Genomic DNA, 72089 nt, shown 5'->3' on the forward strand with positions numbered 1-72089 from the left:
AAAAAAGTACATAACCAAAAAAAATTAAAAATCATCACGACTCACGAGTACTCAAAGAAATACATAAGTAACATCAAGTTTATAGCCCTCTTGGCTTTACAACACAATTCACGTCATTCTTCACTACAAAAAAAAAAGAAAAAGAAAAAAAAGAAACATATCAATCTTTAATCTTCATCTCATGAAGTATAGTCGTCGTTTCAATTTGTTCTATTGTATCTGCACTCTTCATTATCTTATTCTTCTTTTAAATTTGAAGTCAACCCAACCTCTGCATTTTCTTCTCCTAGAAATAAATTCACATGGTCCATATAGATGGATTTGCATGTATCTTGTTTAGTTCTGCAGTCATGCTTTGCAAATGCATATTCATAATAATGATAGCACATCAATTAATCAATATGGTAAAAAATTATTTCTCTTCTTCATATTAGCAACTTCAAATGCATTCCAATTTCTTTCACAAACTAGTTTACTACATGGCTGACTTAAAATTTTGATTGCTACAATTTGAAGCGTAGGTGCAAAAGATCCAAATATCTCCCACCAAACGCCTTACATAAATTAAAGTTAACAACCAAACAAAATTGAAAATTATACAATTCTAAATTTGTAATTGAAATATTTAACTAATCATAAAAAATTTATCAAAAGTGAGATGCTTACATGGATGAGAAATTTTAATAATGTGCATGGTTAACCCATCATGAAATAATATAGGATCTTTGTTGTGATATTTGATCAATTCAAGACCCATTTTTGCATAATCCTCATGAGCAAGAAGATTTGTCTTTTTTGTTAGTAAGTCCAAATCTTCCTGAACTTCTTTGTCCAACTTTAATCTCATAAGATTTAGATAAACTGCCGCTGCATATTTGGGATTATGCAAATTACGATTGCATCTAATATCAATTATATTTCAATATGGCATATATTTTAATTTCCTGTCGTTGTTTGCACTTTGCATTGTTAATAGCTTCTTTAGCTCGAGATGCTTACTTGGATGAGAAATTTTAATAATGTGCATGGTTAACCCATCATGAAATAATATAAGATCTTTGTTGTGATATTTGATCAATTCAAGACCCATTTTTGCATAATCCTCATGAGCAAGAATATTTGTTTTTTTGTTAGTAAGTCCAAACCTTCTTGAACTTCTTCATCCATCTTTAATCTCAGAAGATTTAGATAAACTGTCGCTGCATATTTCGGATTATGCAAATTATGATTGCATCTAATATCAATTATATTCCAATATGGCATATATTTTAATTTCCTATCGTTATTTGCACTTTGCATTCTTAATAGCTTCTTTAGCTCTATCAAGTGCTTCAGATAAATAACCCATAGTGGTTTGTTCTTCACGTACCATCTTCAGTACTCTTACTAATGGTTCAGCAAGCCTGATTATTTCTTTTTCATTTTTTCAAAGATCTTCGTTGTGAATGAGAATGAGACTTATAAGTTCTTTCGCATCATTCTTTTCAGTGTCTTTTTCCACACATCTCCATTCATTGGAGGCAACCATAAAATAGAGGTCATCTTTTTTGTTTTAAGATAGAACCCAAACAAATAAATTGAAAGACAAATCTAGTCACACCAGGCTTCCTCAACTCCTCTGCCTTTGTATAAGTTCTCATTATACTAAAACTTGTTGCTTATTATATATGAACTTGACAAACTGCATGCTTTGCCACGCCTTTAAACTATCAATCTTCATGCATTAAGTCAATTCAATGGCAACACAAGATATGGCAAAATTGTTTGGATATTTTCCTTCAATAATATGTTTCGCCTTTCTATAATTGCTTCCATTATGTATAACAACTTGTACAACATTTTTGCCCCAATTTTTTCTATAGCTGAAGATAAAAAGTCAATTATAAATTCTGCATTTTTAGGATCTTTTTATTCATGAGTCGCCTTTCAAAATATGACACCTGTTGGGCAGCTCACTAGTAAGTTTATGTATGATACACTCTTAATCATGTCTTTTCAAATAGCACACATAATTGTACATCCACACTGTGCCCATGCTTTCTTCATTTCATCAACATATGATAGAACATCTTTCTTTGGTTCATCTAGTAGTTTTTTCCTTGTTATTTCACTACTTGAGAGAATATATCCTAAGCTAAAGTTTGTAGTTTCTGCAATAAAATTTTTGAAATCCATTGATTGAAGCAAGTTGAAAGGTATGTTGTTCATTACAATGGCTTTAAGTAGGAGCTTATCAGCAAATAGCCAGGTAATAGACCTATGCTCGCTGGTTTGGAGACAAGCACATAGTTTCATAGCAAAAAAGCTAAGGGCATCATAAACTGTTGTATTAAAACTGTCGTTATTTATCCTATGGAAACAATTTTTTAGCATCAAAATTTTAACTTTTAACTTGAGCTGCTTCCCACTCTCGGTAGGAGGAGCATAGATATCAAACCAATTGACCGATAGAAACTCACAAGGAAGAAGGAATTCATCAAGAGCAAAGGTGGGGAAAAGTGACATACCATGGTAGAAATCCAAAAGGCATGCATCAATCCAAGTATCCAAGTGTGACCTTCCTTTTATATATATATATATATATATATATATATATATATATATATAGCCTCTGAAACATATACATTGGTGAATCATCTCTCTCTCTTTATATATATATATATATATATATATATATATATATATATATATATATATATATCAAGAGAGAGAGATGACTCACCAATGTTATATATATATATATATCAAGCCGAACAAGGTGACCATGCAAAAGCATCAAGAACCAAGGATAGTAGAAAGGGAAAAAATGTACTTGCCTATATATTTATGTACAAGTATGCATATAGTGAGTTTCCAAAAATACCAACTTGCAGCAAATCCCTTTTAACCAAAAGCAGTGGAGATATTTTTCGACATTATAATCATTCATTAAGTTGGTTAGAGTAGCGTACGTTTGAGGCCATAGTTATCTATAAACAGTGTTTTCGAGCTTTGGATTTGCCTACTTTTGCTTCACATAGATCACCCCCATTAATCCGTTAACTCTGTAGAGTGTTCTATTCCAACACTTTTCATACCAAGGAAATTATTTTAGGAAGCTCACGTGGCATTCCATTCTTTCTTGTCAAGCATTCAGTGTATATGAAACATTGAAACATTTCTCTTCTGGTTATTCTGCACATTTTCCCTCAACCTTTGTATGGAATACTGCAGTTTCTTTAAAATTCCAATAAAGCATATTTCATGCACATGTATTGCACTTCTTGTTGGGTTGCAATTTATGAAATATAAAGTATTGTTAGTTTGTGGCCTTGGATTGTGAAAGAGGTGAAGAGTACGAAGGTCTCCATCCCATTTCTACTATTTGTCTTTTTGACAAAAGCCCACAAATCATAATATCTTTAATATCAACAACAAATTGGAGGGACAACGGAACAAGGCCCAAAGTTTCCTGCATCAGTGCAGCTCTGAGGTTTGTACTGTAATTGCATCAACTTAAGCATGTTACAGCAAAATTTGCTGGAATACTCTTTTTTGGAATTGCTCAAAACATCCTATAGAAAACCTTGTTTACTGAAAATTAGTTGATCCCATGCATGTATGAAAAATATGGGTTTGGAATTCCATGATTCGTGATCCAAAGAGAGATCAAGGGTTGGGACAAACCAAGCTTAGTAACTGTTCCAACTATTTTAGACCAGAAACTGCTAAAAGTAGAGCCATAATCGATTCAAAGAATAATTTATGGTACGTATGACCAACTCAAACCTATTCACTCAAGAGAACAGACAGAACAAAAGTTTCAATATGCGAAAAGGAGAAAAACACAAAAAAATTGATATTTGGAATAGAACCTACTTGGCATCAGCAAAAAGACATAAAGGCAAAAAGAATACAACCAGGCAACTGAACATTTATTCCAGTTTGTGAATTCTCTTCAAGAACACAATCTGTTTCTGTATGAAGTCAAATGTTAACTTTGATTTTGCTGCTTGGCTAATGAAGGTTGTTGTTGGGGGTGTTTGATTGTAGGTTCGAGTTTCAGAAGTGCTCATAAATGCACCCTTCATGCTTAATCCTAAACCACAGAAGTGAAGCCATGTGCTTCTTACAGCTAATGACTAGTTGGCTGACTGAGACCAGATGACTAGTTGTCAGTTTAGGAACTAAAATTAGATCTAGATCAAGTCATTTTTCCCTTTAATAAACTTATTTCCAGTGCTTTTCCATACATGCAATTACAGTACTTTAACCCAATTTCATCTCTAAGTACTTTAACCCAATTTCATCTCTACTCGAACAAATGTATACAGACTCCAACATGCACCCAAAATTTGAACTTAATGCTAAAAAACAAGTTAAATATCAAGATAAACCATGACTGTCACATATCAAATTTTTAAACAATTTTTCTTTTAGGAAAAAACCAACACAGTTGCTAGACTGAGAAAGGTAAAAGGAACTCAGGCTAAGGGTGCAATGAACTAAACACTTCACATTCTATCAGAACCTAATCTGAACAAAGAATACTAGGATCCTGCATCTGTATCCAAACATCCGATAAGTTAAGCTAGTAAACAAACCAAGTTGCTCCTATCCAAGCTCATTTGTTTATGCTGAAACCTCATAAGCGGCCACCATAAAACAAATTAGATGCATCAGAGCTTGAAATTATAACATGCTCTTAACAAGTACATGGACTAATGATAAACCTAACGCTGATTAATTTGGCATTCAATTGATAAAACTAATGAAGTCCACTTGCTCTTTGGGTGGTACACCTACTTCTTGAACATTATATAATTGCTCAGATAAGTTTCAGGTCACTTTGCCTTTATGTTATGTAGGAACAGGATTTGTGTTCAAACCCTGTCTCAGATAAGCCTCCCGAGATGACATACGACTACTGCCTTCATGGTGTTGTAGCTGTTGTTGCTTCACCAAATCAATAAGAAAGACCAAGGCCAAGGCCAAATGATTAGGAGGTCAGTTCGAAATATTTTTCTAGTCATCTCTCAACAGTCAATCGTCTTCTTGTTGCAGTGAAAAGAAGACTCAATGCACATAAAGAATATAGAACTAATGTCCTAAACTCAACTGCTGTCATCCCCCTCTCTATTGCATTGAGATATACATTGCAATGGAAGAGAGGGGAAATGTGAGAATGGGAGGAAGCAGAGAAGAAAGGAGAATGTGAGAGGAGGAGGAGGATAAGAAGAAGATGATGATGCTCACCTGTGGTGACTTTAGAAATAGATTGTCGATTTGGTCCGGTATGGGCATACCAATGTTGTCGCAAATGGAGCCTCTACAGAAGCGACACTGGAATGGGTTGGAACGCTTTTCTGCAAAAGCAATCTCTAGAAAAGGGAAAACACAAGTTAGAGGAAGAATATCAAATGCAAAGGTAGAAAATCATTGGAGGAAGAAGAAAAAGGATGAAGAGGAACTTGAACTTATCGTCTACAGCGATATCGTCAAGGCCATAAAAAAACGCCATTTCAATGGTGTCGGGTGTGCATTGTGTACTTCAACATTAACGGCGCGGTTCCACAAGTGCCACATAAAATCTACCTCTATGGCACTGTCTGGCTGACGCCATAAAGGCTCCTTCTACAATGGCGTTCTAACATTGCTGAGCCACTAAACGCAACTTATTTAGCTGTGGTGTTCTCCTTTCTTTGAGTCTTGTTTTCTTTAGATTATTTCACTTCTCTAGTTATCAAACAGGCTCTACAATATGATTTGGGAGAGAGAGAGAGAGGAGAGGAGAGGGGGGACAAGAACCAGTCCACTTAATTTCATAATGTCACTTAAGATCTGTTAAAGTTCTTTTTACAGTCAATTTGAGGCTTTCTGTAATATTAGAAAGTGGACTAGGGACTACTTATTGTTTTCTAATATTTTAGTGGACTGGAATTGTAAATATGTAGTCTTTACCCTAATCTCTTTTAACCTGAGATTAGGGTTACAGGATCAATAAGAAAAATGACTCACTGTCTCTGATTACCACATGGTATCAGAGCCTCCACCGCCGGCGACAACCAAGTAAGTTTTTCGACGACTCCTTCTCCTTCTCCGGCTACTTCTTCCTCTGGCGGCTTCTTTCTCTTTCCTCTTCTTGTCGCCCATCTTTATTTTTTCTTACCCACCAACAGGGAGGCGGTAAAGAAATAAAGTTTGGGTGTGCTGCGTCGAGAAGGACTGATCACGCCTATGTGGAAGGCGTGATCAGATCCTTAAGTGGATCTCGTGGCTACTGTTTGAGGAAAAACAGATCGTGTGGAGCAGATCTCTGTTTTATGATGTTTGAGGCATGATGAATGTGGATTTTTTTTTTGAAGTGGATGATGTTCTGCCGATGGTGTGTGAGGAGATTGAAAACAACAATAGTTTCAGTTTTCTGAAGGTGTAAACAATCGGCAGAAAGCAGAATTTGCATTGACAGTGTGTGAGGAAACTGAAAACAACAGCTGTTTCAATTTCTGACGGTGTAAACAGTTGACAAATAGCAGCAGAAAAGGGAAATCAATAGCAGTCGACCAAGAATAACAAAAAAAATAGTCTATAATCTATCTTCTACTCTCTGTTATGTTGTTCAGACGTGGGCAGTTCCTATGATTACAGATTTGATTACAGATTTGTTTGCTATCCATCATACTACTCTCTGTTATGCTGTTTAGATGTGGGTAGTTCCTATGATTACAGATTTGTTTTGATATCTATCATGTGATGCCTGTATGATCTTTGAGGATAGTAGAAATATATTTCTCTTCGGTATTTGACTGTTGCATACTTGCATCCTTACTATCGTGTGTCAGTTTTTTTTTGTTTCCTACTATGGCTGATGGTAGTAGGTCAGAAAGTTCTATTGAATATAAGATGACTGCTAACTCCTTTTCATATGAAACCACAATCAAACTTGATGGTTTGAATTATGAAATTTGGTTCAGGGTATTCACTCAACTTAAGCAAGGAAGAATATGAGCTGGTTCTAGATCAAAGGTCTACCCCTGCTTCGACCAACACAACTGCAATAGACTCGGCTTTCTCTGTTGGTGCCCCTACCAGTGACCCAGGTATGATATGGATGATTGACTCAGGAGCATCCAGGCATTGTTGTAATAAGCCACAAATGTTTTTATCGTTCACCAGGTGCACTATACCATAGCACGTCAGGTTGACTGATGGCAAGTTGTCCCCTATCTTGGGCAGCGGTGATATCTACCTCACACCTTTTGGCACCATTATACATGTGCTATATGCTCCTCGATTTCTTATTAACCTGCTATCTGTTAAGCAATTGGCTAGAGACTTACAGTGTAGAGTCATTTTTTATCCTGGTTCATGTTCTTTTCAGGACTTACAAACTGGGAAGATGATTGATGGCGGCCATGAACGCGAGGGGCTCTATTTCCTTTCCGTCCATGTAGATGTTGCTGGATCCTCTTTCACATCGAAGCCTTCTCCTTTGCAGTGGCATCTCAGACTGGGTCATCCATCTGTGTCCAAGCTTCGTCGCATCTTTCCAGATATTTCTGCATCAGAGTCTTTCTTATGTGATGCATGCTAGTTAGGCAAGCATACACGTAGTAGTTTCCCTTCGAGTCAGAGTCCATCGAGTCAAAGTTCATTTGATCTTCTTCATGTTGATGTTTGGGGTCCAAGTAAAGTTTCCTTTCGTTCACGTTTCTGATATTACCTTGTTCTGGTTGATGATTTCACTAGAGCCAGTTGGGTATTTTTGTTACGGGACAGGTCTGAGGTCATTTGTATCCTTCAGAAATTTGTCAATGAAATAAAAACTCAGTTTGGTGTTACTATAAAAAATATTCGCACTGATAATGCTCTTGACTTTAAATCTTTAGTTCTACTTCAATTTTATGCCAATCATGAGATTCAACCACAATATACATGTTCCCACACATATCAACAAAATGGTGTTTCTGAAGCAAACATCGACAGCTTCTAAATGTGGCCCGCACCCTCATGTTGCATACTCATATATGCCTGCCTATTTTTGGGGTGATGCCATTCTTACCACTTGCTACCTCACCAATAGATTGCCCTCGTCTGCTATCCAAGAACGCATCCCCATTCAAATACTATATCCAGATCAACCATTATTTCATATACCTCCCAAAGTATTTGAATGCACTTGCTTTGCACATATCTTGGGCCCAAACAAAAATAAACTTGCTGCCCAAGTTGTCAAATGTGTGTTCATTAGATATTCTGCCAATCAAAAAGGCTATCGTTGCTTTGATCCCCATAACAAGAAAGAGATTGTCAGTGTGAATGTTACATTTTTTGAGTCTCGTCTTTATTTTTTCGCTCCAAGTACCACTGCATCTAAGCCTCCCGTGTCTGTTCCTCTTCCTATTCCCCCAGTATCACTTGAGACTATCCCATCCTCTCAACCACTGTCGGGTGATTGTTTTCTTGATCCTTCACTAGTCTATACCCGGGGTCAAGGTCCCTCTTCAAACCGCCCACCAGCATCTTCTCATGAGGTAAGTTCCTATGATAAGGCTGACTCAGGAAGGAATGATGACTATTCTGCAGATGATCTACCTATTGCTATTCACAAGGGCTAACAACAGTGCACAAGGCATCCGATTTGTAACTTGGTTTCTATGGACAATTTGAGAACAAGTTTGGTACAGTTTGATCGAGCTATTGTTAGTTACACTATTCCGACCTCTCACCACCAAGCCTTATTAGATTTACGATGGAAGCATGCTAAGCAGGAGGAAATAGATGCTCTTCTTTCTAGGTAGACTTGGGACTTGGTGGACCCACCGATGAATTGTGATGTTGTTGGCTCCAAATGGGTATTCACCATCAAATATCATTATGATGGGTCCGTAGAGCGATTCAAGGCTCGTCTTGTTGCCAAAGATTATACACAGACTTATGGGGTAGACTTCTTCGAGACGTTTTCGCCTGTGGCACGACTAGGTACTATTCACCTAGTTATAACTCTCGCAGTCCAGCAAGATTGGCATCTTTTTCAGCTTGATGTGAAAAATGCATTTCTATATGGTGATCTCTCTGAAACAGTATATATGCAACAACCACCTAGTTTTGAACGATATGGGGAGTGTTCCAAGGTATGCAAACTCAAAAAGGCTATCTATAGACTTAAACAAAGTCCCCGTGCATGGTTCCATTAGCTTAGTGAGGTTGTCTCTAAATGTGGATTTCAAATATCTCAGCTTGATCACTCGTTATTTATCAAGAGAGGGACTTCTGGTATAGTGATATTGATTGTATATGTTGATGATATTGTCCTCACTGGAGAAAATGCTCAAGAGATAGCTCAGACAAAGGAGTTTCTACAGAAACACTTTGTTACAAAAGATCTTGGTCAACTTCGTTATTTCCTTGGTATTGAAGTGGCTCGTAGTAGTAAAGGGATTGTGATGTCTCAAAGGAAATATGTTATTGATCTTCTACAAGAAACAAGGTTATTGGGAGCCAAACCTGCTACACTTCCTATGAATCCTCGTATTCATATTCACGATGATGAATCAGAGGCTTTTGACTCTCGTTCTTACAGATGCCTGATAGGGAAACTTTTATATTTGACCATTACTCATCCAGACATCAGCTTTGTTGTAAATAAACTTAGTCAATTCATGGAGAAACCTCGAAAAGTTCATTGGGAGGCTGCTTTAATGGTGATAAAATACTTGAAATCGGGCCTTGGAAAGGGGTTATGGTTCAAAAAAGGAGAATCTGTGGACATAGAAGTATATAGTGATGCTGATTATGTAGGGTCAATAAATGACAGGAGATCTACTACAGGTTTTTGCATCTTTATTGACGGGAATCTTATTTCTTGGAGGAGCAACAAACAGAATGTGGTTGCTAGATCGAGTGCCGAGTCTGAATATAGGGCAATGGCTCAAACGGCTACTGAAATGTCATGGGTCAAAACAGTGCCTCCAGAATTGGCAATATCAGTGAAACTGTCTATGAAGATGTATTGTGGTAACAGAGCAGCTACCTACATTGCAAATAACCTTGTTTTTCATGAGAGGACGAAACACATTGAAGTGGATTGCCATTATGTTTGAGACTTGGTACAAGAAGGAGTCATTAGCACAATTCATGTTTCATCTAAAGATCAAGCAGCTGATCTGTTTACTAAGACTCTTTCTAGTGGAGATTTCTTGAGAGGATGTAACAAGCTGAGCATGATTGATATCTATGCTCTAGCTTGAGGGGGAGTGTTAAAGTTCTTTTTAGAGTGAATTTGAGGTTTTCTGTAATATTAGAAAGTGGACTAGGGACTGCTTATTGTTTTCTAATATTTTAGTGGATTGGAATTGTAAATATGTAGTCTTTACCCTAATTTCTTTTAACTTGAGATTAGGGTTACGGGATCAATAAGAAAAACGACTCTCTCTCTCTTATTACAACAACATCAACATTATTTCTCAATACCACTAGGATAAACATTCTCCAAGAATCGAATTGAGAACATGGCTATAACACGCCAGGCAACCCGATTGGATTCACAAAGAGAGAGAATAAAAAAAAAGGAAAGAAGGGAGGGTGTTTGCAACCTCAAACCCAACCATCCTAAAAGACTGGAGGAACTCACCCTCAGCCCTTACCTCTCACACGGTAGTGTACCACCCGTAGCAATTAAACCTAAGATGTGTTGGTCATATACGTCCAGTCCAATCAGCTGTATTATACATTGGTTGGTAAGAGAGAGTGAGATAGAGTAAAAAATGAGAATATTATAACGGTGTCGTTGTGGCCAAAGAAATATTGGTCACAATAATGCAAAATAGGAAAAGTAACATAACACATTTAAATTTAAAAGCTAGCTACGCAACAAATGGGCAACCCTATGATCCCACCAAGGCCCCTCAATGGGCAATGAGAATAGAATTGACATTGAAGAGAATGTGTTGCGCTATGATAATGCCAATTGAAAATGATCCCTCTTGATAGATGTTCCAAATGTGCTACTAGGTGGCAAAGAGCAAAGTTATCCATAGAAACTGCCATGTCTTACTCCTTCTAGTGATAATGGGACCAAGCAACAAATCAAGAATGATAGAGGAGTCTACTACGTCTATGGTGGGATCCCACCAATTTACATTAAAAAACTCTTGCATAATTGGACATGTCCAAAACAAATGTGAAGATGTTTCCTCATGGAGGCAGCAAAGATAATATCTGCTAGCAGGTAGGAAGCCAGACTCTTTAAGGTTGTTTTGTACTTGAACTTCGTCATGAATAATGAAGCATGCAAGCAAAGAAGATCTTGTGGTTGGGCCTTGGACATGTATAGGGTCAAATGGAAGCAAGCCTACTCCCGATGGCTGAATAGAGTGATAGATCTTGGTTATTGATGGGTTATTCTTATACCGCAGAGCAATAGGAGGAGTATTACTACCCAAATAATGAACAAGTTGTGATCCAAAAGCACCAGAGGTGTGAATGTCTTCTTGATGAGTGTCAGGTTAGTAAGGAGGTCCCTTGCAAATATTTATGTCTAAGAGCTGTGATGCAAAGGAAATATGAATGCTGGATGAATAACCACCACTTTGAAACTAGTGCCGCATTCCATAGCCGCAAATTAAGGACTCCAATACCAACTGCAGAAGTGGGTAGGGTGGCTCTGCTCCATGGCAGTAGATGTTTCTAGTTGGACGACTAAAAGTTAAGAATTTGTCAGTAAAAAACAAACAAGATGATTCCAATCGAGATGAAATTTGTCACTGTTGAATAGATTGCTAAGACACACACAAACTCAGAGAGAGAGAGAATATATATACCCATACACACAAACACACCAATCGAGATGAAGTTTCTTGGAGAAAATCATCATGATATATCCCCAGCGATAGTATTGATCATAACCGAAGCTAGGTGATATTGGCACGCTAAATCAGATCAACCAGAACCAATCTAAACTTTAGAATTTATGGCATGATTAAGCCACGCCTATAACACCTTGGAGCACCCATTAAACTGTAATCGCAGCATCCGATGTATAGGAAGAAGAACAAGAACAAGAAGTAAGGTTGATGGGCTCGATCATAAACTGGTGCAGAAATAAGGAAAGTCGGTAGGAAGATTGGTTGGTTCGGCCTAATCTTCCCTCCCGCAAAGGCAAAAAACCAATAAAGTATATTTTTTTCTTCCAATTGGTAAGGAAAAAACAATTGAATATTAAAAAACAATATCCTATAATTTGAACCCATTGATTGGAAGAGATGGTTGAAAAGAAATTAATTTCTAACGGATTATTATTCTATAGGTGCAGATTCACTCTTTTTAGATTGTTTATAGGAGCTGTAGATTCCCTTCGTCGTAGCTCCACTAGGATTACGTCGCATCTTTTCGACATAGAAGTTGCCTTTGAAGAAAGGCAGCCAGCAGGATTCTTACATGTAAGTTTTGTCTTTGTTGGATTCTTCTGATTGGGACAAAAACTTGGGTAGCTCAATCTGAAATCTGGATTTGGATTCAGATTCAAATTCAATACAATAAACCCAAAATTGGACCCGGATATAACTAACGTCAAATATGTAATTAAATAACGAGTAAATTAAGCATGGACTTTCCTTAATTTGGTCCTGTGAAGATCCATCAAACTTTGGATTAGTTTGACGTAGAAAATCCACCAAGAAACTGATCCTGTTACTACCCATGGAGAACTGCTTTGTTAGTGAATCCCCTATGCAGATTCAGATTAATTGGTTTACCTGCTAACAGGATCTGAATTACATAGAACGCTGGCCTGTGTGATGCTTCCTTCACTATCTTGATCGAACCAGACGGAACTATGCATCAGAAGATTTACATAGAGAGGTTGGACCAAGAGATGTTAAAACATGAAACAGAACAAGAAAACACACAATAATGCTCAAGATACGTGATTCGGCATTTTGATGCCTACGTCCACGGGAAAGGGAGCTCTCACTTTATTCATTCTCTGATATGATTTGAGAGAAGATGACCTCTCAATATATCGAATACAGGCCAGACCAATTTTAGATTAGAGAATCATGCAAGATTCTCGTGATAAACAAAGCAACAAGATTAAACAAGATTTTGGATAAATAAGGGAACTATGAGAGAACATTGATTAGGCAGCTGTAGATAATCCTTCCCAACAGACAAATGAGATAACAGAGGCAATCCCTATAAACTTGCTAACACTCTCCCCCTCAAGTTAGTAGACAGATCTGTCTATCTGTCCCAACTTGTTAATCACGAATTTGTGCTTTTCATTTCCAAGCCTCTTGGTGAAGACGTCAGCCAACTGATTTTACTCCTAACATGTGAGGTTTGTATGGTGTGATCCTGAGTCTTTTCACGAACAAAGTGGCAGTCAACTTCAATGTGGTTGGTTCGCCCGTGGAATACAGGATTTGCTCCAATGTGAATAGCTGCCATATTATCGCACTTTAGTTCCATTGGTTCCCTAATATCCAAATTCATAACTTTGAAGAGAGCTTTGATCCATATTGGTTAACATGTGCACATGGCCATAACTCTATTTTTGGCTTCCACACTCAAGCGGGCAATAACAGTTTGTTTTTTTCCCTTCCAAGTCACAAGATTTCCCCCAATAATCTTACAATACCCTGATGTAGATCTTATATCGTTAGGATCTCCAGCCCAATCAACATCACAATACCCAGATACAACAAGGGATTAACTCTGTTTCATTAAAGTGCCTTTGCCTAGATTGCCTTTCAAGTACGTTAATATTCTAGGGGTTGCCTCGACATGGCTAAACCTCGGATTGTGCATAAATTGGCTGATAAGACTGACTGCATATGTTATAACTGGTCGAGTAACTATCAGATATATAAGTTTGCCAACAAGTTTCAGAAAACTTTCTATGTTTCTACAATGTTGCCTTCTCCTTTCTGTTCCCAGTAAGTATAATATCATCAACATATATGAGTAATATAGCTACCTTGTCACCTAAAGTGGCTGTTTGAGACCATACAAGGCTTTCTTAATTTTGCACATGTGGCCCAATTTACTCTTGACACATTGAGGAATTTCCATAAATACCTCTTCACTTAATTTGCCATGAAGGAAGGTGTTTTTAACGTCAAGTTGTAAAAGACTCCATCATTTTATGGAAGTAATTGCAAGAAGAGTCCTTACTGTATTCATTTTTGCAACTGGGCAAAGGTCTCATTGTAGTCAATTTCCTCAGTCTGAGTGGATCCCTTTGCAACAAATCGGGCTTTGTACCACTCTACTTCTCCATTACTTTTAAATTTGATTTTATAAATCCATTTGCATCTGACAAGTTTATTTCTCTCAGGACGAGGAACAAAATCCCAAGTATGGTTTTTTTTCAAGAGCTCTAAGTTCTTCTTTCATGGCATCTCTCCATTTGACATCTTTACTTGTCTCTCCAAATTTTTTTTGGTTCTTGTAGCTTGTAAGTCGCATGAACATAAGATTTGTATGACTCAGATATTCCATCAAATGACAAATATTTTTCAATAAAATGAACATTGTCAGTGAACAGGTATGTATAGTAATCTCTTAATCTTATTAGTGGCTTGCATTGGGGAGATGAATGTCTTACTTGAGGAAGAGGACTGGTGACGTCTGTAGCTGAAGTTTGAATACTGTCTTCATTATTTTGCTCATTCTCATCAACAACTTCTTGATTAAAAAGAAGCTAGTTAACTTCATCATCAGATCGGTGAGGAAGCTGATTGAAGGTGTCGATCAAAGGAAGAGGGATGTTGCTATTTTGCTCGATGGGCTGAAAAAACCACTCCTCTTGTTGGGAATTATCAAAATAATTTTCAGTCTCATAAAGTTTTACATCTCTTGAAACCACCATCTTCTTTGTAATGGGATCAAGACATCGGTAGCCATGTTTTTTACTCGAATATCCCATGAAAATGCTCTTGACTACATGTTTCTGAAACTTATTTCTGAATTTTTCCTGCACATGGACGTAACATTTGCACCCAAACACCTTGAGATGTTTAATGGATATTGGCCAATTGAAGAGGAGTTCAAGGGGAATCTTTCCATCAATGCTAGAATTAGGAATCCGGTTAGATATATAGCAAGCAGTCCCAATAGCTTCATTTCAATATTTTTGTGGCACATTCATGTGCATCATAGAGCACGGGTGATGTTCAAGAGTTGACGATTTTTTCTTTCTACGACGTCGTTTTGTTGAGTATTTTCAACACAAGAATATTGAGGTTGTTATGCCTTTTTTTTGCATAAACTCTTTAAGATCGTCATTAACATACTCCCCTCCATTATCAGAATGAAGTCTTTTATTCTTTGACTTATACTGAGTATGGATGAGATTGTAGAATTCTTTAAATATATTTGGTACCTCACCTTTATTATTGAGAAAATAAATCCAACTTACACGAGTCATATCATCAACAAAAGAAACATAGTATCTATATTCGGTATGAGATATTTCAAGAGTAGGCCCCCATACATCTGAATGTATAAGATCAAAAGCTTCTAAAGACTTTTTTATGGATGATTGAAATGGAAGTCTTGTGAACTTGGAAAACTCACAAGCGTCGCATGCCCCATGTTTAGTAATGAGGTGAGGAACAAATTGTTCGAGGCTCCGATCTGAAATGTGACCGAATCTGGCATTCCATTTGTGGTATTTAGAATCTCTTCGGCTGTCTTGGTTGGTGAGGAGACTAACACAATCTTCGTCTAAAACATATAATCCTTCTTGTAGATGATTTTTACCAATCACTCTCTTCGAGTTCAGTTCTTGAGACCTCACTTCCTTGGAAGAGAAAATCACCAAACAATTGTAAGCTTGAGTAATCTTACTAATAGAAATCAAATTTGCTGCAAGTTTGGGAACATGAAGAACTTTAGACTTATGGTTTCCAAAAAACGTGATTGTATCAGCACCCTCGACATTTATGGAAGAACCATCGACAGTGAACACAGGCTATTTATAATATTTGATAAGTTCACTAAGTGTAAGCGATTCACTAGTCACGTGATCGGTTGCTCCGGAGTCAATAATCCAAGTACTGTTTTTTGCCATAGAGAATAAGACTAGAGGCTTACCTTCAAGGATTCACTAACTGGTTGAGAGGAGACGAGATTGGTCTTGGAGAATTTTTGAAAAAAATTCTTTAGATCATCCTTTGTAACAAAGTTTGCTAGGTTGATGTCCTTTGAAGAAGTTGTCGATTTTTCCTTCTCATGTATTCCTATAATCTCCCAACACCGTTCATGAGTATGACCAGTTTTTTTGCAGTGGGTACACTTCAATTTGCTACGAGTTCTTGTATTGTTTGATCTGCTTCTTTGTCCTTCTTGAGTGCGAGAAATATACACCATTTTTTCAGAATTCATAACTCTCTACCTGGACACCTCTCTTTGAATGATTTGACAAATAGTGTTCAAGGTTGGAAGAGGAGATGAGTTCAAGATCTAGCTGTGCGAGGTCTCATAGTCCTCACTGAGACCAGCCAATATTTTGAAGATTTTGTCTTCCTTGAACCACTGTTTGAAGATCTCAGGGTCAAAAGTAGCTGGTCGTTATTGAAGTTCATCAAAAAGACTGTGGAGTCGGCCGATATAGAGATGAACATCGTTGTCTCCCACCGTGAGATTAGCGATCTCATATTGTATTCGATATATGTGAGCAAGATTATGTTGCTCGCTAAATAGAGCTTTGAATGACTCCCAAATGCCTTGGGCCATGTCTTGATATATGAACATATTTGTCATTGATGGCTCCATCGAATTTATCGACCACGACATAACCATGTCATTTCCAGATTCTCACTCGTCATACCTGGGATCACTACTGGTAGGAGGTTTGATTTTTCCGTTGATGTATCCCACCTTAGATCTCCCACTAACAAATAGGCGTGCAACCTTGGCCCAACTCAGATAGTTTGTGCCATTGAGAAGGTGGACGTGATCTTCAATGTGTTGCCCTGTTGATCAAAGGATTTTGATCGTCTGAAATAACACGCCTAGGGATAAAATCAATACGCCAGAATCTGATTTGATAATGGCTCTGATACCATGTTAAAACATGAACCAGAACAAGAAAAAACACAATAATGCTCAAGGATATAAGTGGTTCGACATTTTGATGCATACATCCATGGGAAAGTGAGCTCTCACTTTATTCATTCTCTAATATGATTTGAGAGAAGATGACCTCCCAATATATAGAATACACGCCAACCGATTTTAGATAAGAGAATCATGCAAGATTCTCATGCAAAGCAACAAGATTAAACAAGATTTTGAATAAATAAGGAAACTATGAGAGAAAATCGATTAGGCAGCTGTAGATAATCCTTCCTAACAGATAAATGAGATAATGGAGGCAATCCCTATAATTTTGCTAACAAGAAACTGACGAACAACGCACCTCCTCCTCTGGGTTTCCAGGGAGGGTTTAAATTCACACGTATGACAAGGAGATCCCAGGGTAGAGCTCACAATGTGCATCTTTCCCAGTCTTTTCTCATTTTTTACCATCTTTTCTCTCCTTTCTCTCGAACCCTCTCTGCTAGGGTTTGCGTCACTGCCGGGAAGACGATGAGAGCTGCGGCCGATGAACTCCGACTTTCTATTCAGTGAGCGTTGGCGACCTGAAAGAACGGATACAGCACAGCGGAGGGAGCAGCGGTCGAGTAGTTATGGGTCTGCCTGAAAGGTAACAGTGACAGAGGGCTTCGCGGTGCAGAGAGCCGGCCAGAAGGTCTAACGAAACTGTCAGCAGCAACCGGAGGTTGTTGTGAGTCCATCCTGCATCAGAAGGTAAAAACAAGGACGGCTTCAGCAACCACATCCGGTAGAACAAACAACTGTGATGCTTAGTCGCTCAAGCAGCAGACAACTTGAAGGAGAGACGGTAGATTGTCCAGTCGAGATAGGAAAAAACTGGCAGCGGTGGTTTTCCAAGCCGTCGAGTAAATTACTTTACATTTTTTTCCTCTGTTTTTTTTGTCCTCTTTTGTTTGTTGTTGAGCAGAATAAGCTCTGCTATCTGTTGCCAGAAGCACGGACTACTCCCTATCCCCTCTGATTTACTTTCTTCCTCTTTTACTATAGCAGCGGCAAGATCACCGGCTCAGGCGACCGGATGAATGGCACCGGACAGACAGTAGCATGAGTTCTTGCCTGTCCAGATGGTCGCTCTTTTTTTTTATTCTTTTTCTTTTTGGTTCGTCCTTCTGGCTCTTTCCCATAAATAGAGACTCAAAAACCCACCGCACTTGTCGAAAAACATCTTACGGCATGGCATTAGATATCACAGCAGATATGTTAGAATAAAAAGGAGATTAAACAACTATCACAGCCAAAAACAAACGTTTCACGTATTTTTTTATATGTATATTAATTTCTGCAAACAGCCGTCCATAGCTAAAGTGACTGCCTTAATATTGTGCTATGTCAAACCGAGTTATACTCATTCAGACTTCATGTTTTCTTTTAATCCTCTTTTTATTTCTTCCCACCATCAGATGGAAATATGTTCAAATGTCCAAACAGTGCAGAGATTTTTCCTGGAGGTTCTCAGAAGCACATGTACATGTTCTGCTCTCCTTGCTATTCCATGGTTTATTTGGTGATCTTGCGTCCTCTTTTTCTTCATATATATAGTCTTTTATCGAATCCACTAAGCATGTTGCATTTTTTCTGTCATAATAAGTTACAAACTAACCTAAACAATTTCTATAGTTAATCATGCAACATGCAAACAACGAATAAAAACATGCTAATACTTAGTTGAACGAATTTTTTTTGTTTTTAGATTTCACATGCACAGTCCTCAGATGGAAGCATAGAGATTTTGCTATCAAACATATGCACACAAAAAATCTTTTGGGCTATCAAGCAGAAAGGTCCTCATAAATAAGAGGCACAACCTTGTTCTACCTTTTTGTTTTACTATACGAACACGAAAGGTCCTCATAAATAAGAGGCACAACCTTGTTCTACCTTTCTGTTTTACTATACGAACACGAAAGGTCCTCATAAATAAGAGGCACAACCTTGTTCTACCTTTCTGTTTTACTATAATTACGAACACGACAGAAAATTTATGTGCAGTGCCAGAATAGAAGCATATGGATTTTGCATATAATAGCATGCCATCTTAAAACAAATTTCTCGGTTCTCCTTTTTTTTTTCATTATTAACCTGAAACTGTGATGTACACGCAGAGAGATTATACATAAATGTATAATTGATGTTCTGAGATTTTTAGCATGCTAGAATATTGAGAAATATAGTGTAATATGTTTATACACTTTGTCATGATCTAGACAATCTTTTATTGTGAATAATGCCTAGACTGCATGTACATGTGTTGATCAAGGGCAATAACTAATAAGAATCAAGTATATATGCCTCTTGCGCAATCAGACTCTATCTGAAGCACCAAGTCTCTATGATATTTATTAAGATAGCGTACTAAAGAAGCCTGATGATGTACATAAGCACACAGAAAGAGCTTACTACAAGCATCACAAAAGCCAGATTGATCTTACAGGTTTGCTGCTTTTGATTTCTTTTTTGTGCGTTTAGATTAACAACCTGGCTCTTGGAGTTTTTCAGCGGAAGACGCCTACAACCTTGTTTGTTTCCTCACTAAAGTCACCAACAGAGCTCCAAGTCGTGCACACGAATGGCAACTAGCAGCAGCAACTAAAGAGAGGAAGAAGAAGAAGAAGAAGAGAAATTGAAACTGAAATTGAAGCAAAGAGATTAGTTGGGTTTGCTTCTATGACGCTCAAGCAAGGGTAATTTGAAAATTCATCACTAAATCGTGTAGTGCTGGGTTTATATGACCAGCCACATAGGTTTTCCCTTATGTCAGCCTGTGGTTAGGGCCAGTGAGATATTTCAAGAAAAAAGACAATGTAACACCAAAGTTTGTTTTTAATGAAAAATCTTTAGTTTGAAAAATAGTTAGCACAGTCTATCTCGTAACTGAGAGTGGGCCTCTCACAGTTACGAGAGGAAGGGATAGGGCCCATGGCCACTATCCAACACTATCATCCATTCGTAATGCCATGACAAGTGATCTTTCTCAATAGGATGCACTTCTACTTCGTCACTTGGCTGCAGAACTCTTTCAAATGTTGAACGAATGGCAACATCGAAATGAAATCCATGGTAGACAATGATCTCAAATCAATTGGCTTAGAAGCGGTGATAAAAATAAAGCCTTATTTATGCATTCCACCACAAAAAATACAAAGCCTCAAGAATCCCCACTATTGATATTTAGAGTTCTCGTAAGTGTGGTGCTATTCCAGTTGTTACTAGTTGCTTTAGAAATTTTTTTTTGCCCAACCCCATACATATTCAGTTACTTTTAATGGATCGGATTTTCCTAAACTAACTTGGGCTCAAGCTTTTGCTCTTCAACTTCCATTTCAAGAGCCTGAAATATTAATTGTCATTCGATCCTTTTTCATAATGGAGACACCCGAGGAGGATGGCTACCCAAAGGCTTTTTTTTTATATGAAACTAGCATTCTGTTAGGGAACATATTTGCAATATGCTTAAGTAATTTCGTAGGACTTCATGGCTTCCTCCTGATTTTCATCGATTTATGATCGTTTTAGCCCCCAAAAGAGGCGATGGAAATTGTATATCCAAGTTTATACTAATCTCCATCATTGGTGCACTTTGTTGTATCATTGCCAAAGTGTTAAGGGGTCAGGTTGCAAAAAACCAACTGTAACATTATTTCTCCCAATCAACTTGTTTTCATGCCAAAGAGAGATTTTAAACATGGTATCACCTTTGCCACCCAAATTGCTCACTCCATGCAAGCTTCTGGTAATCAATACTTCATGCTTAAAGTCAAATTGTAGAAAGCATTTGACTTAGTATCTTGGAGTAATTTATTCTCAGTCATGTGCACCATGAATTTTGGAGATTGGTGGATGAATTGGATTCAGGAGCTGATCACTAAAGCTAAAGCAGTCATAACTATTAGTCGTGCTTGTGTAGGCCCTTTTTCAATCCCTTGGGGTCTTCAGCAGTGATGCCCAAATCAACATGTGAACTAGTGGAAGAAGAAGAAGGGGACCAAGAGAGAGGGAGAGAGAGAGAGGGACACTCACCGATTTTTGATGATTCATTGGCTACAAACACCGGCACCAGTGAATGAGGTCACACGATTGGCAGAAAGATCCTTGATCGGGCAGACGATAGAGAGAGAACACACGAATGGCAAGGACAGGTCACGTGAAAGCAATTCGATGGTTCTTTTATTTGCCGTGAGAAGACAGGGTTTCTGATGCTACCTACCGGCCTAAAATAGTTGTCTCTGTTCTTTTCTTTAGCAGTACAAAACTAAGGGACACAACAGCTTCTACGCCAACACTAGCACACCTTCAGCGAATGTAGTGACATTGTTTAAATATAAAATTTTCCAATAAAATCTTATGCATACCGTACTAAATGAGATATCATTACCTATACTCGCATATGTTTCCCTTGTTTGGGATTCCGAGCGATGGGAAGGTTTAACCATTTTTAGCGCCTTTACTAAGGGTAATTAACCAAGGGTTAGACCAAATGTTCCAATTTCTAAGTTTAAATGTCATCCAAAGCCTTAGAAAGAAAACGTCACCTAAATTTGAAATCATGCATGTTTTAAAAATCTAAATAGATCTCAAAAAATGGGCTTATGAACAAGAAAAAATTAATCTTGATTTCTATTCGTGTCTAGATCATCATAGATCAATGCATATCGATGTCCTAGACCTAAAGTGATGCATGCAAAAATAAGTCATGTAGACATGTAGTCCAGACTCTTGTTCTAAATTTGAAATAGAGATGTTAAAAAAGCCAAAATATCATTTCATGTGATTATACTCGTTATCCAATATTCAAGTTAAAAGTTCCAGTAAATTTGATCTTGTATTCATGATTGCATCTTTTAAAGATCCAAGTTCTAAGAAGATAGATGCAAATATAATCAATACCAGGTTTAAGAATCTTGTATTAGGGTGTGATTATGTGAATACTATTCTAAGATTTATATCCAAAGTTCATAGTGTAAAATCTGATCCAAAATCCAAAACCTGAGATCCCATGTCCAAAATTTAGGGTTTGAAATCCTAAGTCCGATATCCAAAATCCATAATATAATATCCATAATCTGAGATTTAGGATTCAAGGCTCATTATATGAAATGTAATCCAAAATCCAAAATCTAGGATTTAAGATCCAAAATTTGAGGTCCAAGATCCATAATCCAAATATTTGAGATCTAAAATTTAATACTTGAAATTTAAAGTCCGTTTAATATCAAGGTTTAGATAATTAATGACTTGTGGTTTGAATATAATAACTTTATTTGAGATCCAAGATCCAAATAGGTTGGGGATGGATCATTCTAGAGAACTAGGTTGAATCTTGCCTGCACTGGGTTCAGACCTACCTAGGGCTAAGTTTGACTATGGTAAGTGTGTTTGGTCTTAGTCCATGTGATATATAAATTTCATTCATTCCATGTGAATGGGTATTTAAAGAAGTTTGACTAGACCTACAGTATAAACTGGTTTCATACATAGTACGCTTTAAGGCTGGTCAGGTTTAGGTCTTAGAGAGTTGAACTAGTATTGGACACCATGTCTACATGGCCTAGGTTTTTTGAAATTATTTTAAAGGTATTGATTTCAAAATATTTTAGAAAAAACTATGTTCTGAAATTATTTTTATATAAGGATCAAACTAGATTCTGGTTTTCACATACAGGAGCTAATGCACACATAGTATGCTACTAAGCTGACTCAATCTGGTTTCAAATATGAAGCAAAACTAAACTAAACATGCATAAAGAACTCAACTGTAAAGGAAAAAAAAAAAAGAAATTGGTTGAAGCTGGTGCCCTAGTTGAGCTCACTCCGACGACCCACACACCAAGTCTGGTTAGGTCATTTGGCTGAGTGCTAATGCAGCCTGATCCAAGACTTTAAAAAAATTAACTTGTTTTGATCTGGACCCCTTTTTTGAGCACCCCATTGAAATTTTACCAATTTTTTGGGGTTCGTAAGGAATAGTTCAAAGTGTGTGGTGAGAGGTAGACCAGGGCAACCGGCCAGTACCCATCGGGTGCCCGGAACCCGGCCAGGTCGGGTCTAGGTTCGGGCCGAGAAAACAGCTCGGCGGGCCGGGCTTGGGCCTGATGTGCGGCCCGGGTCGGCCCGGCCTGGCCCATTTATAATTTAATTTTTTTTTAATTTTTTAAAATTTAATAATATGTATTTGTTAGTAAAAATATATTTTATATTATTAAAATTTATTTTATAATTAAAAAAATATTTTTTTATTACCAAACGGGCCGTGTCGGGTCGGGCCGTGGGCCGGGACCTGCGATATTGGGCCGGGCCCGGGCCGGGTTTCGGGCCCGACGGGCCGGCCCGGCCCGTTGCCCAGGTCTAGTGAGAGGGGGGTGTGAAGACCTATTTAGAGGAGAGAGAGAGAAGGGGTTACCCCCTTGAGATTTTCGATCTAGGACTAAACTTCGAGTCCCCCTCTCTCCTCTCAAAAGTACAAAACTTTAGGTTAAATATGTTTTCAAGCAGAACAATGTTTGCCACATTCTCATTCGAACTCAGAATTCCATTATGTAAAAAGCCAAGCATACATGGAGAAGCTTATTTGGATTGACATTGAATGTGAAGAATGAACGAAGCGACAATATGAAGGGGAGAAAACACACTTTTAAATTTTATTCTAAAACTTTATATAATTAGAAAAAATTTCGTTCCAGCCACATACGAGTACTGATTTCGATTTTTTCTGTGCCGAAGTACTCAGCTAAGAATTCTGCATAGTTCAAGTGCTTATGTGTGAATGGACATTAAGCATGGAGTGAGAAAACTACGATACATTTTTGAGATATAATGTAACATTAATCTCATATGTGGATCCTAGATCTGGGTTTGATGTTGAGAGCCAAATTCAGGTATGGATCAAAGAAAAATTCTAGAAGATGGATGCATATATGGTATTAAAATTTGGACTATGATTCAATATCTAGGATCTGAAAGAAGAATAATGGATTTGGATCTATAAGGATTGATCGGATTTGTTTCTTGGATATGAGATCCAGACAATGAAATAAGCCTTGGATATATGAACTGGATCAGAAGTATGAAATAGAGATCTGTAAATAGCAAGGACCGAGACTTGGCTTGAGCTAGGCTAGGTGTGTTCACGCTGTATGACATGGGTTGGACCTGGGTTAGGTTCAGTTTTTGTAAAAAATGGGTTCACTCCTAGGCTGAGCATAGGTTCAGTTCTAGGTTAAGCTTGGGTTTAAGCCTACCAAATCCATGAAATATTTATGGAAAGGTAACTTCAGTTCATGTGGCTTCTAAGTTTGGTTTTATGAAAAATACGTGCATGATAAAATAACTAAAGTATCGTTGTGCGTGATTGTGGCTTGAAACAAGTTTAAATAAACAAATGGGCTTGAACTAAGGATTTGAAATTAAAGAAAATCTTAAACCAAGGTATATGTGACATATGTTATATGTTAATGTAGAAGAATATGGCTAAAAAATAACCATCTTGCCCATGTGTGTAGCAGGTTCCGAATGACTTTTCTCTGTCTGACTAAACCAACATGTGTTCAACTTCTTAAATATACTATAATTAAAATTTTAACAAAAATTTTCTTTTCGAATTGTTCTAAAAATAAAAAATAAACTTTTATCAAGCCGTATACACAACTTGACAGCAATTTACACTGTACCAAGTACTAGGAATAAACTTCATGTCATTCAAAACTTAATCGAACTCAAACCAAAAAGAATAAACTCAAATCAAACTATGAGAGTCTTGATTTACTCATAATAAACATAATTCACAACTCTGTTTTAGCTAACTCTATTAGCTAACTCTATCAAATTAAGTTCAAATTCAGCTCAAAACCTTGAAAAGAAGAGAGAAAAAGCGCTCAAAACTGGATTGAACTCAAGCCGGGATGAATGAATTCAAACCAAACTAAGAGAGTATTGGTTTATCCATGATAAATATAGTCCCATTCAGTTTTAGCTCACTCTATCAACTTGACCTCAAATTCAGCACAAACACCTGAAAACAGCAGGGTGAGAGCACTTGAAACTGAATTAAACTCAAACTGAGCTAAGAAAAGCTTGATTTATAAATGATAAACAGGTCCGATCTCGATTTTAGCTCAATCTTTAGAGTTGAGCTCAACCTCAGTTCAAACCCCCAGAAAACAAGAGAGAAAGGCCTAGTAGAAATATGCAAGTTAGTATATGATTGAAACTTGAGTTGGGTGATTCAAAATCAATGAAATAAATCTTTCTTTCTATTAAAGTAAACTTGTTTTGGCTTGGTTGAGATAAAGATCACAACTTTAAGTTCTACAACCTGATCTAAGCTACAAGGGAGCTGGCTTTATATTGGAGTAACTCTTGTGAGCTAACTCTGACGACTCCTGGGTTTATGCACAATTGAAAAATGGCCTAATTGCTCAAATGCTAGGTAATTCTCAGAAACTTTGGTGAAAATGGCTTTATATTTTCTAGGTACAATGCGAGGAGGCAGGAGCAAAATGGTAATTTTTAGTTTGGGTGGCCTAGGTGATTTGGGTCTAGATATTCAATGCTAGTAGGAAAACTGCTTATTTAGCTCAGAAATGACTCATTATTCTTAAAATTTGGTCATTGATAATCCATTTGAAGATATTAAGATGAAAGGTAAAATAGTCATTTGAACTTGTAAAAATTTTGAGCACATGCAGCACATCAGTTTTGGCCTCCAATGTCGTAAGCTTTCATGTGGGTCACTTAAACCTTCTTCATCTCAAGCGTTAGGTCAGGCAGTGATATTGTTTGGGGCATTTGAAATGGTATTTTCATCCTTGCCACTAAACTAGCATCACTAAAACAATAATTTGTTGGAGTGACTCATGTTTAATATTACTATGGATGGATTGTCAGTTTTGATTCGTAAGGCAGTTTATAGTGGTCTTCTAAATCCTATTAACTTGGCAGGCTTCTCCTCGCATATCCTTCAATATGAAAATGATCTAATTCTTTTTTTGAGGAGCCTTCTTTGCACCAAATGGCCATTATATTTATCATCTTTTTTCTCTTTCTCTTTAGCCTCTGAACTGCCTGTCAATGAGGAGAAGGGTGTTTTATTCCTCTTCAATGTTGATCGAGGCCTCCAGGATGTGGCATCCTCCATCTTTTGCTGTCAAGTGAAGACATACCCTTCACCTTAGCTTTGTTTACCACTTGGAGTTCAAAATCTATCATTGGTGTTTGATATAACGTATATGCCATAGTTGAATCTAGGCTAACCTCATGGAAGGCTTGATATTTGTTGATTGATAGCAGGATTACTTTGATAAGGCATGTTCTCTCTGCTCAGGAATGCTTTAGTTGCTATTTTTGGAACGGCACCGAGAGCAACAACAAGAAACATCTATTGTCATGGAGCACAACCTGACACTCATCAACGGCCATTATCAGTAGGGCATGCAGCAGGGTGGCGAGTCGAGGTGGGCTGCTGCTTGTCCCTATGCGCCCTTTGACGCTGCCGACTTTGGCCAGTCACGTCGTTTTTTGCGTCAAGCGGCAACCTTATGTCCTTAGCTTTCTTAAGAAAAGGTCGCCGACTTTATTTATTCTTCTTCTTCTTCCTTTTTCTCGGTAGTTGGATTACAGATATTCTCTCTCTCTTTCTCTCTCTCTCGAAAGGATGACATTCGCTCCACGTAACCCCCCGTTGGCAAATACCAACGTACTTTTTTTCACTTTTCTAAGAACTAAACTTTCCCATTGGTCCCTTGTTTGATCGTAATGGCTTGAATTTGTGCCAAGCGTCTGGTTGCCCACAATTTGCAGTTTTCCCCGTCTTCTCAGTGGCCTCCGGCAGCACCTTATCGCATGGACAGGAGTCGTACGCATCTGGAATCGAAGATCACAGGAAAGATTTCTTTCTGATCATCCGTTCCGCAGCAGTACTCAACGAACAAACTCGTATTGCATATCGATCACGATGAACGACTAGAAAAAAGAGCCTCTGTGATGTGAGATTGCACACTTGGACATTGACTGAGAATCTCGCGCGTGGTCTCCTGCATGCATGATATGATGTCTCAGACTTGGATATAGAGAATCTTAGGCTTCTCTTTAAAGTAGCTAGTGGAAGCTTCTATTTTTAACTATTTCGTGACTTTTGTACATGGGCAATTGGCACAACCATCTCCTCCTTATGATGGTCGACATACTTATATGCGCCATATTTACTCTCTCTTTTTTTTTCTGTTTTAACTTCAAGCATAGTTTCTATTTTCTATATCATTGGTGTTTGATATAACGTATATGCCATAGTTGAATCCAGGCTAACCTCATGGAAGGCTTGATATTTGTTGATTGATAGCAGGATTACTTTGATAAGGCATGTTCTCTCTGCTCAGGAATGCTTTAGTTGCTATTTTTGGAACGGCACCGAGAGCAACAACAAGAAACATCTATTGTCATGGAGCACAACCTGACACTCATCAACGGCCATTATCAGTAGGGCATGCAGCAGGGTGGTATTGGAGTCCTTAATTTGTGGCTATGGAATGTAACACTTGTTTCAAAGTGGTGGTTCTTCATTCAGCATTCATATTTCCCTTGCACCACAGCCCTTAGACATAAATATTTGCAAGTGTCCTCCTTACTAACCTGACACTCATCAAGAAGACATTCACACATTTGCCGCTCTTGGATCACAACTTGTTCATCTATTTGGGTAGTATTACTCCTCCTATTGCTCTGCAGTAAGAGAATAACCCATCCGTAACCAAAGATCTATCACTCTATTCTGCCACCGGAAGTAGGCTTGCTTTCATTTGACCGTATACATGTCCAAGGCCCAACCCCTCGATCTTCTTTGTTTGCATGCTTCATTCTTCATTACAAAGTTCAAGTTCAAAACAACCTTAAAAAAATGGTCTGGCTTCCAACTTGCTAGTAGATGCTGCCCTTGCCGCCTTAATGAGGCAACATCCTCACATTCGATTTGGACATGTCCAATTATGGAGGGTTGCGCATTTGTGGCGTGGCTAACTTTTAAATTTAAAGGCATCATGTTACTTTTCACTCCTTCTTGCTAACCGGTGAAAACAGTAAAAGAATAACTGAATGCCACTAAATTTTACAGTGCCGTAATCAAGCATTAGCGAGTCTATTGGAATCTTATGTAGTGTGGTTAACTTGGAAGGATTACAGGACATCCTACAAGAGCTGTTAAACAGACTCGATTGACCCAATGGTGGGGCGAGGCGAGGCAAGGCGAGGACCATGGGATGAGCTGCGTCATTATGCACCAAAGTTTTCAACGTGTGAAAATGCAGTTAACAAATCATGGTGGACAGAAAATTCATCCGCTTAACAGGGGATAAGTAGAAGACAATATGATGGATTGATTCTTTGTGAAGACAATGAATGTCTCTGAAAACAAACCATATATGCAGCTGGTAGCAGAGTTGCACAACGAAAAGCGTTATTATGAAATATCTGAATCAAGAGTTTAACGCTCTCAATTTTTTTAGTGGTTATGACCCAGAGCTGAGTTCCACCTAAAGTTATCAAATGGAATTATAGACGTGAAACCGTATGGAAAGTAAAATTAAGAAGCGAGGTGGCTTCAAAAATTTTAGGAAGCGTCCATGGGAGCGACGAAGTTGAGGAGTGAGAAGGGATTGGAGTTTGTCGCAAGAGGAGGGGGTAAATCGACTGAGGAAATTAAAGAGTAACAAGATGTCAGAATTTGTCGACGGAAAAAACAATAGGTCGCCGGAGAAGGGGATAAGTCCACTGAGGAAACTGAGGAGTAACAAGATGCCGGAAATTGTTGGCGGATAAAACGATAGGTCGCCGGAGAAGCACATGCAAGATATGAGAGAAATGGAGAGAAAAGAGAGCCGGAAGAAAAAAGGCTCCACCCATTTCCAATTTTTAGGGTTTCAAAACCTATACTTTTCCTCAATTTCGAGAAACCAACATTTTTTTTTAGTTTTTTTGCGTTTCAATTTTTTCAAAATAACGTTTTCCCTCTTTGATTTATACAAACATCAACGGCCATTATCAGATTCACGAATTTCGATATTCAATATTTTTCTAAATTATAAGCTAACCAAACAAAAAACTTTTGTTGCGGCCATCACATTGGTAATTCGTGTAAAACTAATAAAATGAGCAATGGAGCTTAAGAATGATTCCACTAATAAATAAATGCCTCAGACCTTTTTAAAACATTTTTTTATTTAATTGCTTTTGACTTGTATATAAATATGAATTTGATTGGTTGAGACCTGAGAAGTAGGTAGTTGGAACATGAAGACTTTGCTGAAGTTTATCTGAATAACCTAAAGTATTAAGTACACATATGAATTTTACAATGACCACAGCCAGCATTTGTATACAATTTAATACAAAGAGCTAGAGGGAACACACAGTGCAGTAATAAATACAACAAGTTTGAATATATTTCACGGACGCTTTGAAGAATACCACAAGCTAGAGAGGGACAAATAGTCCCTATTTACAGAGATGCAGCCATAAAACTGAAAGGAAAGAATGAAAACTACAATGAACCATAATCATAAATATGGTCAAAAGGTTTTAATAGGTGAAGTTTTTCTTAGATAGTTTTTAGCAAAGCTGAAAATCTCAGAAAAAATTGGCAAAAAATTAGCAATTTTTTTAGGAAAAAAAACTTCAAAATTTGGAAAAACTAAAATAAACAAAAAATAACAATAAAACATAAAAGATAGTTGGATAAATTAATAAAATAACGTTTTAGTAGTGATAGAAATAAATAATTTAAGTTTTAAATTCTTAAAAATAAAAATAATGAGATCAACGGGCGAAAAAACTGTTGTGAGGGTACAATATATATATATATATGTTGTACCTGTTGGATAGTGGCCATTGAGCCCTATCCGGATATTACTAGATTTTAATATAAAACTGTTCCTAAAAAATCTCCTAAAAAATCTTTCAAGGAACCGCAGCTAGGGTTTGGGGAAAACCTAAGGCTGGACAATATATACCTAGCAAGCTCTCCTGAATATGATTAGCTGTGAGCAGCCCCTTGGTTGAAAACCCCTAAAACTGGGTACTCCTTCCTTCTCTTCTTCTGGCTCTTGTTTTCCTATTCTTACACATGGGACGCTCGTTGGAGATCTTGCTGCATCCACAAAAGGCAGACTTCCGCTGCAAAGCACAACATATCCATCAATGGTATCAGAGCATTGGTTTATCGATCCCAAGTAAGCCCGTTCAGACTTCTGTGATGCCCTTGGTAAATGCCTAAGTATGTTTCATGCTGTGAATGCGTAAACATGCATCATGTTCCTCGAATCATGTTTCGTGAATGATGAAAGCATGCTAGATCAAAGGTTTAGAACTATGCTGCGTGGATGAAGCAAGTTAAGGCGTTCTGTTCGCAAATCAACATGCTTAGTGTTATTTCTGTGCATGTTATTCAAAAAGCATGACGACTGCAAATCAATCCATAAAATTTCTGTGCCTGTTATTCTAGAATATGGTATTTCAGTTTATTTGTTCTCTGCTCCCTTTGAGATTTTCAGGTCTACGGCACTATAGACTAGAAACTCTCCTTTATCAGACAACGCTGCCAATTTCAGACAGCATTGTCGGCTTCACAGAGCAGAGAACCTAAAAAGAACGGAAGGGAAAACATATACCTTGTTTGAGTTTCCTTTTTTTGAAAACCCTCTGTTAACAGATGAGAAATCCTCCGTGATCAGTGTGATTTGCTTCGTCCCTGTTGCCTTGGTGCCGCTCAAGCTTTAAAACTGAGCGACGAAAATTTTTTCAAAAGGGGCAGAACGGGTTAGGGCTTGTGGTTCTTGACATTCTCACATCTTTCATCTCTAGAAACCCATTTTTTTTGTGTAAAAACTCGTCTCCTCTGCTTCTGCCCTCTCTGCCGACGAGCAGCAATCGCACGATTGTCTGCAACCGCTCTCTCCTTGTGCTGGTGGCAGAGAGGTGATTTTGGATGGAAGTACTGGCAGACTTTCCTCTCTGCCAGTTCACCCTTATCTCAACGAAAGCTAGAGGCAGAGAGAGAGGAAGACGTTATTGTAGCCTCTGGGTCTGCTGGAGGTAGGAGGTAGTCTTCCTCACGGAGGCAGCACAGAAAAAGCGAGCGAAAAAGGGGCGTCTGAAGACGTGGTCCGTCGAGGGCGTGAAGGCGTGAGAAACCCAAACGGAGAAGCAGCTCTCTCTTCTTTGTTTTTGATCATGAAAGAACGGTGGAAGCTCCACCGTTGGTCGCACGAGAAGAAAAGAGGCGCTCTCGTGAGGAGAGAGACGACGAAAGAGAAAATGAGAGAAAACGGGTGAAAAAGGGGTTTTTATAGTCAAAAGTTGAAAATTACAAAAACAGTCCATGATCTATGATCTATTTCCAAAAAGGGTGTTACATTTCTCAGAAATTAAAGCCGCAACATTTTTGCTAAAAAGTTTTTCAAAAAGAGGCTCGCGAAAGTGTTTTTCGTAAGAAACCGAGAACTTCATGATAAATTACTTCTGGGTACCTGCAGAGTTATTATAAATTCCTAAAAAGTGAGTTCCGAAATTTTTTTTCTCATTGGAAGACTGCGTCTTTATGCAAAATACATACAGCACCCTCTAGCCGGTCTTACATATTATGTTAGAATATTGTGAAATCTCTTGATGTGATATTCATTATAATATGATTCGCCTTTCTTAATTGTTCCTTTCTTGTCATGGGAAATTAATTTAGAAATGACTTCAAGAGTGGGAGCTTCTGAATTAGCTAAGACTGAAAAACTGAATGGGACAAATTTCCATACATGGAAGCGTAGGATAATGTTGGCCTTGACTTTGGAAAGACTCATTTATGTGATCAACGAGCCTTTTCCTACTTTAGGAGAAAAACCCACAGATGAAGAGAAAAAGGCATATGAGTCATTTACTTCTGACGATCTAATGGCTAAAACTATCATGTTAGCCATCATGAAAGATGATCAAATTAGAGTCTTTAAGGATTATCCAACTGCCAAGGATATGTTTGGTATTATTGCTTCAAAATACAACACCATGACTGCTATGCACATTCAGTTACTGCAAGAACAGTACAATTCCTATAGAATGAAAGAGTCAGACAATGTAATAGACCATGTTAATAAGATGTTGGTCATGGCTAAAGATTTAGCCATTGTGGGGAATGTCATATCTGACAATATGCAGATAAGCACAATTCTGAACAGCCTACCTCCTTCTTGGGATATGACAGTTACTGCTTTGAGTGTTCAATTTGATACTCTTACTTTAGAAAAGCTTCCTATATAGTTAGTTCTACAGCAACAACGTCTGACCAAGAGAAATAGAGCAGAGTTGATGACAGTCCAGGAAAAACCTGCTAGTAGTCATGTGCCTATAAAACTAAAACAATTTAAAAATCGAAACGATGGCAAGTTCAAGGGCAATTATGTAGGTACTAAGAAATCTCAAGGAACTGTAGTGAAATGCGACAGATGCGGGAAGCCTGGACATATAAAGAAGAATTGCAGGACAAAATTCTCGAGTAAGAAAGACAACAATGGTCAGGGCAACTACAACAGAAGGAAGCCTCAATGGGACTCTGACAGAGAAGTCATCTTTGTCGTGTCAGAATGTCTGTTTGCAGATGTAGATTTAACTGGATGGTGGGTCGATTCGGGAGCTACTCGTCACATTGCAAAGACGAAAGAATGAGTGATCTACATGGAAAATCTGAGTCCGGGAACCCACAAGGTCTATATGGGAAACAACTCTTATTGTGATGTCATGGGTGATGTCATGGGAATTGGGGCATATCGTCTAAATGTTGAGGGTACAAGTGTTGTACTTAACGAGGTTTTGTATGTCCCCTCCATGAGGAGGAATCTAGTGTCTGTTCCCGCACTAACTGGGAAAGGTTTTGAAGTACGTTTTATTCCAGGAAAAGTAACAGTGGGAAAACATGGAAGGTTCATGTTTGGTAGAAAATTTGTAAAAGAACATGGTATGTTCAAACTGAATGACATAAATGAAGCTTCAAGTTCTGCTTATTTCGATTGTGCAATGAGTGTGAATGTAAACTTATGGCATGAAAGATTAAGCCATATAAGCATAAAAAAGATGCAGACTCTAGCACAACAAGGTTTAATACCTGACATAAATATAAATGATTTTGCGAAATGCGAGTCATGTGTATACGGAAAAATGACAAGAAAACCATTTCCGTCTGAAGTAATTCGAGCCACTGAATTATTAGAGACAATTCATACTAATATCTGTGGACCTTTCAGGATCCAAACTCATAATGGCAAATTATATTTCATAACATTTATTGACGACTTCTCAATATTTGGTTACATATACTTAATCAGATATAAATCTGAAGCACTTGAGAAATTCAAGGAATACAAATCTGAAGTCGAGAGACAACTTGGAAGGAATATCAAAATCATAAGGTCTGATCGAGGAGGAGAATACACTTCTAGTGAATCCCTCGAATACTGTAAAAACCTTGGAATTAATAGGCAAAAGACAATGCCTAGGACACCACAACAAAATGGTGTGGCTGAGAGGTGTAACAGAACCCTCTTGAACATGGTGAGATCCATGTTGGCAGGAGCACAATTAGCAAAAGTTTTTTGGGGAGAAGCTGTGTTAACGGCTATGTATACAATAAACCGAGTGCCCTGCAAAGCAGTTCCAACCACTCCTTATGAAAGATGGACTGGTGTAAAACCAGATCTGAGATATTTAAGGAGATGGGGATCTGTAGCACACGTGAAAATTTTAGATCCAAAACTGGATAAACTAGATAATATATCAGTGAGATGTATATTTATTGGATACCCAAAAGGATCCAAGGGCTACAGATTATATCCTTCATCTATGAGACTTATAGAAAGCAGAGATGTAGAGTTCATAGAAGAACTCAATAATAAAGATTATGATCCAGTGGAATATCAAAATGATACACTGGATGATCTGATTTATTCAGATGAACAGTCTGGTAATGAACCGACTGGAGGTCAGTCTGGTAATGAACCGACTGGAGGTCAGTTTGGCAATGAACCAACTGAGCAAGAATCGCCTGAGGAACAGTCAGGAAATGATCCGACTGAAGATTAGTTAGGCAATGAACCGATTGATATGAATATTTCATCATCTCAGACGTTATCAGGTCAAAAAAGACCTAGAGCTCCTCCTTCATATTTAAATGATTATTATGTATATCTGGCAGATGAGCTATGCTATTTAGCAGATATTGATGAAATGTCTGACAACCTGACATATGATGAAGCAGTTAGCTCGCATGAATCGTCAGATTGGGTGAATGCTATGGATGAAGAAATTGAATCCATAGAAAAGAATAAAGTTTGGGAATTAGTAGATCTTCCTAATGACAGAAAACCCATTGGATGTAAATGGGTACTAAAGAAGAAGTATAAAGCTGACGGATCAGTTGAAAAATTCAAAGCCAAACTAGTGGCGAAAGGTTTTTCCCAAAAGAAAGGAATTGATTATTCAGAGACCTATTCGCCGGTTGCAAAGTTTGCATCAATCAGAATAATTTTGGCTATCGCGGCATTCTATGACTTGGATATTTGTTAGATGGATGTGAAGACTGCTTTTCTTATTGGTGAGTTGAAAGAAACTATATATATGACTCAACCGCAAGGATATGTCATCAAGAAAAAAGAAGACAAAGTGTACAAGTTGAATAAATTGTTGTATAGACTGAAACAGTCTCCAAGACAGTGGTATTTTGCTTTTCACAAAGCAATTACAAAACTTGGGTTTGTAGCAAACCAACTAGACCACTATGTGTACGTTTGGAAAAGTGGGAGTCTTTTCTATATTCTATCATTATATGTTGATGACATATTACTAACAGGAAATGATAACGACATGATATACAAAACGAAGACTTGGCTAAACAAAAACTTTGAAATGAAGGACTTGGGTGAAGCATCCTATATATTAGGAATAAAAATCACTCGAGATAGAAACTCAAGAATCCTGAGTTTAAGCCAGGAATGGTATATTGATTATATCTTGAAGAAATTTCGTATGTTAGACTGCAAACCAATTGAGACTCCTATAGCTAAATGAGCAAACTTAAGCAAGAGTGATTGTCCCAGTGAAGGACAACAAAAATTAAATGTTTCATATGCACAAGCAGTTGGCAGTCTGATGTATTTAATGCTTTGTACCAGACCAGACATAAGCTTTCCCATCGGTCTGGTAAGTCGTTATCAAAGTAATCCTGAATGGCCTCATTTGCAAACAGTCAAAAGAATTTTTCGGTATATTAAAGGAACAAAAAGACTGAAATTGTTTAATCAAGCAGATGAGCTAACTTTAGTTGGCTATTCCGATGCAGATTTTGCAGGCTGCAAAGATGATAGTAAATCCACTTCAGGGTATGTTTTTCTCTTTGGAGGTGGGGCGATAGCTTGGTCCTGTAAAAAACAGGGATGTGTTGCTCAGCACACACAGGAAGCAAAGTATATTGCTTGTAATGTTGCAACTACCTTTGCTGTCTGGATAAACCGGTTCTTGAAAGAATTGAAATTAAACCTTGATTGTGAACTTGTTCAACTGTACTGTGATAATCAGGCAGCTATATCTCTTATGAAGAATGGAACTCTTAGTTCAAAAAGTAAACATATAATGGTGAAATACCATTATGTTCATTAAATGATCGAGAAAAATGAAATCTCGGTTGATTACTTGCCTACCAATGATATGGTAGTTGATCCTTTAACCAATGGAATATATGAAGACTTGTTTTCAAAACATGTAGCCTATATGGGGCTAAGATATATTTGAAAGGTTGTGAAGGAAAAACCATTGAATGGAAAACCTCGCTGTAAACCTTGGAAAAGGTTTAGGTTACGTTGGATAAGCCAATTATAGAAAACCACGTAACAAATTGAATATAAAAAACCCACATATAGTGGAAGTAAACTGGTGGTCTCATGGCCAAGTGGGAGATGTTGGATAGTGGCCATTGAGCCCTATCCGGATATTTAGTAACTGCAAAGCAGTTACTAGATTTTAATATAAAACTGTTCCTAAAAAATCTACTAGAAAATCTCCCAAGGAACCGCAGATAGGGTTTGGGAAAAACCTAAGGGGCTGGACAATATATACCTAGCAAGCTCTCTTGAATATGATTAGCCGTGAGCAGCCCCTTGGAAGAAAACCCCTAAAACTGAGTACTCCTTCCTTCTCTTCTTCTGGCTCTTGTTTTCCTGTTCTTACATAGGGGACGCTCGCTCGAGATCTGCCTTTTGTGGATGCAGCAAGATCTCCAGCGAGCGTCCCCTGTGTAAGAACAGGAAAACAAGAGCCAAAAGAAGAAAAGGAAGGAGTACTCAGTTTTAGGGGTTTTCTTCCAAGAGGCTGCTCACGGCTAATCATATTCAAGAGAGCTTGCTAGGTATATATTGTCCAGCTCCTTAGGTTTTCCCCAAACCCTAGCTGCGGTTCCTTGGGAGATTTTCTAGGAGATTTTTTAGGAACAGTTTTAGATTAAAATCTAGTAACTGCTTTGCAGTTAATAGATATCCGGATATGGCTCAATGACCACTATCCAACAGGTACAACATATATATATATATATATATATATATATATATATATATATATATATATATATATATATATTGAGAGATGTTTATTTTTTATTATTAAAGAATATTGTTTAAGTAAAAAGACACCAACTTAATGTATGTTTCACACCGAATCGGTCTTGAAGATCATATCTATATGGTTGGATTGCAAACAAATTATTTTAATAATTAACTTTAATGGGTCTGGTTTCTGTCTTTTGCCCAAGGAGTCTAGACACACACACAAGCAACTGCATAACTAGCTTTGACCGCCACGGTTTCTTGAAATATCAGCTTGTTGTATAAGCCTTGAGAAACAGTGTCTAGATTTGGAATAACTGGATATGTTCCACCAAAACAGAACAGAACAGCAAGACAGAAAGCTGCCAAGATTTGGAATAACAACTGGATATGTTCAGGAGAACACAACATCAACTGTCACAAGTCTGGACTTGGCAAGCATTCAGCTAGCCACTCAACATTTTATGGCCATCCAACCACTAGCGGGTTGTTGTGGTTCTTACCAACAGTTTTAACTGTCGCTAAAAACATGCTTTGCTGTGAAATCAGATATTGACTTAACCTCACTGTGAAATCAGATATTGACTTAACCTCACTAGACCCTATCCAACTGAACTTAGGTTTAGCATCAACGAATTTCCCTTTTTTTTTTCTAAATTTTATATGCATTAGAACACATTAGAGAAATATGGCTTTGATGGGAGCTTAGGGTAATCAGATCCTAATCTTGCAGATTTGAACAACTAATCTAGGATCTACTAAAACCAATTCTAAATATAACTGAAACTCAACTTAAATGAACAGAAAAGACTAAGGTGCATATAGGTCGTTTGGCTTTCCTCTTCCTCCTCACCCACCCACAAGAAATAAAGGCTCTGATTTTCTTTTTCCAATAAGGTAGGAGCTTATTCCTCATATGTGAAGACCATAAAATTTTTTATCCCGCCCCCCATTCTTCCCTGCAAAACTTTTTTCGTTTGGGTTGGGCCTGTCATAACTGAACCCAAATCCAAACCTCAACATCTACCTTTCTATAATGTGACCACATTTCTTTGAACATAATTTTAGTTTAGTCAAATGATCGCTAAGGTATATCTAATGTGAACGACAATATATTATTTTTCATGTACAATATTCACTGTTTTCACAACTCATAAGAGGCATTCACTGGGATGTCATTTCACAGCATTCAATCACTTCCTTCTCATCTAAAGTATGAAGAACTCAGTAGTCAACAACACTCATTCACAGTGATGGTACTCATTGAAAATGTTTCATCCAAAGGAGAAGAGGAAATGAAAAACCTTTTGCGTGATTTCCCTTTTGGTGACATTGTCGGCTCCTTTTTCCATTTCACGGCCTTTTCGTGAGGGTGAAGAAGTTGAAAGTTGAGGCCGGTGGTAAGTCTTGTCATCCCTTTTTGCTTTCATCTCAGCAAATGACTGTCCTGTCCTTCAATTACATACTGACCGTTTTACCCTTACTTTTCCTACAGGGTGTTTCTTTCCGACCTCTAGTCTGGGAAAATGAGGTTTTAACTTTCATCGGTGTGAAACCCAACAGTTTCGAACTTTCAGCTCGCAGCTCGATGCGATTCCTTTTTTTCTTCTACAAATAAAATCCGTGACTGAACAATTAAATGTCAATGCTTTAGATTTAATACAATCCAAACGGGTTAAAGATTCAGCTAGCAATCATTAGTCAGTAGTCAATAGATTAGAAAACTAAACCGGCCAGATCTTGTTTAGCATTTGACCTTGATCTGATTCTCATCGATCGGATCTGATACACGAGAACTCGATTGATTTAAGAATTGGATCTGATATTCGGACAATGACGAAATCAAAGTAGTTTTCGCAGTTGGTTTGGAGTTTGTGTTTGTGTCCTTCAGCCACTTGGGCATTGAATGGAAATGCTAATGAAAGGATTAAGACAGACTGTTTGAATTGAAAATTGAAATGATTGTTGATTTTTTTTTCCCACCTGTCGATTTTATTTATCCACGCACATTTCAAGAGTCCTTTCGTTTCTGTAAACGTACATTTAATTACATATCTAGACGTCAGATCTTACTTCGGTTGAAAATTACTACATGGAGATGAATGACCACGGGCTTTATTTGTACCTCAGAGCTTCAACACAACAGATGAACTGTTCTCGCCGAAGAGAGCCAAACCAGAAAAGAGAAGAAGCGTTTATAGTTTCTACCACAGCAGTAAAGATCAATAAGAGTGTGAAATTGGATCAATATCAGATCCAATTCTTAAATCAATCGACTTCTCCTGTATCAGATCCGATCGATGAGAATCAGATCAAGGTCAAATGCTAAACAAGATCTGGCCCGTTTAGTTTTCTAATCTATTGACTACTGACTAGTGATTGCTAGCTGTATCTTTAACCCGTTTGGATTGTATTAAATCTAAAGCATTGAGATTTAATTGTTCAGTCAGTGATTTTATTTGTAGAAAAAAAAAGGAATCGCATGGAGCTGCGAGCTGAAAGTTCGAAACTGTTGAGTTTCACACCGATGAAAGTTGAAACCTCATTTTCCCAGGAAACACTCGCGGAAACGGTCAGTATGTAATTGAAGGACAAGACAGTCATGTGCTGAGATGAAAGCGAAAAGGGATGACAAGACTTTAACCACCGGCCTCAACTGCCAACTTCTTCTCCCTCACGGAAAGGCCGTGAAATGGAAAAAGGAGCCGACCATGTGCCCCAAAAGGGAAATCGCGCAAAAGGTTTTCCATTTCGTCTTCTCCATTGGATGAAACATTTTCAATCAGTGTCTGTCTCTTTCACGAAATACATAGTCCCGCTTTGGTAGTGCCCACGGTGCCTAGTGAAAATTTAGGATCCTAATTCCTGGCCATGACGAATTGGGAATGCTAATTTGATATTGTTGAACTGAAAATACTAATATGATATATGTGAGAATTTAGGATCCTAGCCTTTGCTGAAATTCTCTTTGGATGCTCTTATAAAATTAAAAAAAAAAAAACAAAAGTAGTAGATCTAACTTGGTTTTTCACCACGAAGGCCACCATTGATCTCAAGGATTAATAGTGTGAGACTTGATATTTATAGTCTTTGTTTGTAATAATTTTCAGATGTTTCTCCTTATTTATTTTGCGACCGCCAATCAATGACCCTCCTTATTGATAGCAATGCTATTATTATTTTAATTTTTATTTACCACTACAGATATAATTTCTTCACAGGTTGCAGCATTATCTTTATAAAAAATAATAACCTTCATTTGTTGGGAAGATTTTGTTTAATAATGTTAAATGTTATGCATAATGCTTTCCATTTCCATCCTCCCTCAAACTTAAGAGACAAAATTGGAAAGACCAACAGAAAGTTTAAATGATTTTTTTTGCAACACCAGGCCATTGACCCTTCTTGCTGATAATAATTCCATTATTATTTTTGTTCCATTATTATTTTTGCTTGTGTCTTTACTCCCACAGATATCGTTACCATGTAGGTCACAACATTATTTTCACAATAATAACATTCCTTTTGTTGTGAAAATCTTGTTTGATAATGTTAAATACTTTGCATAGTGTCTTCACACTACAACAATGTTGGCCTATTGCTACGGTCCATGGCCATAAGTAAGAGCATGGTAACCAGGATTTATGTAATTTATAAAAGTGGAGATTTTTTTATTGGATTTAAATTTATTTTTTGGGAGGTTTCTCATTTTTGGCTGTACATTTTACATTTTATACTAGGAGAAGTTTTCAATAATGGATTGCTGGGAGGTAGGGTCCCCACCTTTATTGCCAAAAAATGTTATTTACAAAGAGTGACCTCTAAAAGCAAAAAAGAGACAGTATGAGCAAAAAAAAAAAAAACATAGAATTAAGCCAACAGAAACCTTTCTGCCCATCTGCTAGTAGGCTAATAAACATGCGATATTTACCCGCCATTGTCGCGTCGGTCTTACTGACCATAAAGCAAGAGCTGCTGACCTACATCCACTGAAGGGAGGTGATCGCCCACATTAGTTATTTCAAAACACTTCCTGAATCAGACCCATTTAGCAAGAATAGTTCTGTGCCTTTAATCATGGTCTGTAATCTACGTTTCCAGTGTTGTTATAGGATATGATCGTGAGTCTTCTTGAACTGTTCGTCATCGTGAGAAGGAGGGTTTACAGAGTGGATCTTAAAGCAGCTTCAATGCGGGAAGAGTGGCTGCTAGGCAAGCAGTATCGGTGCGGGGAAGAGGTAAGTAATTCCTCTCTAGGTGTTCCTCATCTTCCAACTTGTCTCATTGCTTTTCTTGTACGACTGGTCTAGGATTTCCTTTTCTTCTCAGATAGTTTCTTATCCATTGTCTTCTTTCCTCTCTTTTACCTGCATCTGTGTTGTCCCGTCATTAGTATCTATAGTTCCATCCCTCTCTCCCTCCCTCTTTTTAAGAAAGTGAAAGAGGAAAAACAATTGAAAGCAATAGGCAGCATTTCCAGCATATCTTCATTCCTCTTTTCCCTCACTATGTTAATATTGTCTCGCACTACCATTTGCTCCTTTCCCTTTTCCTAGACAAAGACTTGCTACTCAATCTCATCATGACTTGATGTATGCAGCTTCCTCTTCTTGTCCACAAAGACGTGCTGCTTTATCGTTGTTAATGTTCCTCCTCCATTAAAATTGTGCATGCTTTTGCATAATTATCCGACCAATCCTTCTTTTTCTATTTTGTTATTGATGTTGAATAATGAATAGTTCTTATTTATTTTTTCCCTGAAGTTAATATAAAATATCCTTTCCACAAGTGATTATTGCCTTTCCAATTGTTGATTCCGGTTGTTTTCCAAATTTCTTTCAGATATGTGGACTAAAAACATGCTAATACTTAGTTGAATGAACTTTTTTTTTTGTTTTTAGAAAGCATGTTGCATTTTTTTTGTCATAATAAGTTACAAAACTAACAATGTAGGATTCATCGAAACAATTTCTATAATTAACCTTGTTGCTGCTTTCATTGTTGATTTCTTCATGATTTTTTTTTTGTTCTCCTGATATATGACTGCTTAGCCAAGGTAAGGGAAAGAGTTTTATGAGTAGAATTTACACCATTATGATTTTTGTTAGTGTTAAGGAGAATGCTTCCTTCTATTCTTTTCCTGCTTTTTGCTGGTCTTTAAAATTTTTTTAGCATCCTTTTATTTATGTACATGCATTGTTGGGTTATTAAGACTCATCTGGGACATTCTTTGTTCGCTTTTCCCAAGGTTGGGTGATGTTGTCCTGTTGGAATTCATATGTTTCTATTTGTCTCTCTCTCTTTATATATTTACATGTCTATTTCTTTCCTTAGTTATTTCACTTAGAAGAATGAGATTCCTTGATTTGAGTATGTTATACCATTGCCTTTCACGAACTTTATATGCAAAGCTATTTCAATTGGTAGCCCTTTGGAAAACATTTTCCAGTTGGACATATGTTCGACTAAAACCAAATTGAGACATTTTTTTTCCCAATCCACAACCTGTTTGGTGTATGATTGTGTGGCATTTCTTTTTTCTGTTTTTCGTATAATATGATATTGTTGAACTGGGAATACTAATATGATATACGTGAGAATTTAGGATCCTAGCCTTTGCTGAAATTCTCTTTGGATGCTCTTATAAAATAAGAAATTAACAAAAGTAAAGATCTAACCTAGTTTTTCACCCACCATTGGTCTCAAGGATCAATAGTGTGAGACCTGATATTTATAGTCTCTTTTTATAATAATTTTCAGATGTTTCTCCTCATTTAGTTTGCGACCCCATATCAATGACCCTCCTTCTTGATAGCAATGCTATTATTATTTTAATTATTTTTTTACCACTACAAATATAATTTCTACATAGGTTGCAACATTATCTTTATAAACAATAATACCTTCATTTGTTGGGAAGATTTTGTTTTATAAACAATAATAACCTTCATTTGTTGGGAAGATTTTGTTTGATAATGTTAGATTTTATACATAAGGCTTTCCATTTCCATCCTCCCTCAAACTTAAGAGATAAAATTGGAAAGACCAACAGAAATTTCAAACGTTTTTTTTGTAATACCAGGCCGATGATCCTCCTTGTTGACAATAATGTCATTATTATTTTTGTTTATGTCGTTACCTCCGTAGATATCGTTACCACGTAGGTCATGACATTATTTTCAACAATAATGACATTCCTTTTGTTGTGAAAATTTTGTTTGATAATGTCAAATACTTTGAATAGTGTCTTATCATTATAACAATGTTGCCTATCACCACAGTCACATATAAGCATCGGGCCAGCTTGATCGGTCCAATGAACCCGTTTCGATCTGATTAATTTTTTATATTAATTTTATTTAATAATAATATATTTTATTATTAAAACTATATTTCTTATTTATTTTATAATTTAAAAATATTTTTTATTTTAATGGAGCCGAGTCAAGTTAAACCCAAACTGAGTTTCCCATGTCTAATTGAGCAACTCGAGTATTGGGCTGGGCAGCCTAACCATGATTTATGAAAGTGGTGGATTCGATAAATGACTATATATATGAAGAGGAAAGGGGACGCAAGATCACGAAATAAACCATGGAATAGAATAGCAATGAGAGCGGACATTGGACATTGGAACATATTTTCATCTGATGGTGGGAAGAAATAACAAGGGGATAAAAAGAAAACATGAAAGTCAATGAGTATAACTCTGTAAAGGGGCGGAGGGAGGGGGGGCCGCCTAGGCCATGGCCCCACCCTGGCAAAATGAAAAAAAAAAATTATATTGAAAAAAAAAATTATTTTTTAATCACTCTATGTATTTTTAGATTTAAATTTAGTTTGGCCCTACCCATATCCAGAGGTTGGATTGCCCTGGCTCCGCCATTAGTCTCTGTTGGACATAGAACAATATTGAGGCAGTCACTGTTATGGACGGCTATTTGCAGAAATTCATATACATATAAAGAATTACGTGAAACGTTTGTTTTCTGCTGTGATAGTTGTTTAATCTCCTTTTTATTCTAGCATATCTGCTGTGATAACTAATGCGATGCCGTAAGATGTTTTTCGACAAGTGCGGTGGGTTTTTGAGTCTCTATTTATGGGAAAGAGCCAGAAGCAAAGACGAGCCAAAAAAAAAAAAAGAATAAAAAAAAGAGCGACCATCTGGACAGGCTCATGCTACTGTCTGTGCGGTGCCATTCAGCCGGTCGCCTGAGCCGGTGATCTTAGTAAAAGAGGAAGAAAGTAAATCAAAGGGGATAGGGAGTAGTCCGTGCTTCCGGCGACAGATAGCAGAGCTTATTCTGCCCGACAACAAAAAAAAAAAGAAGAAAAAAATGTAAAAGAATTACTCGACGGCTTGGAAAACCACCGCTGCCAGTTTTCCTAGCTCGACCGGAGAATCCACCGTCGCTCCTTCAAGTTGTCTGCTGCTTGAGCGACTAAACACCACTGTTGTTTGTTCCACCGGGTGTGGTTGGTGAACCCGTCCATGTTTTTCCCTTCTAATGCAACCGAAGAATCCGCCGCTGCCTTTTCTCTCATGGACTCACAACAACCTTTGGTTGCTTCTGACAGTTTCGCTGGACCTTCTGGCCGGCTCTCTGCGCCGCGAAGCCCTCTGTAACTGTTACCTTTCAGGTGGACCCACAACTACTCGACTGCTGCTCCCTCCGCTACTCTGTATCCGTTCGCGGGCCGCAGCTCCGATCGTCTTCCCGCAGCAACCCAAATCCTAGCAGAGAGGGTTCGAGAGAAGGGAGAGAGAAAAGACCGTCAAAGATGAGAAAAGAGTGGAAGATGCACATTGTGAGCCCTCCCCTGGGATCTCCTTGCCATCTCTGTGAATTTAACCCCTCCCTGGAAAACCAGAGAAGAGGAGGGGTGTTGTTCGTTAGTTTGTTACCAATCTCTTGCTGCTTTTGGGAACTAGGACATTAGATTTTCTTATGGTAATTTGTCGACGCCCACCGGAAACCGGTTGCCGAGAACAACCACTGCAGAAAGGAAACCATAGCAGAGAAAAGACATGAGAGGAGAGAGAAAACGATGAATAAGAAAAATAAGAAAAGAATCGAGAAAAGAGGTACTTATCGCAGAACTTTAAAACTTATATTAACATGAACATGGTTAAAGTTTTATAAGTTTTAACTCATGACACTTAAAGAAAATTGCTAAAAGTGGTTGGAAAATGGCAGACCTTACGCGAAAATATCCCAATTGGATGTACTTTTAATCATATTGACTTTTTCATATGTCCATACATTTATTGTTTGATACAAATTAAAAGAAAAAAGTCTGACATATCTGAACCCGACTTCATGAACCAGATTTAATTTTTAAATTAACATCTGGATCTGAAACTGGCTTTTGAACCAAATCCAAACCACATTAAGACACGTAAAGAACTGTGTTTAAAATGTATTAACATTTCATGTCGAATATTTATTTAAAACTAATCCAATCCAACTCCAAACCTGCATCTGATTTAGACATTTCTTTGGATCAAAATCTGAATCCTGTTGATGTCTTTTTTAAATTTGAATCCAATCTGATTTTTTAATCAGGTGTTAAAATTTTCTCCATATCTGATTTTTTTTTTTTTGGAAGTAGTTTGCTCATCCAAATCATATTTATTGATAGGGAGGAGAGGAGGAGGGTTCACCGGTTGAGAGGGGAACATGGAGAGAGAGAGAGGGGGTTCTCACTATGTATATTTAGTCACACAAAATACATTTTTTTTCGAAAAAAGCTAAAAAAATTGTGATAAAATTAATGGCCATTTAAAACTTTTAGAAAAGCATTTTCTTGAAAAAAATATTAAAAACGAAAAAAACACGTTTTTCATTTTCTTCAATTTTTTTATTGTCAAACAGTTTTTTTTTTCGTTTTCTATTTTTTATTTGTTGGAAATCTACTTATCTTTTCATGTTTGATCTTTTTACTTATTTTATTTTTCTTCCATTTTTAGTTTTTAAAAATTTTAAAAAATTTACCATATTTTCCCCATTTTTTCAGGCTCACTGTATTACACTCATTTTTAAAACTCTAAAACATTATTTGTGACTATGATATATATATATATATATATATATATATATATATATATATATATATATATATATATATATATATATATATATATACCCACAGCCAGTTTGTAGGCATGCTAGGTATTGTCAAGAACTGCAACCATAAATTAACAGTTTGAAATGGGACTATGGAATTTAGTTGCACAAATACAATCCAACCTGTATGAAGAAATCCCCAAAAATAGAAAAAAAAAAAAATTCTCCTCAGAAGTCATAAAATGTGTTCCTCATAAGATCTGAAGATGACCTTAAAGACAAGAAATGCCCGTAATATGGAAGCATCCTGCATTTAGAATTTTATAATCTCTGAAAGTACATCAACAAATTAGTTGCGTGACAAGGTGAAACACATTTGTTAATGAATCCAACTAACTAATTTGAAACTTTTTAATCTTCAGAACTGAACCCTTCCCATGGAGAACGAGCATGCTTGTCCACATGCATTCAAAAAGATTCTCTGGCAACCAACATGCGTTGTAGTTTATGTAACAATGGACTAACAATAATCGGTACCATTTTTTTAAATTTATGATAGTGATGGCACTCATGGTTCTCCTAAAGAATTTGAATATAGATTTTATTTTGCAAGGAGTCTAGTGCTTTCAACGATGATAACGAGTAATATATGAAAAATTATGTGATGAATTTACTTCAAAGAGAATTGGACGGGAGGGGAAGAGATGGAAAAAATTTACGCATTATGCTTAATTTCCACCGTATATTTGCACCTTCGAATTAAGCGAGGGGCATTCTTTTTAGACCTACGCAGATTTGTTAATATAAGCATGGCTTAATTGAACCCTGCAAGGAATTTAGGATCTAAATGGGTCGGACTTGGTACTCTATTCATAAATTGGATGTCATTTTTACTGCCCCTATAAATATCAGATTCAATGAGAACGTAATCAATGCAGACATCTTTTATATGTACATCTATCTATCCCATACTACTCTTCTTTCTTACGAATTCAAAGAGGTTCCGATAAACCTACAATTAATATTTGTTTGATTTGACGAATGAGACCCAGAACCATTATTATTACAATGCAGAAAATTCCTTTTCTTTCTTGTAGAAAGAAGATTTGGGACAGAGTAATATGTGTGTGTATATATCTATATATATATATATATATATATATATATATATATATATATATATATATATATATATATATATATATATATATATACACACACACTTTTGTAAGTAATTGGTAGATTCCAGGCCACTAGTTCAGGGATAAAATCGGACCCCTCAAATATATCGATTGAAAAAACCCTTTCTGTTACAACCTAACAGTATAAATTAATATGATTTTTACAATGTTTCAATGAGAAACGTATAATAAGTTCATCAATTTTTTTTAGTTTAATAATGTTTTCTAGTAAACACAAAATGAACGTCTCTTATAATGTCAAAATTTTAATAGAACAAGCACCAATATTCTTCATAAAGAAAACGTAAGGCATGTTTCATGTTAAATTAATTAGTTTGTTCTAATAAGAATTTAAGAGTATGTTCTACTAAGAAATTAAGGGTTCTGCTTTTTACCCGTAAACTATGTGGTACATATGTCACAGATCCTGATTTTGTCTTGTTTTGGGCAGTAGTGTTCCTGCTTTGCAGGTGCTCTTGATAAGATTGTTCCAACGGTTGATGCTCTGCACCATGGTCAGAGACTCGCGAGGAATTGATTCAAAATCCAAGCTCCTATTTTTCATGTCGTATTAATAATATTGGCCAATGTTTTTTATTAAAGCAAGAGTTCAAAGTCTTAAGCTAAAGAGGACCGTGGTTAGCTAACAGATCCACGGACGTGAGCAAGGTTCAGTATGACTTGTGATTTCCTCTCTATGTGAATCTTCCGCTGCACAGTTCCATCTGGTTCGAGGAGTAGGCTTGCTTCCATTTGACCCTATACATGTCCAAGGCCCAACCACCCCATCTTCTTTGCTTGCATGCTTTAATCTTCATGACAAAGTTCAAGTTCAAAACAACCTTAAAGGGTCTGGCTTCCAACCTGCTAGCAGATATTATCTTTGCTGCCTTCATGAGGAAACATCTTCACATTTGTTTTGGACATGTCCAATTATGCAAGAGTTTTTTAATGTAAATTGGCGGGCTCTCTCTTTTTTCTTCTCTCTTTAACTCTCTCTCTCTATGCAACCGGGTTGCATGGCATGTTATAGCCACATACTCAATTCGATTCCTGGAGGGTGTTATCTTGATGGTATTGAAGAATAATGTTGATCTTCAAATTAAGAGTACCATTATGAGACTAAGTAGACCAGTTTTTGTAATTAGAAAAGTGAAATCATCTATAAAAAACAAGACTCAAAGAACGGAGCACAACACACAATCAAGCAACACTACTAAATTAATTGCGCTTAGTGGCGCAGCAATGTTGGAGCACCATTGCGAAAGGACCCTTTCGCATGTGATATTCTTCCTCTAATTTGTGTTTTCCCTTTCCTAGAGATTGCTTTTGCAGAAAAGGCTCCACCCGATTCCAGCATCGCTTCTGTAGAGGCTCCATTTGCTACAACATTGGTATGCCCATACCCAACCAAATCGACAATCTATTTCTAAAGTCACCACAGGTAATCATCATCATCATCTTCTTCTTCTTATCCTCCTCCTCTCAGATTCTCCTTTCTTCTCTGCTTCCTCTTTTTCCCACATTTCCCCTCTCTTCCATTGCAATGTATATCTCAATGCAACAGAGAGGGGGATGACAGTGACACAGTTGAGTTAAGTACATTAGTTTTATATTCTTTCTGTGCATTGAGTCTTCTTTCACTGCAACAAGAAGACAATTGACTGTTGAGAGATTACTGGAAAAAATATTCTGAACTGACCTCCTAATCTTTTGGACTTGACCTTAGACTTGGTCTTTCTTATTGATTTGGTGAAGCAACAACAACCACAGCACCATGGAGAGTTGTATGTCATCTGGGGGTTTCAGAGCTCTATAGTGGTTGGTGATTGAACAGAAACCCTGTTCCTACATAAACATATAGACAATGTGACCTGCACCATGAAGGCCAGCAGTCGTATGTCATCTGGGGGTTTCAGAGCTCTATAGTGCTTGGTGATTGAACAGAAACCCTGTTCCTACATAAACATATAGCCAATGTGACCTGAAGCTTATCTGAGCAATTATACAAAGTTCAAAAAGTAGGTGTACCACTGAAAGAGCAGGTGGACTTCATCAATTTTATCGATTCAATGCCGAATTAATCACCCATAGGTCTATCATTCGTCCATGTAATTGTTAAGAGCATGTTATAATTTCAAGCTCTGAAGCATCTAATTTGTTTACTAGCTTAACTTTTCAGATGTTTGGATGCAGATTCAAGATCCTAGTATTCTTTGTTCAGATTAGGTTATGATAGAATGTGGAGTGTTTAATGCATTCCACCCTTAGCCTGAGTTCCTTTTACCTTTCTCAGTCTAGCAACTTTGTTTCTTTTTTCCTAAAAGAAAAGTTGTTTAAAAATTTGATATGTGAGCCATGGTTTATATTGATATTTAACTTGTTTTCTAGAATTAAGTTCAAATTTTGGGTGCTTGTTGGAGTCCATATACATATGTTTGAGTAGAGATGAAATTGGGTTAAAGTACTGGTGTACAAATTGCTTGTCTGGGAGAGCACTAGACATAAGTTTATTCAAGGGAAAAATGACCTGATCTAGATCTAATTTTGGTTCCTAAACTGGCGACTAGTTGTTCGCACCCCTCTCCTTTTTTAAGGAGGTCGAAATGCGAGTCAGTAAAATTCTTTTAAAATTGAGATTTTGAGAAAATTTTCAAGAGAAAGGGATCCGCTCGTCGGTACGAGGTCCAATCATTCCTGCCGCCTTTAACAGAGATAATTAGACCAATGACTAAGGATCATTTGGATCATATACGAGTTATTGATGCAAATCCTATGTGCTTGTGCATTGAGGTTTTGGATTCAAGAACCGAAATTCATTTTTGAATAAATGAATTTGAATATTGGGGGGGTCTTCAAATTGGTTTAAAACCTTTGTTTTCGATTTGAAATACATAATTCTTGAGGATTTTGAAGATTTGGAATTGAGTTCTTCGTTGTGAACTCTAGGTGATGATGATCATCTTATGATCAAAATTGATTTTGAACTCTTCTTTTGTCAAATCATGTGATTTGTAGAATTCATTCTTTTGAAAGAACATAAGTTCCAAATCGCTAGAAAGCATGTTGTTTTTCAAACGCACTTTGGCCAAAAGATTATAAATGCATTGCTTGTGTTTTCTTTTAAAGTTAAGTGATGTTTACAAATTCTCATTGCAATATGACTTGGTCACTTTTTGCAACTCAAATTTGAATCACTTAACGTCTTGAGAATGTGCATGTGGTGCTATTGATTTTGAGTGAAGGTGAATGCATGAAACGGGAAGGGAAACTATATGGAACATTCATTCTTCTCTCTCTCATAATCCCTCAAGATTCATTCATATGAAACATACATTTTTCACTCTCTCGTAATCTCTCAAAGTCCATATTGCACGTCATACAATCTATGCATGAAGATTGATTAAAATGTAGGACTTTCTGTATATGTGCTTATTATATGATTAAGCACATGAATTAGAGATGTAGTCCATAAGCTTGAGGCTTGACATAAAATTATCAAAATGATGAAAATATGTAAATGATGTCAAGTTCAATCTTTGAAATGGATGGGAGACGTGGATGACATCCACTTTTGTCTCAAAATAGCTAAAAATCAGACCTTGTGTTGATTTAGATAGCTGAAAATTGTAGACATTGATTCCAATGAAGGACTTGTTTCTTAGATAGAAATAAGAAGTCTTTCAAATATATTCAAATTCCAGATTTGATAGTAATGAGATCGTCAACTCTTTTGGATGATTCTAAGATAGTTAGTATTTCAAATATGTAAACTTTGACATTCTTAAACCAATTCCTATGAAACATGGTCTGATTTCAACAACATACATACATCTTACGTATGAATTTGCTGAAATTAAGTAAAAATGAAATGAAAATGATTCATAACCTTGCACTAGGAAAATCAATAAAAATGACCCATTTCCTTAAAAACCGGTTTGGAAACATGTTCCAACCTGATTTTAAGAGAGGAATGTAATTTTTTACAAGAAATCAGATACATATATGTACATATATAACAATGTATACATATACGTACCTTACTTTTCAAAATGAAATTTTATCAAGGAACCGCATAATTCATGAATCATGAGGATTCTTGGTGGGGTTCTTTCATGTAGGAAGATTGAAAACTTGTTTCACATCTCCCCTACTACCCTTGATCAATTAAATTGAAAGACATAAACCAAAATGACTGTAAATAAGAAAGAAAATAAAACAATGCTCAAGCTTATTCATCCATCATTTCGCCATGCAAGGGTGGATCACATTCATAAGAACGTATCTATCCCTTATAGGCATTTTCATCATACATGATGCAGCAAAATCACTCTCTCACCGTGGGATTCTCTCATGGTAGGGAGTTCAAAATGGTATTATGTTGATTCCTTTGAAAGGGACGTGACCTTGGGGCCCATTTTAAAATTTGATATGTGGGTTCATATTTAAGAAAAACCGACATATGCTTGCATTATGCATTAGCATGTACATTGAAGCGTAGGTTTCCCTTAGCTGTACATCATTCCCAGCCATAAGCAAATGAAAATAAACCCTCCCACCAATTGCTGAAATTAAAATAAATCAACAATAAGCTAAAGTAGAAGAGAAGTAAGTTAAAATCACCTACCTTGCGGTCGGTCTTGATGTTTGTCCTTCGTCTTCACTTGTTTTCTAAATCGAGCAATCCTAAACAAGAACTCAACCGTGGATTCAATCTTAGCAAAGCTAGAATAAGAAATAGCTTGCTTGCTGGAATTTGGAATGAAAAATGAGAGAGCTTCTCTCCACGAAAATCCTAAGTAAGGGTTCACTTAAGCACCCTAACTTAGCAAACTCGATAGAAAGAATGAAGAAGAAAATGAGAGAAAGGGGAGAAGAAAGCTTGGGCGAATCTTCTTGCTCCTCCTCGGCTTCTCTCTCCAAGCTCCTTGGCTGCAACACTTGATAGAATACTCCAAAAATTCTTCCTCCTCCTTGGTGGCCAATGGGAGGTTTATATAGAGGAGGAGGTGGGTTCAACCACCTTCTTAACTCACCTTGAGAACTTGCTTAAGACCTTGAGGTCTTGTGAAATGAGTTAAATAGGCTTTAAAGGCTCTAATTGATCATTTCTCAGCCCATTTCCACGAGCAAGGTGGGCTGGGCTAGGTTTGGTCAACATGGGTTCAGACCTAGGTGACCAACTTGACCAAAATTTTAGACGAAAATGCCCTTGCATAGGGTTTTGCCCTTATTTTGTACTATTTATTTATTTTTTGTTTGAAATCAAGCTTGTAAGGTTAAAACCTAGTTACTAAGCTCCAAATGCCATTGAATTATGATAATTTAATTTAAATTTTAATAAAATTTGAAAATTTTATCAAATTTGGTTCGAAAAGGGTATTTTCGTTCAAAACTTGATTGAAAATGGATTTCAACTGAATCAAACTTTTACTTGAGAAATTCAATTTAAATTTGGTATTTGATTCATGAATTTGACAAATTCAAATGTTTATTTGCCTTTCATAAACCAATTTAGGCTTTTTAATCTCAATTTGACTGTAGAAGGGCAAAATTGTTCAAATTGATCAATTTCGACCAATTAACCAAAGTCAAAGCTCATTTGTGAGTAGTTTGACTTTGTTTGAGGTAATTTGATAAACTTGGGTCAAGAAAGCTCTTAATTGAGCTAAATTGTACTTTGACTGAATTTAGTCAAAGTGGGTTTGGTTCGGTCAAAGTCTATTTTCGTCCATTAATTGGATCATGAGACAGACTTACGTTTTGACTGTGTTGAGTCCGTGCTGACCGAACCTAGCTGGAATTGGCACCACTTTTGGGTGCACCCGGGTCAAACCTACTTGGATTAAGTAGGTTAGGTGAATTTGACCAGTCTAGTAATTGCTACCTTGAAAATGATTTTTTTTTTTAAGGAGGACCTGGTTAAAGAAGAGAGAGAGGCATAAATGTCTCTCTTTTCCTAGGTTTCTCCTTTATGTCTTCTTGAAAATGACTTTTCTTCAATATTTATTTATTTATTATTTTTTTAAATGGAGGGGGGCGTGGCCCCTGGGGGGCTCTTGACCACACGGGCTTGGTGGGGCCCACACGTGGGTCCCGTATTCTAGACTCAATTCTTGGGTCTAAGTCAAAATTTAAAATTTGCAATTGTATTTTGAACTCGTAATCCTGCATGGGGATTCGTGTCCCGGGTTAAATTCACGATTTGAATCTAATTGTTCTTTAGATTCGAAATTGGCTTTGAAATTGCAAATTTTCACAATTCTTTTGTGAAATTTTCATATTGCTTCAATTTTGATGTGGAAAAATTTAGGGTGTTAACACTAGTCATCTAGTCTCAGTCAGCCAACTAGTCCTTGGCTGTAAGTAGCACATGGCTTCACTGCTATTGTTTATGTAGTGATCACATGGAAGATTGAGCATGAAGGGTGCATTTATGAGCACTTCTGACACTCGAACTTACCATCAACACTCCAACAACAACCTTCATTAGCCAAGCAGCAAAATAACCAGCAAAACCAAAGTTAACATTTGGCTTCATACAGAAGCAGGCTGTGTTCTTGAAGAGAGTTCACAAACTTGATAAATATTCAGTTGCTTGGTTGTATTATTTTGGCCTTTATAAGACTTTTTGGTGATGCCAAGTAGGTTCGATTCCATCTATTAAATTTTTTGGTCTTTTCCTCCTTTTCACATATGGCAACTTTTGTTCCATTTGTTTTCTTGAGTGAATAGGTTTGAGTTGGTCATATGCACTGTAAATTATACTGTTTAGCACCATGTGCTTATGTATCTCATCTTTGGATTGACTATGGCTCTACTTTTAGCAGTTTCTGGTCTAAAATAGATCAACATTTGCTAAGCTTGGTTTGTCCCAGCTCTTGATCTCTCTTTGGATCATGAAACATGGAACCCATATTTCTCATACATGCACGGGATCAACTAATTTTCAGCAATCAAGGCTTTCTGTAGGATGTTTGAGAAATTCCAAAAAAGAGTATTCCAGGAAATTTTGCTGTAACATGCTTAAGTTGATGCAACTACAGTACAAACCTGATTGCTGCACTGATGCAGAAACTTTGGGCCTTGTTGATCTTAAAGATATTATGATTTGTCGGCTTTTGCCAAGAAGAAAAATAATAGAAATGGGATGGAGACCTCTGTACTCTTCACAACCTCTTTTACAATCCAAGGCCACAAACTAGCAATACTTTATATTCAAAAGATGCAACCCAACAAGAAGTGCGATACATGTGTACGAAAAACGCTTTATTGAAATTTTAACGATACTACAGTATTTCGAGGGAAAATGTGCAAAATAACCAGAAAGAGAAATGTTTCATATACATTGAATTCTTGAGAAGAAAGAACAGAACACCACATGTGAGCTTCCTAAAATAGTTTGCCTGGTTTGGAAACTGTTGGAATGGAACACTCTGCAGTTAATGAATTGATGGAGGCGAACCAGCAGGCAAATCCAGAGCTTAAAAACAAAGTTTTCAAGAAAAAAGTAACTAGTTTGCAAATAACTATGGTCTCAAATGTATGCTACTCTAACCAACTTAATGAATGATTATAATGTGTAAAAATATCTTTTCCACTGCTTTTGGTAAAACAGAGGTTTGCTGCAAGTAGGTATTTTTGGAAACTCATTACATGCATACATATAAATAAATATATAGGCAAGTACATTTTTCCCCTCTCTACTAGTTATTTACTATCCTTGGTTCTAGATGTTTTTGTAAGCTCACCTTGTTCGTCTATATATATATAAAGAGAGAGAGAGATGATTCACCATGTATATGTTTCATAGACTATATATATATATATATATATATATATATATATATATATATATATATATATATATATATATATATATATATATATATATGAAGAGAGAGAGATGATTCAACAATGTATATGTTTCATAGGCTGTATATATATATATATATATATATATATATACATATATAGTAGGTATTTTTGGAAACTCATTATATGCATACATATAAATAAATATATAGGCAAGTACATTTTTCCCCTCTCTACTAGTTATTTACTATCCTTGGTTCTAGATGTTTTTGTAAGCTCACCTTGTTCGTCTATATATATATATATATATATATATATAAAAAGCGAGAGAGAGATGATTCACCATGTATATGTTTCATAGACTATATATATATATATATATATATACATATATATATATATATGAAGAGAGAGAGATGATTCAACAATGAACACTCTGCAGTTAACGGATTGATGGAGGCGAACCAGCAGGCAAATCCAGAGCTTAAAAACAAAGCTTTCAAGAAAAAAATAACTAGTTTGCAAATAACTATGGTCTCAAACGTATGCTACTCTAACCAACTTAATGAATGATTATAATGTGTAAAACGATCTTTTCCACTGCTTTTGTTAAAAGAGGTTTGCTGCAAGTAGGTATTTTTGGAAACTCATTATATGCATATATATATATATATATATATATATATATATATATATATATATATATATATATATATATATATATATATATGTGTGTGTGTGTGTGTGTGTGTGTGAAGAGAGAGAGATGATTCACCAATGTATATGTTTCATAGGCTATATACATATATATATATATACAAGGAGGGAGAGATGATTCACCAATGTATATGTTTCATAGGCTATATATGTATATATATGAGGTAGAATGGCTATTTGCTGATAAGCTCCTACTTAAGGATATTGTAATGAACAACTTACCTTCCAACTTGCTTCAACCAATGAATTTCAAGAATTTGCTGGAGCTACAAACTTTGGCTTAGGATATATTCTATCAAGCAGTGAAACAACAAGGAAAAAAATACTAGATGGACCAAAAAAAGATGTTCTATCAAATGTTGATGAAATGAAGAAAGCATGGACCTTTGTGGATGCACAATTTGTCTCATGTTTGGAAAGATATGATTAAGAGTGGATCCTACATAAATTTATTGGTGAGCTGCCCAACAGGTGTCATATTCTGGAAAACCAATCATGCAAAAAAAGGTCCTAAAAATGCAGAATTTGTAATTAACTTTTTGTCTTTAGCTATAGAAGAAACTGAGGCAAAAAATGTCATACAAGTTGTTACACACAATGGAAGCAATTATAGAAAAGTGAAACATATTCTTGAAGGAAAAAGTCCAAAAGTTTTTGCTACATATTGTGTTGCGATTGAATTGACTTAATGCATGAAGACATTGATAGTTTAGAAGACGTGGCAACTATCATGCGCAAAGCAAGCAGATTGTCAAGTTCATATATAATAAGAAACTAGCTTTAGTATAATGAGAACTTGTACAAAGGTAGAGGAGTTGAGGAGGTCTGGTGTGACTAGATTTGCCTTTCAATTTATTTGTTTGGATTCTTTCTTAAAACAAAAAAAGAGCCTTTGTTTTATGGTTGTCTCCAGTGAATGGAGACGTGTAGAAAACACTGTAAAGAATGACGCAAAAGAACTTACAAGTCTCATTCAAAATGAAGATTTTTTGAAAAATGAAAAAGAAATAATCAGTCTTGTTGAACCATTAGTAAGAGTACTGAAGATTATCTAAATCTTCTAAAATTAAAGATGGATGAAGAAGTTTAGGAAGGCTTGAACTTGGTAAAAAAAAAAAAAGAAACTTCTTGCTCATGAGGATTATGCAAAAATGGATCTTGAATTGATCAAACATCACAACAAAGATCCTACATTATCATATGTAAGTGTCTCACTTTTACCATCTACTTCAAATTTCTCATCCATGTAAGTGTCTCACTTTTGATAAATGTTTGATGATTAGTTAAATATTTCAATTACAAATTTACAATTGTATAATTTTGAATTTTTTTGGTTGTTAACTTTATCATATGTAAGGCATTTGGTGGGAGATATTTGGATCTTTTGTTCCTATGGTTCAAATTGTAGCAATCAAAATTTTAAGTCAGCGATGTAGTAAACTAGCTTTTGAAAGAAATTGGAATGCATTTGAAGTTGCTAATAAGAAGAAGAGAAATAATCTTTTACAGTCTAGATTAACTGATGTGGCATTCATTAGAATGAATATGCCTTGCAAAGCATGACTGCAGAAATAAAAAAGATAAATGCAAATCCATCTATATTGACCATGTGAATTAATTTCCAGGAGAAGAAAATGCAGACGCTGGGTTGTCTTCTAATTTAGAAGAAGAATAAGATACTGAAGAGTATAGACGCAATAGAACAAATGAAAAATATGACTATTACTTCATGAGATGAAGATTAAAGATTTATATGTTCTTTTTTTTGTAGTAAATAATGACTTGAATTGTGTTGTAAAGCCAGGAGGGCTATAAACTTGATGTTACTTATGTATTTCTTTGAGTACTTGTGTTCATTTTTAATTTTTTTTTGTTAAGTACTTTCTTTATGTTTGTTATTAGTTTCTCATTTATTTTATTTTTCTCTAATTTTTATGATTTTTGAAGACTTTTTTAAAAATTTGCTATATTTTTTCCATTTTTTCATTTTTTTCAAGTTTGCGGTATTATACCCATGAAAAAGCCCACCAATTAAAACTCCAAAACATTATTTATGACTGTGAATCAAACTCCATATGAAATGATAATGTCAGTATGAAATGAAAATGTCCTAAAGATTGAGAAACAAAATTAGGGAAATAGCATGTATGCAAGCAAATGACGAACCAACCCTTACATGTTAAATAAATCCAACAAACAGAATTTCAAGGTAAATTCAAACCATGAAACAGAGAAAAAGCAAATACAAAATGGCCTTCATGTTAAAATCCATATTTTGTTAATTCCTATGCGGACAAAATTCGTATTATTTGCTACTGTCAAAACAGTCATATAGAATCAGCTTGTGCATCAGAATTTCCTAGCCTTACCAGCCAAAAACCAAAAATTTTAATTGTCTTATTATAATATAATATATGGATGCCAACTAGACTGATTATGCTTAGTATTTGCAAAGTTATTGAAATACTCAGAATCAACCACATCAAATCAAAAGAAAAAATAGAGGCATCTCAAAAGTAAAAAAAGAAAAAGGCACTTTAAAGCCGTTGTAAGCATTCATTTATGAAGACCTTTTTAGAACAACATTGCCTCTTGACTCAAATAATTGACAACATTACCGTAGAGAAGTTAATGACAACAATAATTATAATAAAACTAGTAAAATGTGAGAAACAAATGAACGCCACCACTATGAAATAAGGATCATTGGCATAAAATGAGTTACCTATGCTTCAACTTTTGAGAGTTACTAACATGAGCACTAAATTAAAAGGATTTGATCATTTTAATTTGGACAATCTAATAATGTTAAAGAAGCCGACTCATCTGACAATGCGTATAATAGCATTTATTAAAACATCCATACAAGGGAGCTCCCTTTGTTACGATAGAAAAATGCCACAAAAACGTATGTCACCAAGGATTTTACCATTGTTCTTATGAGGGTTAGGACTAGATTACCATGAACTTTGTTCAAGAATCATAGGTTGCACGAGGCTCCACTTTCATGCTTCCCTCACATCCAATTCCAGGGTCAAAAAATCCATGGAATTTAAACAAGCAGGCAAAGATGCTAAAAAGATTTTGAACACCAGTAAAAAGCAGGAAAGAATAGAAGGAAACATTCTCCTTGCTATTTTTTTTTTACTTTTGCAATAAAAGTGACAAATCTTGTTAGACTTCTGCTTAAGAATATAAAGCAAAGATTAGAGAAGCTTGACAAACACTAACAAAAATCATAATGGTGTAAATTCTACTTCCAAAACTCTTTCCCTTACCTTGGATAAGCAGTCATATAACAGGAGATTAAAAAAAAAATCACGAAGAAATGAACAATGAAAGCAGCAACTGTTATTGACAATTTTCATAGGCATCTTGTACTTGATCAGTGTTTTATCTACCCCTTATCTGAAGCCAAAACATTGTCCACATATCTGGATGAAATTTGGAAAACAATGGGAATCAGCAATTGAAAAGGCAATAGTCACTTGTGGAAGACACTATGCAAAGTATTTAACATTATCAAACAAGTTTTTTGCAACCAAAGGAATGCCATTATTGTTGAAAATAATGTTCTGGCCTACATGGTAACAACATCTGTGGAGGTAAAGACACAAACAAAAAATAATAATGGCATTATTATCCCTTTGGCCTGGTATTACAAAAAAAGTCGTTTGAAATTTCTGTTGGTCTTCCCAATTTTGTCTGTTAAGTTTGAGGGAGGATTTGGAAAGGCAATAGTCACTTGCGGAAGACACTATGCAAAGTATTTAACATTATAAAACAAGATTTTCACAACCAAAGGAATGTCATTATTGTTGAAAATAATGTTGTGACCTACATGGTAATGACACCTGTGGAGGTAAAGACACACACAAAAAATTGATATTGGCATTATTATCCTCAAGGAGGGTGATCGGCCAAGTATTACCAAAAAAATCATTTGAAATTTCTATTGGTCTTCCCAATTTTGTCTGTTAAGTTTGAGGGAGGATGGAAATGGAAAGCTTTATGCATAATATCTGACATTGTCAAACAAAATCTTCCCAATATATGAAGGTTATTATTTTTTATAAAGATGATGTTGCAATCTATGAAGGATCCTAAATTCTCACGTATATCATATATATCATATTAGTATTCCCAGTTCAACAATATCATATTAGCATTGCCAATTCCACAAGGCTAGGAATTAGGATCCTAAATTTTCACTAGTTGCTATCCAGTGGTTGGCTTTTCTTCCATACAATAGTTGCTTTAAGCTGCTGTTTGACAAGAGAAGAAACAAAACTCTAACAACAAGATCTTCAGCTGGAACCTGAAATAAAAAGCAAAAGTAATAAAATAATTACAACAGCACAAATATAGCATAGTTAATGTGACCAAAATTAGCAGTTGACAAAAGCAAGATTTGGGGTTGGCAAAAGCGCACTAGTTTCCTCATCATTTGAATAGTATTTCACATTATACTTGAGAAGCATGTTTGGGTGAAACCCTTAGATGTTGTTTAATTTGGTGGCAAATATGTTTGTTTTGTCTTCAAAACGGCATTTAAGAATTTTCAAGATCTTAATACAAAATATCGTATTGGTCTTGCTACTTAAACTAATAAACCAAATTTTTTACAGAATCAGGTTTCCAAAAAACTAACATGTTTCAGGGTTCATCCAAACAAAACCGGCTGAAGTCTCTCTACATTACATCTAAGGGATTCATTCTTCTAAAACTAGAGATATTGCATCTCAGCAATTCCTTCTTTAAAAGTATATATTACTTCTAGGTATTTCCAGAATGTTCTTTTATCCTTCTTGTTGTGACTTTCCCTTGAGACTTTTCCAGGGTTTGTAAATTACTTCAACATTTTATTGTGATTCAAAATTCAGTATTCTTCCTTTCTTGCCAATGGTACAAGTACGCTTGCTCGAGTGCATCTCTATAGTCCTCTCAAAGCCCCTTCAGCAGCCAAGACCAGGTCGCACTGCTGTTTAGACTAGTGTGGTCAACAATGTGCCACATGTTTTGGATATCAGTGGCTTGGTTCTTGTTCAACTTGCTTTAAGGACATTGGCACAATTTGATTTCAAGGTTATTCAGTTGTCTCCTAGGACCTAGGTTACTATTTATTTATTTATTTAGTTCAGGGTCATGACCATCTTGAGTTCGCAAAACAATGAGTGCTTGTATATTTGGAAGATGAGGATGGCGCCACAGGCAAGGATGTAGCTATTTGCTGCTGCCAATTGGTGGAGAACTCTTTGTATTCTATGATGGTTGGATCACAATTTTCTTCAGGTCGTGCCACTCGGGCAGGCAGTGCGAAGTGATGTTGTCTTATTGAAGAGGTTTGTCCTATCTATGTTGTATCTTTTTGGTTGTAGTATTTATGGGTGAGACAAACCTCTTCAATAAATATAATATTATGCATTCAATATTTAATTGGGCTGGTTTTAATATTATGTATCCAATATTTAATTCATGCATCTCGTTGGCGAGGTGGGGCTGGTAGGCGTGAGTTGATAGATGGCTTAATAATCTAATCTAATAAGAAATTGGATTATTAGTGGCTTCAAGAAGGTTTTGCACATCTTCCAAGTCAGTGGCTGGTACACAGCAAGTGACTAGTTCGAACCCCAAGATGGCACCATTGTGTTAGTTGACATGAATTGGAAGCTCACACCCAATTTAACACTATTAGGGTAGTGGGAAATAATCAAGACATAAGGTGCTCATCCTGCTCACTAGAATTAGATTAGCCAAAATCAGAATTGTAGAATGAAGACATGGCAGCACATTTGGGCAGAATGCAAGCCATTTCCAATCCATACTTGAACAAGGATGTTCACCTTCTGTTTGGGTGGCAACCCTACCCACCATGAAAGCTGGTCTGCAATAAAACAAAATTCATTAAGGGGTTACTATTTCTTGAAGTAAGATTAGAAATGGAAACTTGTGTATCGATTCAGACATTCAAGAAAGGAGTAGAAAAAGCATTTCTTCGACTTGAAGGGCGATGAATGAAACTTGAGGGTACCAAAACTCAGTCAAATATCCTTGACAGTGCCAAAACTCAGTCACTATCCTTGACTTAGCAAACACAACTGAAGATATCTTGTATGGTGTCAACCGAGGTTAGTATAGCCAAATGAAGGAATGAAACCTAACTTGAAGATATATATCTCTTAGTTCTTGGGCCTGTTGGCTTACATCTGGTTTACAACACAATAAGAAATATGCTTTTGAAAAAAAACTTGCGTGTGTTTTCCTTGACATTGAAGCTTTTACTTTTTTAAGTGTTCTTTGTTTTGTTTCATTATTATTGTTATTATTAGAAAAAACCTCCCCTGTAAATGCATAACAAGAGTCCCCCAGTGGGTAGAAGAAGCAAAGGAATCGTGGACAACGGCACCACGGAGAGAACCACTAGGCGGATTACCGATGCAAGGTAACAACACCAATGCTCCTGGTTTTGTTCTTCTCATCTTCTTCCTTCTCTCTCTGTAGATCTCTCTGTTTCTCCATTGTTGCTTCTTGTTTTCTTCCATCTACACACTCGCATTGATCTTTACTACTGTGGTAGAAACTTGAAACTCTTCTTGTCTTTTCTGATTTTGCACTCTTCGGCGAGAACAGTTGATCTGTGGTGTTGAAATACTACTGGCAGCAATTCCTACTATTTGTTTCAGTACAAAATATTTTGGGAGGAAACCTTGCTTGCAACTTTGATGGAAAAAAAAAAACTTGACTTGCATTTGTTCCAACAAAAAGTGACGAGAGTCGTCTTATTGGTATGAGGATTGACTGTTCCTAGTGCATTTACTAGGGGCAACCAATCCAATATCAAAAAACAACTATGTTTAATGCATAAATGACATAAATATTATGTTTCAACCCTAATAATAACACAAAATGCAAATGCATATGAATTTAAAGCTTGAAATAGAATTGGTTTTATAAAGCTAGATGGACATTCAGAATGTCGGCTGTTACATACCCAACATGCCCTTATAATCATCGAGTTGTGACATACAACCTACATCAACATGATAATGGCAATGGGAAGATGGTTGGAAACATGACATGTAGTGGTGATCTTTTTCACTAGTATAGGTCTTACACCTTTTCTTTTTTTCCCCTAAATATGATGATTTCACATAAATATCCAAAAGTTGCATGGATTCAACAATCAATGATAAAATTTTGAAGATAAATACAAACAAAATAATAGTGGAAAAAATAGACTTTGATTATTAATTTTAAGAATGTTTACCAATATGATAAATTTTAATAGGGAACAGTGATTTCCTCATAACACTTTTTTGTTGTGCAATAATCTAAGTGAGCACAATATTCCATGCTTAATTGGGATATCTAGTTAGTGTTGTTTGGAACAAGTAGCTATGATTGCTTCTCCAATATCATATTCATAACACCAAGGCCCTAAGCATAAGGGGACTATAAGACCTTTAGGGTATAACATCTACACATCGCATCTTACAAACAGAAAAAAAAAAGGGATAATCAAATAACTAAAACTCTAAAGACTGTACCATATGAGACCTTGAATTTAATTATATGATGCTGTGCCCATAAACACAAAGAAATGCACATTTAAAAGCTAAACAGCAACTAGGACAAACCCAAGTTCACAATTTTTTTAGTAGCACTAGTACTTACCAAAGAAGTCATGTTTGCAATAAGTTATGGTATGCCCTACTATGCCCACCAAGTAATGGCAGTTGCATTTGAAAAATAGAGGAATTGTAATTTCTGCTAATCACTGATGAGAAAAATCAACTACATTGTCATGCATGTTAAAAATAAATTGCAAGCAACACAAGAATCAGAAGACAGGTTCAATAGTTGAGAACTAAAAGCTATCATAGTAATAATGCTAAGATACTGAAAAACCATTCTTACTGATGATTACTTTTGAGAAGTGTGATTTAACAGTATGGTAATTGAAAGTGTTAACTCATTTTCAAAGATGGAAGTGGAAGACTGAAAGCAATATATAAGAAAGAAGAACCAACCTCCGTCCAATCTTGAATACTAGCCAGGAGAACAGTGAGCTACTCATATGAGAAGGATATTTAAGAAAGATAGAGGCTACAAAAGATGCATGGCCAGGTTCATATGAAAGCAAGAGAACAAACAAAAATACATCAACAAATGCAAATGGATCTCTTACATTGTGGTACAAGTGATGCACTAGTGAGTCAAATTTTGTGGGTTATAAATAGGCTTTCTCACTTAGCAATGTCGAAGAACATGCAAATTTACAAATCTACCATACTGAATCCATAAAGACTTTGATGAATCAAATCTGAACTTACTTTTGAAGGCCCACTAGCTTCATGGCCAAGCTTAATATAGCTCGAGTTTCGCTCAGCAACCTTGAAAGTTATATTTGCTATTACAACTCATGCAGGTGCCTTAGGATAGCTTTTTGCAATCTATTGAAAAGCCAATACACATTTAATATATGCTCTTTTAATGAAATTAAACAAGTTTCCAAGTGTGATTTCATCCTAACCTGAGCTTAATACATTTAAGTAAACAAATGGAGAGCCTAAATTTGTTTCAAACACATTCTAGAAATATCAAAGAGTTAATGAATCAAAGATTAACATCAATTTAAGACATCCATCTTTAATATACAAACGAAAGGATACAAAAAGAAGAGATTTCATATCATTAGACCAAGAGAATAAGATTTGCATTATCTAGCATATGAAAAGATTTAAACTTTGTGGTGGAGGTCATGTACGGATTAGTGTCTCATCCATATAAAGCTGCTTTATATATATTGTACTTACCCTCTTGTAGACACTAAAATTAGGGGAGTTCCATCCCATACAATTAAATGTGTAACAACACCATCTTATAAATGTTTTGCTTAAGTGCAAAAAGACAATCTTAAATCAGGAATGTTTTTCTGGAGAACAAACAAATTTATTTGAACAAAAAAGATAGTGATGGTCAGGCATATTAATTAATAATTTAATAAATATAATGATGTCCATTGATATTGGATCATCAATGTTTCCACAGATGCCTCTATTGTAAAAAAGATTTATTGAAAAAAAATAGAAAATTCAATATATCATGTGCAAATGGAATTTCACTTCTTTGATTAATGTCAGTTGCTAGCTTTGATGCCACAAATTTAAATGATTTATCAAACCAATTATTTTGATAGGCTCTAATCGACCATTTGGAATGACATGATTTTGTAACTTTTCATATCCAACTCATTTTTTGAAAATTACTCTGAAAAGAGCAACTTTAATAAAATCCTACAAAGAAAACTTAATTATGTAGATGGCGAAACGAATGTGTGCCCCAACATGTGCACATATTTAACAATTTTTTAACACAAAATAGTGGAGGAGCAATAGGAAATTACACTTTTAAATGGAGATGTCACCTGAAGTTGTCCGTGACTAGCATATGCATCTATACTAGCAGCAGAAACAGTCAATTTTGACCTTTTGGTTGTTGACAACAACTTAATGGCTAAAGAAATGACCTACACAACCAGCCAATTTACCAGAAGCATCAAAACCAAAACCGTAATTATTAACCTAATTTCACTATCTAAAATGAAAACGAAAATGGATGCAAGTGAAACTTAGATTTGAGTGAGAGACAATATCATAAGATGGGTTGGAGCAAGCATGTAGTAGGTAACAAGAACACATCACCTGCACATGAACCAAGATAGAATAATGGGCATCTTGTTGTACCATGCTATGCACAAGGAACTACTAAGCTTCATATGAATTGACGATAGAATTTATGGATGGCGTTGTCACCAAGAAGGTATCTCGCAGCCAAATTTATGCTGATCAACCAGACTGCTGAGCGGCTTCATGTATCCACCACCACAATTAATTCTTTGCTCATGCTTAATAGAGAAAGGGAATACTAAAGTTTTTCCCTTGTTGCTTAACTTAGTCATAATCTCAGCAGAAATAGCAAAGTATCTACTAGAAACAAGGTGAAAACATTTCATAAAGACATTTGTTGGAAGGAATATTGATGAATTAAAACTAACCCACTTCCGGATTTAAGAATAAATCCAAATCCAACATCAAAATATGCATATCCAGGCATGCACTATAAAAGACTCCTCTACCTCTAAGTACTCCCATATTGCACACTCACACATATACACATATATAAAGAGAGAGAGAGAGAGAGAGAGAGAGAGAGAGAGACTAACAGCTTAATATCCAACACTGAGTTTTTGCTCATTGGTTAGTAGAAGCCTCCAACTAAGACAAATAGACAGATAGAAAAGTAAGTTGAAGTTATACACTTAAAATATGTGTGCTACTTAGACTCACAATCCTCATGAACAAGCCAACCATTTAAACATGATCTGAATTCCAATTTCCATAAGTTCAAACAACCAGAGCTAAGAGAGAAATTATGATAGCTTCTTTCTCTTTTTGCATGTGATAGAGCATTATATGCAGTTTTTTCATCCAAGCACATTCACTTGCTATGATACTCTCCAAATAGTTCCTTTAGTTATGAGAAAATAACGGAGATCTCATTATAAGTCACTGCATCTAGAAATCCAAAAAAGCACTGTGAAGAACCAAAGCAGTAGATATGGACAATTGTGAAAGAACAAGAAATGGAAATAAAGCCAAAGATTACAATGCCTTCAACTTAGAAACAAATATAAATAAGAGCTTAAAAAAAAAGCTCCAAGAGATAAACGAAACCATTCCTAAACAAATTTCTGAAGGCAGCGTAGGAAGTAAGAGTGCCCAAAGGAAGAATAATGTAGTTGAAAACAAAATAATGCAAACGCATACAAAGTAAGAGCTAGTTAAAATCATTTGGAAATAAATTGAATGACATGAAATATTGTCGACACTACATGTTAGGCATGTAGATAAAGCAAGTGTTCTTCATTTTCTTCAGTAATTCTTATTCAGCATGACATCTTCATTTCAACATAATTCATATAAAATTTTCTTTCTATCCTCTTTCTGTTACCTTGATGATCCATCCAGTCTATCGACAATCCATCAAGGAGAGGATGATTGGTAGTTGGTACTTCACAATCCGTACGCTCAAAGGCATCATTGTCCATGTGCATAAGGCTGGACGTAAGTAGATCACCATAAAAATGTCTATATAATCTATGTATACTGTTGTGTATAATCTGTAATTTTTTGCTTGTATATGTCTAATTCATATGCTAATTATTAACTAATAGAAGAAAGACGGGGTGCAGCTGGCAGCAGCCTTGTGGCTACTGCTTATCTCCTTTCCTTTGTAAATGTAATATTCCAATTATTTTTCATGTTGTTTTGATTTTTTTGGTTGTGAATTTATTCATAAAATAGTGTTGGTGTGTCTAAAATAGGTCTAAGTTATGTTTTCATCACATTATAGTTGGTAATAGGTTCTGCTTTATTGAGATTTATTTTAATTTGTTTTGTTCAACCATTCCTGTAAGTTACTACGAGCATGTGTAGTTTCTAGCATGAGTCAATGTGTTGTGGGTTTCTATATATGGTTAACATTCATGTTCAATTGGGTGCTGTAGCACAAATCTAAGTTTGCATTTTGTTATATATATATATATATATATGTGTGTGTGTGTGTGTATCGGAACCTGATTTGAAGCCTGGCATTTGCTGCATGCTCATATCATCACAAATAGATTCTTAGGTTGCATTACACATTCTTTACTTGATTAAAATTTCTGTTGGATCCCGGTGACGACCATGGGTTCCAGAGATAGTAGTCTTCACTCATGCCTGATGGTGATTGGATGGCAAGGACATGTGCGGCATGAAGTGAAAAATTTATGGCCATCGTAAGAGTATGATGAATAACAATTTCCTAATGTAATTAGTTGGGATTTGATAGTTAACAAATTTTAGGAATTTCTGCTTTACAGAGTAATTTAAGGAAGATTTTTTTTTTTTAAATAACTACTACTTGACTAACATGTCATTCTAGAAAGGAAATTTTTTTTGTATCATATTTGCATATGATCAAGTTAGGTGTTATAATTAGTGCATATATATATAAGTTTTAATGTATAATTAGCATGGAAGAGAGAGAGAGAATCCTCTCTAGATCACATCAACAAGGGAAGATTTACTCATTTGATTTTCCCCGGACTTTTAGGATGGTTAGTTAGGTAGGTCCAGATTTGACACATGATAATGTTTAGAATGTCAAATCAGTTTAAAAAAAAAAAAAAAAACTCCTTCCAAATAGATTATTCTGCTAATTAAGATTAAAGTCAATTTAGTCATTTCATAGATGACATCAACACTGGGAAAGGTTTAAAGGTTTTGAATTTTTATTTTTAAATGTACTGAGCTAGTTAGTTAATTAGCCAATTAATATAGAAATCTTAATATTTCAGTATTGTAATTTTTTTGACCTAAGTCAATTAAGATAGGACGTCCATGATGGCCAACATGCTAAATTCCCTACGACCCACCCAATACTAGTTGGGAATCCTTTTTACGTCAACTTTATGATTGAACACGTAAAATGGCTCAAGAGTCGAGACTAGTTATAAAAGAGTTTGAAACGACAGAATGGCTGACAACTAGTGGCGATATTTAAGGAAAAAGTCTGGCATCAACCATCGTACTCCAATGTGATTGTCAACAGCAATGCATTAAAATTTTCGCGTGGATAAAGTGAAGAGTTCAATACCAAAAGTGAGTTATTTGGCGGCATGAGCAGCAAGGAGAGTTGTCCATGAAAGTATAAAAATCGATGACAGTTAGAAGGAATGAGAAGCCATAAAATCTGAGTATGGGCAGTATTAAATACAACCATTGATACTCCCATACTCAAATCTTCTATCAACTCATTTCACCTACCATCATCACAACCAACTTTTGTTTCTTTCCCAAACCATAAGGATGTAAAGAATATGATCAACGAGAGTGGTGGTGGAATGAGGCAAGAAAGTTTAAGTATGAGTAGGCGCAAAAGCAATGATTTTGAACCCAACTTTTGAACCTCTCGCTCTAAGCTTCTCCTTTAACTTATTGCACCACTATTGGATTCTTTCTTCTTGTGATGCATAAGAAAGGACGACCCACTCTTGCACTCATATAACATGACTTTGAGCCATGGTAGGTTCTGAGTAACTATATTGTAAAACCAATTGCATATTATTGGAAGTTTTGTGTACTTGGAAAAAGATTGGATCCATAAAAGTATACGTTTATATTTTATTCCTCAACATTTTTTCCCATTGGTATTTCCATATTCAAAAACATTACCATAATTTCAATTTCAGAAGATATATAAATCTAAACTTTTGTTAGTAACAAATAAATATGAAATCAAGCTTTTTTAAGTTATATAGAGTATAATATTATATGACAACATGACGTGCGCATATTGTAAATCATTAGAGAAAATAGAAAGAAAGCTACAGTACATTTTTTAGTGTTAGATTTGAATGATATATATATATATATATATATATATATATATATATATATATATATATATAGCCTATGTAACTTCTCTTTTGTTTAAGGAGAAATACAACAATTGACAAATTCAAATGTAAAAGATATTGACTTATATACAATTTATTGCACCTTATTCCTCCTCTTTTGAATGCCTATTGGCTTACAATCTAGACTCTTGATGCTTTTGTTGGGTACCTATTTAATTTGGTGCAAAACTGTATCAAGCCCGAATCTAATAAAAAGTGAACTCAGAAAAGTCATTGACATGAAAGCAAAGCCGTCATGTCCAAATGTGACATTTTGACCTTTTGGCATTTCGAAGTTTTCCATCTCAGCATAACTGAAAATGGTTGCCAGATCACATGTGAGCTAGGAAAAGGGATTAAAGAAATGGGTATATTCACCTAAAACGTGACACACTTTGTACACTTACAATTGTATACACTCATGCTAAGGAAAACCAGATCCCACCTCTAGGCTACACTTGATCCAGATCCAATTAATTTTTTTTTTTATCTTTTGTGTTTAGTTTATAATTGGATATTCGATCTAATTTGGAAAGTCCATATGGATTAGGAACTTTAGTTTCTTTGGAAAGCTCTATTTTTGGTAGTTTGGTGGATAATTTCTTTGGCTGACTTAATTTAAGTATGTTTACCCAAATTAATCTTCACCAAATAGGAAGCCAAATATCATATTTAACTCTCCGAGAGATTTGATATGACTCATTTGATTTGATGAATTATGAACTTCTTTCCAGATTTCCTTTGAATTTATTTATTTTTATTTTAGTTTCTTCATATTCCTGCAGTTTCTTTGTGATTTCTTGTTTTCAGATATAATTGTAAAAACTGCATTGTAAGGTAACATAGTCTTTGACATTTTGGCAATTGCATTGCGTCAATTTTGTTGTTGTTCCAATTCATTCATTGCCCTTTGTTATAACATACTATGCTATTGGCAACAACTCACACTATTTGTTTATGTACAAATTTTTTTGGGAGGAAGCCTTGCATGCAACCTTGATGGAAAAAAAATGACTTGCCTCTGTTTCAATGAAAATAGATGAGAGTTGTCATGTTGGAAAGAGGATTAACCATTCTTAGTGTCTTCACCAAGGGTAACAACCCCAACGTCCAAATATGAACTTAAAGTCTGAAATGGAATTGATTTGATGAAGCTAGATGGACCTTTATGGTGTTGGCTATAACGTACCCAATATGTCGTTATCAACATCGGGTTGTGACATGCAACCAAGTTCTACATGGTACATGTAATTTAGAAAATGACTTAGAAAATTTCCATTGCAACATGATTTGAAAGTCAGAGGGAAATTGTATAATTGATGTTCAAAATGAATTTGGAATATGGGTTTAAAATCGGTTTAGAACATGGCTAGAAAATAAGTTTTTTGATGATTTTAGAAAACAAGTTGAAAATAGCATTTGAAACCAAGTTGTACACTTGAAATTTTCAAAATTATGTTAACATCTCATTTGGAATATGTTGGAAATAAACATGCTCATTGAAAAATTATAACCTAAAAGTTACCAAGGCATTCGACGTTCAAGGAAGAAACTCTCCAAATAACTACATGGTTGGTGTCGAACCCACATTGGTTTGCAAGAGGGTGGTGCATGTGTATGACGACGTTCGCGTATCACCAAAATTAGAGAATTGAATGGTCAACGTCAAACTCAACGGGAACAATCCATCAACATCAGGAGGACCTGTAGTAAGAAAATATATGAAAATCCCATCTAGAAAGCAACAGAGAGAAAATAAGATATAGCACCTTATTTGTTACAGAAGTGTAACATAGAAAATGTAGATTCAAAAGATGACCTAGAAATGGGGATGAAATCAGCTAATGAACCACAAAATTCAAAAATCACAACCTAAGTGCATAGACAAAACATGCCCACGCATAGAAGCACTTCATTGCTAACCCAAAATGGGAATTGCATGTTGAAACGAGAAGTTGAAATACTAATTTTCTGTAAAACAGGAAAATGATAAACTTGACTCCGATGGCTACTTTGGACCCCTTAGAAACTTATCAAACATGATTGGTTTTAGCTAAACTTTACAATGGAGGACTCTCTATATGTGGGACTATGGGGTCCAGATATTAGATTTGAAAAACTGTTCCTGAATAATGAATAGCATGATGAGAAAACCACAACAAAAAACATAACATGTAGACACTTCATAACAGTTATACCAAATGGCAGGTTTTGGGATGATGAAAACCCTACCAAATTATCTGAATTTGACAGAAAATTTGGGCGATTGACTCTCTGTATATTGGAGAATCAAATCCAACTGATGGATTTGAAAAGCATAGTTTAGTTTAAAACTAAGTATCATGAATCTGGTGCATAAAAATAGATTCTGCAGAAAACGACTGTCAACATTATCAAACAGTCTAACTTCGGCCGTTGTTTAACCAGCAAAATTTGCTTAGATTAACATGAAATCACATGGGTAGAAATATCGGTATATTAAACAAAAAAATACCAGTAAATTCACAGAAAAAATATGACCGGGATAGGGGCTATGATTCGATCAATTGGCCACACAAAACACCTTGGATTATGCTGAAAATTGGCGTGGGCAAATCACAGAAAACATATGACTAGAGTAGGGGCTATGATGTGAGCAATTTGGGACAACCAATTTTGACAGAAGAGTTGAAGAAAGTTCAGCAGAAATAGGCTTTATGAAATCGACTCAATGACCAGACAAAACACCTTGGATTGTGCTGAAAATTGGCGTGGAAAAACTACACAATACATAACAAACTAACAGTTTTTACATAACATAAATTGAACTTGTTGAACCCGACTTATTGAGTTCCCAAGTTGAAAAAATTTCAGGACAGAATTTCTACAACCTGTAAATTGCAGAAAACGGGTTCTGAAAACTCATGCGAACTGGTGATCAAAATAAGTAAGATTCCAACGAAAGTTGATGGAACTTACCAGCTGCATATTTTAAACCGACGGCTAAGAGGCTTTAAATAAAGAGGCTCCCAGTCATCGGTTTTGCAGAAGATCTTTCCTTAGGAAAAGAAGATTTATTTGAAGAGAACATTTTTCTTGTCTTCTCTTT

General features: G+C 36.1%; 1 protein-coding gene and 2 long non-coding RNA genes across 22 annotated transcripts in view; 2 read left to right on the top strand and 1 right to left on the bottom strand.

The window, feature by feature from the left end:
- Positions 1-7854, top strand: part of LOC116248338 (uncharacterized) — a 20466-nt gene extending 12612 nt beyond the window's left edge. For 8 of the 16 annotated variants that reach the window (XR_007572387.1, XR_007572383.1, XR_007572386.1 and 5 more), the window contains 2 exons: positions 3326-7079; positions 7361-7854. This is a non-coding gene — a long non-coding RNA (uncharacterized LOC116248338). Of the gene's footprint in view, positions 1-3325; positions 7080-7155; positions 7339-7360 lie in introns of those variants that run through there. The other 8 variants (XR_007572378.1, XR_007572380.1, XR_007572381.1 and 5 more) reach the window with 5 other exon arrangements.
- Positions 7855-30040: 22186 nt separating this feature from the next.
- Positions 30041-31501, bottom strand: LOC126409851 (uncharacterized). The gene is made up of 2 exons (XR_007572688.1): positions 30753-31501; positions 30041-30258 (listed from the first exon to the last, which is right to left on the bottom strand). It is a non-coding gene; the product is annotated as an uncharacterized LOC126409851 (long non-coding RNA).
- LOC116249080 (uncharacterized) lies at positions 30175-44777 on the top strand. Of its 5 annotated transcripts, none has more exons than XR_007572686.1 (3): positions 30175-30314; positions 37900-38113; positions 38209-38825. XR_007572686.1 is itself a non-coding variant. In XM_031622204.1 (3 exons), the coding sequence occupies exons 2-3, from the start codon at positions 40829-40831 to the stop codon at positions 44655-44657; spliced, it is 486 nt and encodes a 161-aa protein (XP_031478064.1). In that variant the 5' UTR covers positions 30232-30314; positions 40815-40828; the 3' UTR covers positions 44658-44777. The 5 variants fall into 5 exon arrangements, 1 of the variants encoding a protein (XP_031478064.1); XM_031622204.1 differs by lacking the exons at positions 37900-38113; positions 38209-38825 and adding exons at positions 40815-40951; positions 44295-44777 and having other exon boundaries at positions 30232-30314; XR_004171088.2 differs by lacking the exons at positions 37900-38113; positions 38209-38825 and adding an exon at positions 38844-39904 and having other exon boundaries at positions 30176-30314.
- Positions 44778-72089: the final 27312 nt, after the last annotated feature.

Source organism: Nymphaea colorata, chromosome 2 (genome assembly GCF_008831285.2).
Source record: "Nymphaea colorata isolate Beijing-Zhang1983 chromosome 2, ASM883128v2, whole genome shotgun sequence".
Classification (NCBI taxonomy): Eukaryota; Viridiplantae; Streptophyta; class Magnoliopsida; order Nymphaeales; family Nymphaeaceae; genus Nymphaea; species Nymphaea colorata.

Excerpts from the sequence above, each read along its gene's own strand:
- LOC116249080 (XM_031622204.1), top strand. The coding sequence starts at position 40,829 with ATGATCGTGAGTCTTCTTGAACTGTTCGTCATCGTGAGAAGGAGGGTT. Across the intron at positions 40,952-44,294 it reads AGTATCGGTGCGGGGAAGAG|TTTCGCTGGACCTTCTGGCC; the intron begins GTAAGTAATTCC and ends TGCTTCTGACAG.